Raw genomic sequence first — 71,347 nt, forward strand, 5'->3', positions numbered from 1 at the left:
TCTTGGGTCGTACAATGCTTACAGCATTGACAGCACAACATACGTCTAAGAGTACGAGTACAGGTGACGACGTCTGGGTGGGTGAGGTTGCGGGGGTGATTCCCCCTCCTCTCAGTGGAATGGCTACTTCTGTGTGCAACCATAGCCTTCTGGTGCAACACAAAGTGGGCCTGAGAAATAGTAGCAATGGCTGTACAACACCACGAGGAAAGGTGTTACGGTCAGAGAAGGCTCGCTGTGAAAATGAGGATAGAGCACCAAGGCCACTAGCAACTGGAGGAACTTCGCTCTTTTTTGCTCTCATTTACAAAGTTTACGCCGTCACCGCAATCACAAGACGAATGTGGCAGTACATCGAGCACTACACCCCGATGCACACAATGATATTCACCTCACAGTATTCGCCATATCACAGCACAGCATTTGTTCGTGTGGTGATCTCTGGCACATTGTTGCAACGTGGCTTGTAGGATAGGAAGTGCCGAACTAGCGATGGCAAACTTCGTCCTCGATTCTTCAGGAGATGGGTCGGTGTCGTCGTGGTCGCCGTTTCTCCGACGAGGGCTTAGCACGCCGGCTTCACCCGTGAGCTGGCTGGCTCAGGACAGCACATAACGCGAAGCCGAGCAAATCATCGTACTAGTGAACAAGTAAAGTAACCAGCCATGACAACGTAACACGCGGATAGTATCCAAGTTGAGTGCGGAAGAAACTGGGGCGTCCATAATATCACCCGGAAAAAGAAACTCGGCACACGTCGCTGCTATGGTCCCTAGAAATATATTCTAGGGACCATAGCGCTGCATCACTGCATTGGCTGCATTCGGGCTCGAGGCGTGCGGACAATTTTAAAAGTTATCCGCGCGAGGCGTGCGGACAGTTTTAAAAATTATCCGCGCGAGGCGTGCGGACAGTTTTAAAAATAATCCGCGCGAGGCGTGCGGATAGGGACAGCCATGTTAATCATCATGCATATTAACAAAAATTGCATAAAAACAAGAACACAGTACAAAAAATGTCAGCTTTTGTTTAAATTATTGATTACAAATATGATTTATTTACAATAAAAAAGTAACTTGAAATTTGAAGCAACGCTTGCTAGCGTTGCTAGCGTCCTCCAAATGCTCTGCGCGGGCTGACAAATGCTCTGACAAAAGACTGGCATGAGACGCATGAGACTGGCAAATGATCTGCGCGGGCTGTTCGTGAGTTCTGATGGCAGTGCCTTTTCTGTGCGTGTCTCGTGACTACCGCTGTGAATTCCTGATCCCGCATTTTTGACAAGAAACCGACTTCAGTGAGTCCACTTGTTATTTCGGAAATTCCCGGGCTTGTGTTCTGGATAGGAGTTTTTGCAATGAAGGAGTCTGCTTGTTTACTTCGGCTCGCTCGTGTTTCGGGACAGCACGCTATTGTTTAATAATGTTTTTGCGCTGTTTGCAGTCTCACGCAGAAGCTGTTTTATCGAAGAACGTTCGTCTGAACCAAAACTTTCGAGTCGCGCATAGCTTTCAATACTTCGAACTGAGCGTTGGCTGTCAGATGCACAAGGAAAAGCTTTTTGTCCACCCTTTGGCAGCCATTTGTGAAGTGGAATGTTTTTCTAATATTTTTGCGTTAGTATGAAACAGCGTCTGCGTAGACTACGCTGTGGAATATTTCAGGCGCATGTTGGCACTGATAAGTTCTTTACGCAGGTTTTGTTGAAGTTCACAATCTTTCGTTTCATTCAACACCAGGTGCATTGATGGTGCAGTGGGCCGCGAATCTGCATTTATTTTGTATTTATTTAGGATTGAAAGCCTATGGGCACTGACCGTGGGTGCAGGGGAACCATTGGTTTCTTCCTAGCAGGGTTCGCACATAAGGCAGCTCTAGAACGCAGTTGTGTCGCTGAACCTTGCTGCAGCTGCAGTCAATAAGTATCGATCATCTACCATTTTAAAGCAGTATAAATATTTCTCACAATAATAACGGCCATTTTTTTGAGCGTTTATTTTGGCACAGCGCATAGAAAAGCAGGCTGTATAAAGACCGCGTACTTCAGTGGCGTTCAATCATTCTACTTTCCGTACTTGGATGTTTAATAACTGACACTTCGCTATTTTTGGGCAGCGTCGCCTGACTTCATACATATGTACTGCCATGAACAAATGCCAAACATGCAAAACCAGAAAAATATATTCCTGGTCTGGCAATCATGGTAGACAGGAGGAAAAATTTGTGGGTACGCCAGCCGAGACGTTGCCCATTTTATATTTTCGTGTCAGCGTTTCGTTTATCTGTGGTCAAGCCTTCGTAACCACATGTAATAATTTCTCAGAGTCCTGCTGTTTTAATTTTTATGTCGATCCATAACAACGCATTCACTCCATACGATGTGTTATGCCCGTATGGCTCACCGCTACACTTCCCATATAACTACGGCAGCACTTGCAAAAAACTGCATACAGTTATAACAATGCGTAGGTAACGTGTGGGTGGGGGTGTTCAACTTCTAAATTCTGGCTAATGCTCTGTTCTGTCAAATTAATCTCATTACTCTGCCCCAACAATGCCCTTGAAGCCAGCTGGACAGTGTCGTCCTTAACCTGCTTTGATTTCAATGGAGGAGTCCATTAAATACATGTTTGTATTGACGAGTAGGCAAATTACCAGTTGCCTTACTGGGTCTTCGACAAAAAAGTCATTGGTACGAGGCATGCTATTGTGGTGCCATACGCAGCAAGGAAAGTTTGAGACAATTAAAAAAGCCTTGAAGACAAAATACAAGTTCGTTTAATTTGAAAGAACTAACCTTAGGAAGCTCACTCAGCTCCATTCTAGCCACGAAATATGTTTTTAACTACAGAAATGAATAAAATATTAAAGCACTTTGAAATTTCGCGCTAGAGGGACGTATTGTGACACGGAGTGGCATAACATGACCTAGCACTAAAAAAAAGGATCACTGTGGGAACTGCTCGTCGTTTGATTGGATGGAACCAGAGGCCCGACTACAGTCTCCCAGTCAATGTTCCTTGACGCTGGCACCAATCGCACAAACAAGATTCTGTAACGTCATTCAGAAATCGCTAGACAGTGGCTGGGGCCACTGCTTCATATATTTTCATTTAAATCTCAATTACTTATTTGAAGTTTGTGATGAAATCAGTATTTTTGTGATCAGGACACAATGGCCCTAACTTGTATGTTGTCTTCGTGGCCCCATTTAATTGCGTTTAGTGGGCAACCCTGTGCGGAGAGTAGGGGCACGCAGTCACAGAACAAAAGAGAGTGATAGCAAAGAAAATGAAGCTCTGTGAATGTACAAAGCCAGTCAAGACAACCTTCAAAGAAGTGGAAAATCACGAGATAAAGTGACGCGTCAAAAGAAATTTACAATTGTAACTGTATACAGTGCTGGGAAGGTCTATATGGGGAAAAAAAAAAAAGTTGTGTGGCATTCCCAACAGTTTGAATGTGGAAAAGGCTGTTTGAGAAAAGGCTCTGCCCGATTTGGCGGCCTGTCTAATTGGCAGAAATGAGGTGGAGCTGGTTGAATGCAGTATGTTGGAATATAATAGTGCCTGTCCGGCTTCATGTAAAGTAGATATCTGACTTCCAAATGCTGTATGGCTTCTAGTTCACAAGCAGAAAGTAAACCGCAGACAAGTGAAGGTCGTCATGACGAGATTAGAGTACTGGGGAGGAAAAGCAAGAACGTGCAACAGCAAAGGGCTATCAATTGCCCACAAAAATGCATTGCCTCAAGCTTCAGAGAAAATGGGAACATCCTCTCGTGCGGAACAAGTTCACAGTTTTCTATGCGCTGCCTGAAGAGAATGTGAAATAGACCGACGGCAACCAGGCTGGCTGTGCCTATTTGCGAATCCCTCACTGAACTACCACAAATTGGTTTAAAATAGATCTCGAGGAACAATTGCGGCGTCCCCTGCTCCCAAGAAAACTGAGTACCTTGGGTGCATATGATCTTTCATTCTGTGTGTTTTCGCATTGCTTTCTGCCACATGCCTCAATAATTCTCTTCCAAGTATGCTCCAGCCTGTTCTGTGCGTTTGATGAGTCTCTTTGTATTTTTTACCTCGTCTTCATTGCACGGCGTGTATTTATCTCCCTGTGCCGTGTCCCCTCCCTCTCCATAGCAGTGTGCAGATGGTGTTCTGGGGAAGCAGGGCTGACATCTGAAGAGGAACTTGGAATAGGTCGACTGGGTGGCCACCCGCCACATCATGGATCGTGAACCCTGTGGTGAGGTGGCACTGTCATGATGTGGTTACTCTGTTCGGCAGCTGCACAACCCTGTGCCCTCCTTGGAATGAAGACAGTGGTGGATCTGTTGTCGTGGCCGCTGCCAGCGCGGTTGTTTTGGTGTTTGCGCTGATAAAACGGGCCACTGAAAGGAACTTATGGTCCTGGCTACTTGTCGGGTGTGACATGCAGAGCACGGAGCACCAATTTGCTTCCAGTTCCTGCCTTTTATCACCATTGGTTACCTGCCCTTTGATGCCTCCCCTGGGCAGGTAGGTCTTGAGCTGAGTAAATAAAACAGTGGGGAAGCATTGTTTTCAAAACCTTCAAAAGCAAGCTACCCATGCGCAAGAAACCGTCGAGTGATTCACAACTTAACGGGTACAAGCGATGGAAAAGGGAATGAAGACAAAGCCTACGGGCAAGTGCAGTCCCACAAATTTACCTTGTCCACCTTTCCATATTGTTTACTTGGAGATCATACCGCTTGTGGCCTGTCATCACAGCAACTTGTTTATGAAGAAGGTTTCATGTAAGAAATAGAATTATCATCAAGATTTCTGAGCATCTAGGGGTGCACAACATGGCAGCAGAGCTAGTGGAAAGCGCACCTTTCTGCTAAAATAGCTCATCTAGCAACTACCCCTACAGGATTGCGCATTCTTGACAGAATTGGCCTTCATATTCCGACAAGATTAGACCGGAAAGTCTCCAGTCCGCGTACCACCCACGCTGAACTCGTAGTTCGGCCACTAGCCCGCAATACGCATCCAACAAATAACGTGGGCCGAAGAACAGAGAGGGCACGAGCGCTGGAGAGGCATCTTCCAATCTGCCCAGATGACCACTACGTGGCCGCTGCTGAATACTGCCACCATGATGCATATGCGGTAGCCATGATCAACACGGCCCATTACCCTCCCATCAAGTCGCTCACGGTGAACAACCCTCATACTGGAGAGGCGGAGGAGGCGGCAATAGTGCTAGTGCTATCACACAGGCCAACCCCCACAACTATAATCTCAGCTTCTAAAATAGCCGTTTGAAATTTCGCTCGTGGCATTATTTCTCCACTCGCTCTCAAAATTCTGGCTTAAAATTCCCCAACCTTTCCAGTAGAAATAATATGGACCCTGGCTCATGCCGGCATCGAAGGACATGAGGCAGCCCACGTCGTCACTCGCGCACTTCAATCCAAGCGGTCCCCAGCCTCGTTCTCTACCATTGGGCCAGATCCCCTAGGGACAGACTGACAACTTACCACAACAATGTCAGTCATTACCCCCTCGCCCGCCGCAAATACCCCGTCCATTCTCAGCTCACCCACGTGCAGGAACACACATGGCGACTCCTCCAGACTCGCTCTCCCTTGCCGAGCGGTCCTTCACCCCATCCACCCCACCGTTTACCCCTCCCCCAATTATGCTGCCTGTGGCACACGCTCCACGGTACCCCACTTCATGTGGGGCCATCCTTATGACCCTTTCCCTCTGGTTTCCTCCGACGTGCTGGGTAGCTCTGACCTAGGGACACAACTCTCCCTCATGGACAGGGCTACGTTAGTCGCCGCCAGGCTGAAGCCTGTGGCCACCCCTACCACTTAAAGCTACTGCGAATATTAAAGTTTTCTCTCTCGCTCTTTCTCTCATGTAAGAAAGACAGCATCTCAATGCTATCAGTATTCTTGGGCCCAGCACCTAGTTTAAATGTCCGTCGGTACCTGTCTGACCACTTTGGTCAGATGGTGCCTCTCCAACCACTTCTTGTTTTGCGCCTCATTAGCTATGGAAACCTTTCCTTGATCACCCTTTCATTCATTGGCTTCAGCACACGGTTAGTCTGCCTGCTCGCAATGGCATCTCTGTATGCGTTTTGTGGATACTGGGATCAAGGTTATGGCAACCAGGCAGCACAGGAGACTCCAGTGACACTTCCACTGGTTGGTTACCCTGCTCTGCCTCCATCTTTCAGGCAACAGTTGGGACGCACTTGTTTAGGTTTCCTACCTAATGCCCCCTTACAACTCGAGCTACCAGAATGCCTACGCTGCATTGGTCTCCCCCATCATGACCAAAACCGTGTTGTACCACAGCTAAACTAGCAAGTGTAACGCACTTTCTTGGCCACAGCTTTACTCACTAGTCCCGTTCTTCTGAACGCCTACCATACCTGGCCGAGATACCTGACCATACCTGCTCTTGGGTGCATTGCTCTCAAGAGTGGCTTCTTCACAGAGGTAATCCAGCCGAAGACTCTGTGCCTTCATGGCCTGATTCTTCCTCACCAGGATTTTTGCCCCTGAGCCTTGCCTCCTGGCCACCCCACTTTTCCTCTTCCCTCTACCTCCCCTTTCTGGGCCCTGCTTGCGTTTGATTCGGAAGTTGAGTGAACTTGTGTACAAACAGCAAGTGCCATCTTAGGGTGCTTTCTCGATGAGAGGTGTGCTCAGTCCGGAGTGCCTTGGAGGTGACCAGTTCGTGCTGCCCTCTCTACCGGCGTGGGCTAGGTCGAGGGGTCGAGGCTAGCTGGCAACTCCGCCCACTTCTCTGAGTGCCAATCTTGGGGAGTGTTGGTTGCCTGAGGTGTGGACGCACTCTATAGAGCAATGTGGTAGAGAGTTCCCATGTTTGAGCAACGCCGACTCGTGGCTGGGTTTCGGGTAGGGAACATGGCGGCGTAGAGGGTGTTGCGGGGAAAGGTGCTTGTCTTTAATTGGTGTAGGGTGACGGTGTTGGTTATGGAGAGAGGGTGGTAGGGAGGTAAGTATTTTCATCGTTTTAGCTTACAGTGGGCGAGGGTATCGGCGTAGGAGAGGAGTGTGTAAGGTTGGAGGCGAGGCGAAGGGTATTGGCACAGGCAACGCTGTCGAGTATATGGCCACGGCACCAGCCGTTTCGTTGCCTTCAAACTCTACGTGGCCTGGAGCCCATACAATGCGTGCGAGGGGCAGATGATGTTTCTGGCGTAAAATTTCCACTCCTTGACTGGAAATCTCAGAGGATCGGGGTGCATTCTTCTGCGGTTTGTGAAGCAAGCGCGGTGGCAACTTCCTCTGCTGATGTGGGCCGTGCAGTTTAGTAAAAGACTGTCGCTTACTTCCTCAGTAGGATGCCGACTTGGCCTTCAAATTGAGGAGGGTGTAAGGAGTGGAGGGGGTTTTGGGACGGGGGGGTGAGGAGTGAGGAAGGTGGCAGTTTGTCAACTCGGAGCCGGCCCCACACCCAGTTTGCTGCACAGGCATTATATTGAGTGATCGAAGGTGGCTGCTAGGTAGTTTTGTGGCTAAGGCATTGCACTGCTGAGCCCAGGGACGCAGGTTCGATTCTCAGCCACGGTGGCTGCTTTCGATTCAGATGCACTGCGCCAAAACCTCACAAAATGGGCGCAGTGGAAAATGCCCATCTTGTGAAATTTCGGCACCTGTTCGACATCGCAGGTGGTCAAAATTTATCCAGAGCCCTCCACTTCGGCATTCTTCATTGCTCAGCTAGTGTAGCTTTGGTGCGTACATGAATGTTTTTTCTTCCTTCATCTACCAGTGTTCCCAAAGCTCCGTGGTGCACTAAATGAGTTTGTGAGTGAATTGTAATCGTTAACTGTTTGCTTTGTGAATTGTCTTAGGCAGCTTTGGTTGGTGTGCTTGGTTCCCTTGTGTGTGCCATTGTTTGCCAGCACCGGGTGTGTGATGATGAAAAGAGACTTTTTTTTTCCCAATATCCTCGTGATGTCTTTGCAGAGGAATCCCCGTCTTGCTCATCGGAACGCCAGTGCAGGGGACACAAGAGGCCGCGGGACAACTCGGACTCGGACCTTTCCAGGTGGGCAGTCCCTCCACCTCTTTCACCAGACCTCTGTGGTGTCCTCTCCGCTTGACCCCTGTTTTTGTGCCGCGTTTATGGTGGATAGTTAGGTACCAAGCCGCCGTGATGTTGGCTCTTCTGCGCTTGACTACTCAAACAAAGAACCTTGTTCTGATAGCCGCCTTCCCAATTTTCGGCACAGCGCCTTCGTTGCCTCCACTCACTTTCGTGTCTGGCCATGGCGATGTTTTCATGGTCAGGGTGGCGAGTTAGTGCCCAATTTAGACCTGCACAGGTCCTGCATGTGGGAGTACATTAGTGAAAGCTCGTTTTGTACTTCAGTAACATGAATTATGGGCAAGTTGAACGGCACGAGTTGGTCCGACCAAGCTCCATAGAAGGTTGCAGAATCAGTGAATTCAAATGCTAAGTGGTTTCAACCTCTGGTAATTCAAACTGCGCGCCGCCGTCCCGTAGTCTTGGAGCCTAGCGCGTGGTCGAAAAAAAACACCCGCTGCCTACACTGGTGTTTGGGAGCAAGTGGCAGCGGTTATGAAACCCGATCGGTGTCGGTACTGCAACTTTGGCACAAAGCTCTGGAAAGAAGCCAGCCACCTGCGCTCAAAGGTGGCGTCACCGGCCCCCATGGCAGACGTTTTGAACAACACCTGCTAAGCGATGTGGATGGAAGTGCAGTGCTCTGACAGATGAGGACAACATTTCTCTGGTTAGAAGAGCAGAGCCTGTGGCTACCAGGGGCTACCAGCCTGAGGAGCGAAATAATGACTGTGGAAGTAAAAGCCGGATTGAACACTGCAAGTCTCTTCTCCAGTTTTGAGAAGGCGAAGAGAAGAGCTACTACTGCCATATGCGCCTCTTAAAGGCCAACTGCAGTACGTACCACCAAATCAGCTGGATCATGGGTGGTAGCCCCATGAAATGCCTCGTTAATCAGTCAGAAACGTTTGAAGAAGCTCCGCCCCAGACCATGCTGCACCTGCCGGCGGATCGCATAAACAGCCACGACGCGCCTGTGACGCTCTGGCCATGCGGGGGTTCTTCCTCTGGCCAGCCATGCAGCTGGAGAACCGGTCGAGCTCTGCTGTGAACACTTCACCCATTTGCTGCCCCGTGCTGGTGTAGAGCTTGCACGCAGGCTTGCTCCCAAGCTGCTGACCATCTGGCCGCTTGCTGGACGGCTGCAACGTCGCTTCAATGGCCGCACTATTCTCGATTTTGATTTCAAAATCGCCGATTTTTTCTGATCACTTGCGGAGTCCACGTGCGTATTTCAGCTGTTGCATTTTGCATATCGCTTTCTTTTTCAGCAGACTATACGGAAATGCTGTTTTCAAGAGGTCGAAATTTGAGGTGCAGTTGGCGTTTAAAGCAAAGTGCTGGCTGTTGCCTCCAAAGACAAAAGGCAGACTGCAATCGCGAACTTTGAAACAGCAGAGCTGTTGTTACTAGCTGTGAGTTCACCGTTGCAGGAAAAAATACCGAGCAAATGCCGAGCACACGTGAGCACGTGCCATGTGGTGACTACAAAGCATCCTCGGCACGCGCAGTGGCTTTAGCAAAAACAAAAGAACCGATGAAAATCTCGAGGAGTGAGAAAATGGCAAGCACTCGTGAGCACATGTGTCTGGGCGACAGCTAGTGTCCCTGGCTTGCACAGTGGCTTTAGCAAAAAAAACTCCAGCGCTGATGCTAAATATGAAAGGACACCCTGCTTTGGAGAGGTCACCGTGACCTCTGCATTCTTTAGAAGCCATTATGGGCAATTGGAGACATGGCTACAAGTGGGCCGCTCCTTCCTGAGATGATTTGTAGATCCCGCCACTGCTGCCGCGAGTCAATACGAAGAGCTGGTGGAAGTCTCAATGCTGAGGATGACTTTGCATCCACCACTTGCCACAAAGAACACCACGACCACCTCTTCGATGTATATGACGACGATTACTAGCACCACGGCTATGCAAGTAAACAATGGTACTGAAACTGTACTATGTGTCCGGCAATGCCTACCTACAACAGCTTCGCCATTCGTCTCGTGTGCGAGTCCAAGCTTCCCTGAACTTTTTGAAGCATCAAATTGTTGTCATGCTGTACTGCTGTTTTGTTGCTGTGTGGAATTGTTCTACACTTTGGTTAATTCAAAGGTGTGATGGCTTCCCCTTTCGGTTCGAATTAACGAGCTTCTAATGTATGCAGCCACAACACAGGGATGCTGTGCGTCTTCTTCTGTGTCATTACCATGCACACAACCAGCGCTGTCATGAGAAAGTTCGCTCAAAGTGTTCGCTGCTTGCATCTTCGCAGCTCAAGCCGATCAGAGTCATCGTCACCCCCCCCGACTTATCCGGACTCGCCTGTGCCAGGTTCAGATGTGGACAGTGCCGGCAGCAGCACAGGCGTTCCTCTTTCGGAGGAAGGTGGGTCCTCTTTTTCCTGCACCTTCAGTTTGCGAGTTCATTGGTTCACATTGCTGTGAGAAGCTCCCGGGCTCAAGCGTGTGTGAGAGAGATCTTCCCTCCCCCTTTCCGTGGCATCAGCCACTGCCGAGGTCAATCGAAGGGCCCCTGCTTCGCTGCATCATGGTATTTTCCTGTGGCTTAGGATTACAGTTCACATTTGCACAGACCCTGCGGTGTAGGTGGCCCGTGGGGGTGTGCACTGTGCCGTCTTAAGTAGCGTTGATGAGGAAATAGAGGGAGAAGTGGTGTTTCACTTGTGCCAGGGTTCGAGGCAGGCTCAAATTTTATAAAATTTTATTGGGAGAACGAAAAAGTGTTTCCCTTTTAATTTTTTCAGCCACTGATTGCGCACTTGTAAGTTGGCTGGGTATTCTTGTAGCGAAACACTGCACAACAGAATGGCCGGACACAAAAGAAAGCTTTCTTCTGAGTTCAGCCTTTCTGTCGTGCAGGTTCACACTGACTTGTCACAAAGTGCCCAGATGTAACACCGTGACAGAGCTGTGCTCACCTAGCTGAAGTAATTGTAAGAGGGGAGCTTTGTTGGTTGTACACTGAGCAGATGTCACCACCATACCGTCGACCGGTACAGTTCAAACCGTAATATTTTTTTCTGACACAATCAGACCTATCCCCTCCTGACAAAGCATGGCAATACCTTCCACAGTAGTACCGGAGACACGGTGGAAAGAGGAAACAATGTCCATATTTTTTATACATGACTACTTGGCCTTGAAGTCACTTCCTGGAGTCCCTTTCTGCTTTACTGTTCCCCTTGCTTTTACTTGCAGCAAGCCACCTTGAGGCAGTCGAGCGTCAGCGAATGGAGTGCCGCGATGCTTACCCTGCGAGCACAATTCTTTCTGGAACCATCAAATTATATCGAGAACACTGTCAATCAAAAAAGGACGTTCCACTCTAGTGACAGCAGAGTGAAACACTCTCCCTACCCAACAAGATTGCCTTTTGCGACTCGTGGAAGAAAGAGTTAACACCCTCAGCTTGAAAAGGATAAGATAACCGGGCACTACTGGGCATAGAGTTTCGTACTAATATATACTAGAGGGAAATCTGGCGCTGCATTCGCGTGCTGCCATGGGCGGCGCCATTGCAGCTAGAGACGTTCCTCGCCGCCTTGGCTTGGTTAGCCACATGGCTTCTTTTTCGTCTTGAAGCGAAATCAAAAACTGGTAACATTGTTTTGTTATTCAGTTTGCATGAGCCTTCTAAATAATCCCTGGCAAATATATCTTTCTGGACGTTTAATTTTATAATAATAAAACAAATTCGATTAATCTTTTGCTGTAAATATTGTTGCATTTTTGCAGCCAGAGGCGACTTTTCAGCCTGTTCGTGAGCCATGCCAAGGACAAGTGGGACGTGCCTGCCCGGTACATGACGGCACGTTCGCCGAAGCGCGGCTCCCCTAGACGGTGGCGCCACATTTCCCTCTAGTGTATATTAGTATGAAACTCTATGCTACTGGGCACTGGTAACAAAGCGTAAAGAAGACTTTCGCATCAACATTTATGGCCAAGTGAGCATCACATATGTCCTGTACGACTTTAATTCGGGCTTGTCCAGTTTCGGGGTGCACTCCATTCTTCAGCTTCCAGAAACCACTTCTCGTGCCGTAAAAAAGTGGGCGGTAATGAAAAGGGCTCGCTTCTGTTTTGGGCAACCGCGCAGGCTGCCTTCCTTTTTGCCAGCAGGGCGGCACCATCCTCGTTGCCCTTAGCAGCTAACGTAGCTTGCCAGTTATCCTTGGCATCACGTGATGCCCACTCGTGCGCTTATAGTGATGGCAACGCCAACAGTGGTTGTGGCAGAGCAGACCCAAGCCACTGTTGGGCAGCACAAAGAAACCTCAAATTTTTTGCCGCTCGGTCTTGACGAATCGACACTCAAGCCCCCCTTATTTCAGTAAGAGTGTTTAGTGCACGTTGCTAGTTGCTAATTTATGATGCTAAAAACTGAACAACAAGAATCTTGTATCATGGGCAGGTTTTCACTGTGTTGCACAAATTTCTTTATGCAACCACCCTTGTGCATTTTGTTTGTTACAGTGTAATCTCGATGATACGATTCTGGGTGATACAAATTTCGGGATGATACGAATTTCTGAAAAGTCCCAGCGAAATTGCATTGTTAGCAATGGGAAAAATTTCGGCTGTTCCGAACGGACCTGCGCGGCCCGGCGGATGATACGAACGAGCCGGCGAGGGGCCCGACTGCCGAACGAGCAAGTGACGGCTCTCTCTTCCCTCTTTGTCGCTCTTTCTCTAGAAACGGCCGGGCCGTTGTTTTCTGCTTGCTGACACCGCCGCGAAACCCCGCACGCTTCACGCGGCGTGGCCGGCTGCGGCCGCAAAGTTGCGACCGCTCCTAACCACTCTTTAAAATGCCGCTCAAGGCAGACGGTAAGTTGCTTGTGCGGTAAAGGAGCTGATTATGCATGCGAAAACGGTACTATAAAACATCATCCACGGGGCTAGCGAAAGCGCCCATGAAATATCTGCCGGGGTGCTAAGCCTAACCATCTCCAGCGCAGCTAAGCCGGCTGTCTCGAGCGCTTCGCAAGTCGTCAGGCTCCTCCATCCTGCCGCGCGCTTCGTGCGTCATTTTCTGGTTGAGGTAGGAGCTACCGCGGCCGCGAAATCGTCGATACAGGCGTGAAAATACAGTGCGCGCAAAGCCGAGGCGTGTGAATCGCGTGCAAAAACGCATCATGCGGTTCACGCTTGACTTGCGGCATGTAGCGAGCTTGGGCACCACGAGTGAGGTGACGAGCGCGAAGCGTTACGCGCTCCAGAAAGGACTGCTTTGCGACGTGGGGGTAAAAAAATGCAGAAGAAAATCGCGAATTTCTTCAGGCGAAAGTAAAAAAAGAAATACACGAAAACTTTTTTCAGCACTACATTTTTTGGTCTGTATTGGTTCATACGAATTTTGGATGATACGAATATTTTTCCCGGCCCCGCGAGATTGGTATCATCGAGATTTTACTGTATTGCTATTTTGGTGCAGGTGAGGCAAAGTGCAGTTTTATTGCTTGGAATTCGGTGAATTGGTTCATATCGATTCCAAATTTCAGCTTGAACGAGAAACTGAGGACGGTAGAAAGGACTAGAGAGGCGGTGTTTCCTTTTTACTGTCAGCATTTTGTTTGTGTTTCCTTTATACCGTTGTCACCATTTCCATAAAAGGGTGCGCTGTTAAGGAGATATGGAGAGTCAACTTCGGCGAGCAAACTTCAGCGTATCTACAGGGCACCAGTGGCAAGGGGGTGGCTGTCTTACATGTGGCTTTCGCCGACAAGAGCGGAAAGAACGAGACAGAGCCTTTCGAAGAACAACAACCAAAAGAGGCTTATATTTTAAGACGAGTAACTGTGCCGGCATGAGAGTAGGAGTATTAGCGAGAGGTAATGAAAAAATTGTGCAAAGTTGACAGTGCATGTTACAGAGGATAAAAGAGTGTAACAGTGAATATTGCAAAGTAGCGGAGTTAATTAAGGGAAACAGTTCGATGCATGTGTAAGACAAAGTCCCACAATTTTCGCTGACCGGGCGGGGTGATGCGCCGCTGTCCGGAGGGCGAAGGTGGCTACCTGTGAAGCGCTCCTTCGACCTAGGCCAGGACGAACGATGACAAAGCGGTGATTTAAGGCCCGGGAGCTTGTTGAGGTCCTCCAGGGCGCAGGTCTCGAATGGCGATGCACACATGGGCAGAAGCCATTGTTACATCACGTACCACATTGCAACTGCTTCGTCTTGGTGTGGGTGGCCTTTTTATATCTCCGCAAACGCGAAAAAAGGACATGCAAAGTGCGCGCCCCTGTCAAGCCCGCAACTTCGCTGTTTCTCTCCTCTCGAATGTTGCACTGCTGAGCCCAAGGATGCAGGTTCGATTCCTGGCCACGGTGGCTGTTTTCGATTCAGCTGCACTGCGCCAAAATCTCAAAAAATGGGCGCGGTGGAAAATTCCCATGTTGTGAAATTTTGCCGCCTCTTAGACATCGCAGGTGGTCAAAATTTATCCAGAGCCCTCCACTTCGGCATTCTTCATTGCTCAGCTAGTGTAGCTTTGGTGCGTACATGAATGTTTTTTCTTCCTTCACCTACCAGTTTTCCCAAAGCTCCGTGGTGCACTAAATGAGTTTGTGAGTGAATTGTAATCGTTAACTGTTTGCTTTGTGAATAGTCTTAGGCAGCTTTGGTTGGTGTGCTTGGTTCCCTTGTGTGTGCCATTGTTTGCCAGCACTGGGTGTGTGATGATGAAAAGAGACTTTTTTTTCCCAATATCCTCGTGATGTCTTTGCAGAGGAATCCCTGTCTTGCTCATCGGACAGCCAGCGCAGGGGACGCAAGAGGTCGTGGGACGACTCGGACTCGGACCGTTACAGGTGGGCAGTCCCTCCGCCTCCTTCGCAAGACCTCTGTGGTGTCCTCTCCGCTTGACCCCTGTTTTTGTGCCGCGTTTATGGTGGATAGTTAGGTACCAAGCCGCCGTGATGTTGGCTCTTCTGCGCTTGACTATCAGGGTTCGCACAGGTCCTTGAAAACCTTGAAAACCCTTGAATTTAGGAGTGTCAATTTCAAGGCCTGGAAAGTCCTGGAATTTTTAAATTGTCCTTGACAACCCTTGATTTTTCCGGAGAGAATCAATGGCCCTGTCTTTTCACAAGAATTTAAAGTGTTTGTTGTGGATTTTAGGTGTTAACAAATGTAAAAAAAGGTGTTAACAAATGTAAAAAAAATATTTAACAATCAAGTTTCAGTGTATTGCGCGAAATTACAAGTTTGGTTACGAGGCAACATTAGGAGCAGGCACTTGTCAATCCAATCTATATCGCGATACAATCCAGTGAAAGCCAGCTTCTGTTCTCTATCTTACATCTTCCATCTAGTCTATGGACGCTTGCTCATTGCATGTTTGCTGTTCCTCATACGCTCCATCTACGTTTGCTTTTAGGTGAAAATGGTGGACGTGTACATAGTTCATCTTGCCTTGAAGCAACATTTGCTCCAGTTAATTTCAGCTGATACTCTTGCTGACAAAGCAGGAGATGCACGCAGCATTAACTAAGTTTTGAAATCAAACAGTCTCAGCAAAACACAAAGAAAAAAAATCTCTAAATACCAGCCATGAAATTAAAAAACGAAGCTGGGGGAGCATTTACGAACCCGTTAGCACCTATCTAAATGTCCATTGATGGGCTTAGATATTGTGCAATAAAAAACCTTTGCATTGTGTTTGAAAAGTTATAAATAATCCCAGATAAAACATTAGATGGGGGACCTTGAAAATGTGTTTTGTGGTCCTTGAAAGTCTCCTTGAAAACCCTTGAATGTTTGCTTTTGAAGCCTGTAGGAACCCTGACTATTCGAACAACCTTGTTCTGATAGCCGCCTTCCCAATTTTCGGCACAGCGCCTTCATTGCCTCCACTCACTTTCGTGTCTGGCCATGGCGATGTTTTCATGGGGAACGCCTCGTGGTCAGTGTTTTGAGTTGATTGCCCAATTTAGACCTGCACAAGTGCTGCATGTGGGAGTACTTTAGTGAAAGCTCGTTTTGTACTTCAGTAACATGAATTATGGGTAATTTGGACCGTGTGAGTTGGTCCAGCCAAGCTCCATAGAGGGCCACGTAATGGAAAAGCCAGTTACAGTGGAATCTCGGTGATACGAATTCGGTTGATATGAATTTCGTTGTGATGCGAATTTTTAAAACTCCCCGGCGAAAATGCATTGTATGCAATGTAAAAAAATTGGGATGATCCGTACACATTTACCACTCCGGTGCGGGTGATACGAACACGCGAGCCGCGAGCAGACGACTGCGGCGTGGACGGGAGGCGGGAGTGTTGGTGCGGCCGTGCGGCCTTGGTTGCGCGCGGGCACAAAAGCATTGAGCGTGAACCGCATGTAGTGTTTTCTGCTCACAAAAACGCGCCGCGCTTGCCACAGGCGCGCTGACCCTGCCGCGTAATCACCTGTACGCGCCGCGGCCGGCGGCAGCGGCTTCGGCCGCGAAGTGGTGTCGGGACTCGGGAGCTCGAGCGACCGCTTCTAAGCGCTCTCTAAAATATCACTCAAGGCAAGCACGAAGTTGCTTGATCGGTAAAGGAGCTTATAATGTAGGTGAAAACGGTACTATAAAACATCATCCGTGCCGCTAGTCTGCTGGGGTGTTAAGCCAGCAATTTCTGCTGGGGTGTTAAGCCTAAACATCTCCGGCGGGGCCACCAGGCTGTCCGGAGCGTTTTCAAACTGTCGCCATGAAGAGCGCACCTCGCCATTGGCGCAAGTCGGCAGGCTCCTCCCACTGCCGTGCGCATCAGGCGTCATTTTCCGAGCGAGGTAGCATCTGTCACGGGGCCGAAATCGTCAATGTGGGCGTAATGCGCGCGCAACGTCGACACGCACGAATCGCATGCGGTTCGCGTGCGCACTTCGCGTCGATTCGGGCCGGCACCCCGGCGCCAGATTCTGCTGGGGTGGTACCGCTGCCCACGGCCGGGCTAGAGCGGCGGCGTGCGCGCGCTGTTATCGACACAGCGCGCCGCCGCCCTAGCCCGGCCGTGCTCAGCCTCGGTTGCCGCCAACGTTGCCACGAACGGCAGTGGAGGAGCCTCATGACTTGAGCCAATGGGGAGATGGGTGCCTCATGGCGGCAATTTCGAAGCGCTCGCAGCAGCTGGCTGGGCCACCTCCGCGGCGCATATTTGGCGCGGATGATATTTTATAGCGCAGTTTTCTCCCACTTTGTGAGCTCTTTCCCGCATGAGAAATTTAGGGGGGAAATCTTACTGCCGGCCTGCACGTGGCCCCCCCTGCCGGCGGACTGGGCTGTGTCGGTCGGTTTCGGCTGTCCTGCTTTGGTCCGTCGCAATGGCAGGATTCAGTGGTGTACCAGGCCCACTGTATTGGGTATTCAACGCCCAAGGGAGCTTGAGCAACTCCCAGGTACTCTGAGGGCAAGTACCTTCCAAGAACACCGATGCGTGATGCGGACGCAGGCCCGGACAGCCTGGGTGGCTACCGAGGTTGGTGCTTCGAATGGAAATTCGAACAAAATTTGCGGTCGCAAATTTCTGTTGATCAACTATGATTCTCTTTGGCCGGGGGCGGTAATGCGCCCCTGTAATCCAGTGTGGTGGAGGCCGGGGGGTCAATGTTGCGAAGTGCAACTGCACCAAGCGGTACAGTTTGTGTTATAGTGGCGCACGGTTGCTGAAGCAATGTGAGCGCTACTATGAGGCCGGGGGAGTGGCGAGCCCCTGTAACCGCAGCTAGGAAGGGGCCTAAAAACACGAACCGATCTGCTCGCCGAGGGAGGTGACGGGCCCTTGTAACCCAAGTCATAGGGGTACATGCGGTACAGTTCGTTTTATCGTGCCATGCTGAAGCATGGGTACACACAATGAGGCCGGGGGTGTAGCGAACCTCTGTAACCGGAGCATGGAAGGGGCCTTTAATGCGAACTGGTCTGCTGACCGAGGGAACTTGATGAGCCCTTGTAACCGTCAGTCTAGGGGGCGAGTGTGCAGAGCCACAGGGAGTTCCTCAGAGGATTCCTTGTATCCCGAAAGATCCCAAACACCCAAACACCTTGTATCCCAAACACCTTGAGCTGCATTTTAACAAAAGGTTACAAGCAGTCGCTGAAGCTACCTGCACCTCTCCACGGCAACAGCCGACGCCATGTTGCCGCCCCCTGTCACATGCGCGGCACTATTCCATTTTTTCTCGTTTTCTAATGATAGGAATTTTTGGGTGATACGAATATTTTGCCGCCCCTTGAGATTCGTATGACCGAGATTCCACTGTAATTGAAACATTACGTGGGTTAAGCCACAGGTAATTCAAACTGTGCGCCACCGTCCGGTGATCTCGGAGCCTGGCACGTGGCTGTAGAAACACCCCCTGTCTACACTGGTGTTTGGGAGCAAGTGGCAGCAGTTATGAAACCCAATTGGTGTCGGTCCTGCAACTTTGACACAAAGCTCTGGAAAGACGCCAGCCACCTGCCCTCAAAGATGGCGCCACCGGCCCCATGGTTGCGATGTTTTGGGCAACATCCGCTAAGTGGTGGGGACGCAAGTGCAGTGCAGCTCAGTGCCGTGACAGATGAGGACGTCATTTTTCAGGTTACAAGCGCAGAGCCTGTTGCTACCAGCAGGAGGAGGGAAAGAATGAAACACTCGTGTAGTGATCCACTGGGGAAGTAAAGGCCGGGCTGGACGCTGCACGTCTCGTCTCCAGTTTTGAGACGGCAAAGAGGAGGAGGACCTCTGCCACGTGCGCCTGTTGAAGCAAAGTGCTGGCTGTCGCCTCCAAATACAGAGGCAGACTGCAATCGCAAACTTTTTAACAGCAGAGCTGTTGTTACTGGCTGTGAGTTAACCGCTGCAGGAAAAAATACCAAACAAATGCCAAGCGCCCGTGAGCACGTGCCACGCGGTGACCACCGAACGCCCTTGGCACGCGCAGTGGCTTTAGAAAAAAAAAAAACAACTGGCAAGAATCAGGAGGAGTGAGAAAATGCCGAGCGCTCGTGAGCGCATGCCTTGCGGCGACTGCGGAGAACCCCCCGCCTCGCACAATGGCTTTAGCAAAAAAATACTCCAGTGCTGCTGTTAAGCGCTACCGCACATGTAAAATAAAAAAAAAAACATTCCAGCGCTCATGCTGAAGATGAAAAGACACCTGCTTGGGAGAGGTCACCGCGGCCTGTGCATTCCGTAGAAGCCATTATGGATAATTGGAGACATGGCTACGAGTGTGCCACTCCTTCCCGAGACGACTTGCAGATCCCGCCACAGCTGCCTTGAGTCGATGACGAAGAGCTGGTGGAAGTCACAATGCTGAGGATGACTTTGTATCCACACTTCCCACAAAAGGACGACGACCACCTCTGATGCATATTGTAGTGTGGATTCTGTGTTAAGCAGGGCAATCCTCTGTTTAAGGTGTGTACCGGTTATTGCGCTTTGTACAATCTCTGAGTCATGGATACGTGCCATGTTTCTTGGTCAGCCGAGTAGCATGAAGACGACCTAAATGTGTGCCCGGGGTCCGCACGCTTCTTTCGGGCAGCCATTTTAGATGCGAAGTATCTCATGCTCGGGGCTGTGTCCCGCCCTCCCTTGTTGTCATTGTTGTCCGCCATCGCATGCGCATCTCTTCAGCCCTGTCAGCATGTTGGCCTGATGTCAGCGCAGTCCACTATAAATACAAGAAATAGTTAGGCGGCGCCCGGTTTCGAACCCACGACTCTCTGGCCACAACGGGAGGTATGCGGTGCTCTTCCCACTACGCTACAAATCCGGGACAGGAGCAAGTGCTACGAACGCGCCTCATGTCCTTGACTCATTCAAACTATGTCAAGAAGCTACTGATGCAACGAAGGCACGCGAAGCTGAACGTCAACGGAAATGGGGAACTTTAGAGGAAGATGTTGAATTTCCCATGGGAAAGCTGTGGCGAGAAGCACCGCGCGCCTTGCAGCTCTACCAGAGAAGAGGACAAAGAGGGTGGACAGCGGGGTAGGAGCATGAGCATGCAATAAAGGAAGATGAGAACCAGGAGGTGTTCAATCGGGCAACGCAGGTGTCGGTCTCTACATTTCTATACATTTCTCTGTCTCTACATGGGAGTTCACACTATGTTCCAATCCGTGCTCCAATAAATGAAACAACAACGGCAACACAATGGAGTCTACACGGAACCCCTATGATGCTTCGCATCCTCCTCATGGTTCCCCACGGGATGATGGCATAATTTTTTCGCTGAGATTTGACGTGCTGTCTCGCCTTTCCATTTTAGGCGCCGCACCTAATAAATCGGTGCAACACCGTACAGCCGATTTTGCCTGCGTCTATTGGGACGGAACAATATGACTACGATTACTAGCACTTCAAGTGTGCAAGAAAACAATGGTACTGAAACTTGACTATGTGTCCGGCAATGCCTACCTGCAACAGCTTCACCATTCAAGTCTCGCGCGCGAGTGCAAGCTGCTTCCCTAAACTTCTTGAAGCATCAAGTTGTCATGCCGTTCTGCTTTTTTGTCGCAGTGTGCAATTGTTCTACACTTTCGTTAATTCAAAAGTGCGATGGCTTCCCCTTTTGGTTTGAATTAATAAGCTTGTACTGTATGCAGTCACAACCATAGGTCGGCGTACTCACTCGTGAGTACACTCATTTGTACTCAAACTCACGAGTGAGTACGATGATGAGTGATCACACACCCAGAAAAAACACTGAGTACGATGACGAGTGAGTATAGGGGTAAGTCCACTACTCGTGAGTACAGTACTCATGAGTACACTACTCATGAGTACACTACTCATGAGTATGAGTACTCATGAGTACAGTATTCACGAGTATGAGTACTCATGAGTTTGAGTGCTAATGAGTATGAGTACTCATGAGTACACAGTACTCATGAGTACACAGCACTCATGAGTACAATACTCATGAATACTGTTTTTGCGAGTGCTTGCACTCTTGAGTATATGCACTCTTGAGTACAGTAGTGCCAACAGTAGTGCAAACAAGAAAATGGACGACAAAAGCTGCCACGCGAAGACACGCAGAAAAACGCAGTTTACGGCCACGGCTGCACCGACAACCCCCGAGCTCCCCTGAGCCCGACCCGGCCTGAGAACCAGAGTAGACACCAGACGCAACGCGAGTGCTTACGTTCCGTTTCACTTTCTCACATGTACTTGCCTTCGCGCAGTAAGTCGCCCAACGACAGTGCACCGCGTCAGACGTTTTCTTCCTCTGTCCTGATTTATATGTAAGCTGTGTTTTTCTAATCAATTAAACAATTTAATTTTTCTACTTAGTCTTTCATTCGAGCTACGACCTAGCTAACAGTGCAGATAAGTTGATTATTCGTGAGTAATACAAATTGAGTACTCATGAGTGAAAAATGAGTAGTACTCATGAGCAGTAGTACTCAATGAGTACTCATGAGTACAGATTGAGTACTCATGAGTACAGATTGAGTACGAATACTCATGAGGACAAATGAGTTTGAGTACAAGTGAGTACGATTACAAATGAGTATTTGATGAGTGAGTACGAGTGATTTTGTGAACAGACGAACTTTTTGAGTCTTGATTGAGTACAGCGTAAATGAAAAAAATGGTGATTGAGTTTGAGTGAGTTCTTTCTGTTTTGCCGACCTATGGTCACAACACAGGGACGCTGTCCGTCTTCTTCGGTGTCATTACCATGCACACAACCAGCACTGTCACGAGAAAGTTCGCTCAAAGTGTTCGCTGCTTGCATCTTCGCAGCTCAAGACGATCAGAGTCATCGTCACCCCCCCGGACTCATCCGGACTCGCCTGTGCCAGGTTCAGATGTGGACAGTGCCAGCAGCAGCACAGGCATTCCTTTTTCGGAAGAAGGTGGGTCCCCTTTATTTCCTGCACCTTCAGTTTGCGAGTTCATTGGTTCGCATTGCTGTGAGAGGATCCCGGGATCAAGCATGTGTGGGAGAGATCTTTCTTCCCTCGTTCCGTAGCATCAGTCACTGCCGAGGTCAATCAAAGGGCCCCTGCTTTGCTGCATCATGGTATTTTCCTATGGCTTAGGATTACAGTTCAAATTTTCACAGAGCTTTCGGTGTAGATAGCCCGTGGGGGTGCGCACTCTGCCATCTGAAGTAGCATTGATGAGCAAATAGATGGAGAAGTGGTGCTTCACTTGTGCCAGGGTTCGAGGCAGGCTAAAATTTTATCGGGGAAACAAAAAATTAGTGCCCTTCCACTCTCTGGGGAACGATGACCTGCATAGCTGGACGCAGTCCTCAGAGTGCACGAAACAAAACACGCTTATCGTAATTTGCGATGGAGCATATTTCCTAGCCAATTAGCTTAAGAACCTCTGGTGCATCCAAGCTTTGTTCTTGCAGATAAACATGGATAAACATGTAGGCATCTTACTGTTTGTGTAAGGCCGGATTCAGAGTGTTGCCGCAACTGTCGTAATGGCTTTAAAGAATGGCGGCTCACGTCTCAGCCAACCGAAGTGCGTGACATGGCATTTTTTTACATCCATAGATCACGATACGGGTTTTGCGTCGGCAGTCTGACCATAGCCTAACACACAAACCTAATCCGCTCTACCACTAAGGACTCCAGACAGGTCCCATTGGGACGTTTAACGTGCGCGTTTAAATCTCATACCAGCACAACAGACATGCAGGGGTGAGACAGCTGCGCATATTGCGCCTTTTTGATACAATTCCATTTTCCTGCGCCAAGCTGCTCTGAAAGCACGAAAATGGTGAAAATTGCGCCAAACTGCTCCAGAAGAGCGAGCCTCAATGACACGGATTTTGATGCTCATGTCAGTTTTGGCGGGGACGAAAGCCTCCCGCATCCCGGTCAGCGCTTTTATCGTCGGTCAATCTCAAACACAGAAATGGCACAAATCGAAAGACTGAAACGAAGCAAGCGATAGCTTCTAAAACTCGATTCGCTTTCCATCCGGGTTCACTGAAACGGCCTTCTCGATTAGGCATCGCTGTGGCAACAAACATGGCCGCCGCCTGACCGCCAGTGGCTGCTACCAACGCGCTCAGTGCGCATCGCCGATATTTTCCCTGGTTTATGTTACGCTATCAGCTGGGTTCCAGTCTATTCATTCTATCTGTTGTGGCTTTGAACAGTGACGTTAACGCAGGGATATGGTTTGAGATTGGTGCCAGATTACGGGAAGCTGCGCGGCTTGAAAGAAAGTTTATGGAAATGTGGGGCCTACGACTTCGGCGGGATTTGTCCTTGAGTTGCGAAACGCGGTGCGCGCGTCTATAATCGGGTTCATGAAGTGAATTTTTTGGCTCGTTGTGGTGTTATAAAATGCTGAGGTGTTGCTGTGCTTCGAAGCGCGATCGCGAGCCTTGGGGATGGAACGGTCGACACGAAAGTTGCGGGCTTTGCTGCGGCGCCGCGACCTGTTCAGGCAGCGCCCAATAGCTGCAGGACTACACGGTTGCCATAAAACGCGACTGTAACACTTGATGTATGCAAAGTGAAATTTAATGCCAAAATCTAGGTGGCTAAACAGTAACGAGAAACAAATGACCATAGAGTGAACCTGCCCCTCGGGGACTGAAACGGGTAGGCTGGTTGGGCTATGCGACCGTTAGCTCGAAGTTGCTCAACTCTTGATGTGACTAGAGTAATTCGTACAACGCAGCGTAAGATTACAAAAATAATTTTAGCATTAAAACGGCAAAAAAAAAACGCCACAATTGGGGAGCCCTTAAATTTGATAAGAGTTTTAGCATTCCGTCTGTTTCGTCATGTACGTAGTTACCGTGCTGACCGGGACTCGTCTGGGCACTTGGGCATTCGTAGCGGTAGGGGGATTAGTTCCGCGGGCCTGCCTTCGCCTTGTCCGCGCGCCTCCTCGACCTTCCGCGCGCGCAGGCGCAGACCGGTCCCGGACAACCCGGTAACAAAGTAACCAACAGAACAGACGGCCTGCTAAAACTCTCTAATGTTAACGGCAGTTTTGTTGTCAGTGTTGCGTGCAGCCGCAAGACAATATCACCAGTTAGTACTTTGTGTTAAAAACTGTTTCAGATTAGGCTGTTTCAGTGTTCTGTGTATTCAAAACTGATTGAAATGTGCACTTAACCCTGCAAATTGCTGAAATAATGATTTTTTAAGCTCACAAGACTATGTATTAAGTGTCCCTAACTGCTCCAAATCAAGATTCTTCTGCTCCAAAATCGAAATTTTGCTGCTCCAAAAACTGCTCCCGAATCTGTTTGGGCTGTCTCACTCCTCGACATGCCATTCATCAGTACGGGCATGAAACCTACAGCTGCGTGTGCACGCCTCCCCTCCTCTCTCCCACTATTCTTCATTACAAACCTGCTCACGCATTAACCGGAAGCTGGTCATGTGCATGTGCTTAGAAGTTACAGACGCCGCGACGGCGGGTTTCGGTCGTTTTAGGGGGCAGCCGTTATCTGGGCTTCGCGGGAGCGGCGTCTACTTCTGTCCACGTAACCGAGTGAGTGAACGCAGCAGCGGCAAAAGAAATAAAGCGGAGAGGAGCGTCTAGCGAAGATTAAGTGGAGTACTACACGTGCGGTTATGGCATCGTCTATGTCCCTGCCTTTCCCTCACACATACAGTTAAACCTCGCTATAACGAAATTGAAGGGGCGCCGCGATTTGCTCGTTATAGCCAATATTTCGTTATAGCCGTAACCGACATTTACTGCAAATATTATGCATTTTAGTTACCTAAAACAAAAAGCGGCCGAAATAGCATCTTGCTGCACGGCGATAGTCAGTAAAATAAACACATTCCGGCGGTAAAAAGGAAAAGTCACGAACCTACTTTATTGCAGTTCGAAACTCGTATTTCAAACAGACTTGGCTACGAAGAAGTCCGTAATTGGACATTGATGCACCTTCCTGATGCGAGCGACGACTCCCTCAGCTGCGGCCGCTACGCTCACGCCATCTTCGCCGCCCTCATGCGCGCCGAAGTAGCGACGCAGCACTTCCACCGCATCTAGTCTCTCCGACGCCGTCCTTAGCGCTTCTTTTCAAGCCATGTGCAACAGCGCTGACGATGGAATCTCGGTTGCTCACGATGGTGGACAGCGTACTCGTCCACACGTCAGTCTCTTGCCACCTTACCACGGAGTGCCCCTTACCTTCCTTCGCGCCCGATGCGACGGCTTTTCTCATAGCCGTCTTCTGTTCAAGCGTGATGGTCTTTTGCTTTCGCTTCCCGCCTATCGCACTCGCGCTGTTGGAATCACGCCGGCAGTACGATAAGATAAGGCTGAAGACTGCCAAAACCCACGCACACACAACTACGCAGCGACGTCGGCGATACGAACAGGAGAGGAGGGGTGGGGGAGGAAGGCGACGCAACCGCGCGCGCCGTGTGCATTGGGGTTCTTCTCGGGCTCACCGCGGATAGTCCGCGGATTCCCCGAAGCCATAGGAATACGTGGGAAAATCGAACGTCGGACTGCTTCTCGGGGAGCCCGCGGTGAGTCCGACACTGTAAATCGACACTGTAAAGGGCCCCATTGTCTGCATGGCGTGCGCAGCGAGAGGAGGTGGGCTTCACGGGCGCAGCGTTCGCATGGCGCGCCAGCCAGCTTCGCGCGCGTGGCGGGAGTTTTGAACTGCTAATACAGTTGCCGCGTCACGCACTGTCTCAAATCCGCGTTGCGCACTGTTGTAAAATTAGCTCAAAATTTTATTTCTCAACGAAATTTGTTCGTTATATCCCGTAACGGGGAAATTTTACCTCGTTAAAACGAGGTTTTAAATACATTGGTTTCTATGGGGGCTTTCAAGGGGAATTACGATTTGCTCGTTATATCCATTACAGTCTAACCTCGATATAACGAACCTCGATATAACGAAGTTCGCGATGCAACGAACTTTTTACGTTTCAGTTTCTTGTTGCCATTAAGGTGCATGTGTTTTTACCCTCGATTTAACGAAGTAGTTTTGAGGCACACTTTCGATGCAACGAAGTTTTTGCAAGCACAGAAATCAAATTTCGGCAGATCTGACTACATTTAAAGTAAAAACATTACTGTTTATAAAAAAAATCGTGATGACATGTGCAGACAGCACACCCAGAAAAAAAAAAAAAAAAAAACACCCGTCCGCGGCGCCCTCGACGTACGGACGTTCAAATAAAGGGCGTGATGTTTTCACGTCCATGGAGACGTTCGTTGTCATCGACGTCCATTTTCTTTTTCTTCATTCGTGCACGTTGAGACAGTCGTACCGTTTCTTTGTCATTTAACGTGGTCGCAGTGCAGTTACTTTAGTGCGACAATGAGTGGTGCTCCTCGCAAAAGAAAAGTGCTTTCACTTGAACTCAAAGCAAAGATGATCAACGAAGTGGCCAGCGGCGAGAAAAAGAAGAAAGTGGCTGACCGGTACGACATATCGCTGAGCACACTTTCAACCATTTTGAAGGCCAAGGACAGCATAATTTGTGCCGTCAGTGACAGCGGCCGGAGTACGGCGGAAAGGAAGAGGGTAAAAGCGTCTACGTACGTCGACGTAGAAAAAGCCGTTTTTACATGGTTTATGAAAATGCGTGCCAAAAACATGCCTTTGAGTGGCGCCATACTGCAACAAAAAGCCCTAGACTTCGCTTGTATGTTAGGGTGCCATGACTTCAAAGCCAGCAGCGGGTGGCTGCAACGTTTTAAAGAGCGCCACAATATCGTTGGCAAAGTGATCAGCGGAGAATGCGCAGAGGCAAATGCAGTTGGGGCCACAGACTGGCTTCGTGACAGCGTTCCTGGCATTCTTGCCCGGTATGACCGCCGCAACATCTACAACGCCGACGAGACGGCCTTGTTCTATCGTCTTCTGCCCAAGAGGACCCTGGCCCTCAAGAACGAACGCTGCCACGGCGGAAAGCAATCCAAGCAACGGCTGACCGTGTTGTTGTGCGCCAACATGGATGGCAGCGACAAACGGAAGCCTCTTGTGATAGGAATGAGTGGACGGCCGCGTTGCTTCTGAGGCAAGACCATGCCCGTAACGTACGTGAGCAACTCGAAGGCCTGGATGACGCGAGCCTTATTCAGCGACTGGCTTAAGGGGACACGCGGGTCGAAAAAACGCGATTTTTTCGAAATATACCGATTTTTTGTTTTCCCTTGCATTAGCATCTTTGACTATCCTTCTTTCATGGGTAAAAAAATGAAAACGAAATACGAACGAGAACTTAGTGAAAAATGTGTCTGAATGACTCGCGGTGACCCAAGAAATCGCGCAATCAAGCCAAATTTCGGCCAGGTTTGAGAATTTATTCCGCACGGCAGCGTGGCTCGCCGCCATTTTGGTCACTTGAGAGAGGTAGATCAAGCCTTCTTCTCTCGATTGAGCCGCTCGCCAGCTTCGTATCTCCGCGTAAAAAAAATAAAAAAAATGTTTCTTCCCGCTTGTTTTGCGAGCTCCCACTGGGCATTTAAATCACGTGACGCGAAAGCGGGACCGCCATTGGCTCTTGCCGCTTGTGAGCCGCCATCGCCCGCATCGTTCCGTTCGCTACTTCGCGCTATCTTTTCTATTTCCTTATCGTGTGTTTTTAATCGTGAATGGTGAGGAGAAGCGTGACTTTTGTTGCCGGAAGCAGCGTACTTCATGCCGGTACAAAGGAAAGCGCAAGCGGCGCAGCATTGTGACGACCACGGCCAATGCCGGCACGACCGGCACCGTGAGGCCTAACGGCGCCGGGCCTTCAAGCGTTGCAAGCGCGGCTCTACCAGGCGGGGCTGATTTTATCAGCGAAGATATCGACTTTATAAGCGCATCGGAGAAGAAGTCGGCAGCCTTCCAAGGTGAGGAGACAGCCAGCCACGGGAGCGGTGCAGTTATCTGTTGAGTCGGCGCTCTGACTGACCTTGAGTGCCGCCGTGTGCGCGACGTGCGGGAAGTGCGAACTCGTCGTAGTCGAGGTTGCGAACAAGCGGAAGGGCCTCGCATCGGTACTGGAACTGAAGTGCAAAAACGAGAAGTGCTTTGCGGGAGTGCCTTCGGGAGTGATTTCTTCTGTTTACTCGTCGCAGCGCGCTGCCGCCGTCGGTCGCGGAGGCCGCAAACCGGAACTCAGCAGTTCCGGTTTGCGGCCTCCCCGTGATAGTTTCGCCGTCAATGTGAAAGCGGTACTCGCTGCACGCGCGGTTGGCATCGGACACGATCAGCTATGCAGGTTTTGTGCCATTCTTGGTCTACCAAAACCACAGCATCAAAAGACGTTCTACAACACTGCCAAGAAAGTTCATGTTGCGGCCACAAAAGGCGTCTCTGACAACCTTGCTGAAGCAAGGCAAGTAACTGCGTTGCAAGCTGTTCGGACTGACCTCAGTGTGATTTTTTATGGTACTTGGCAGAAGCAAAGACACGAGACACAACAGCACTGCCATTTCTCTTGACACTGGTCTCTGCCTGGATTGTGAGGTGCTGTCAAACTACTTGTACTTGTAGCCGCCACCAAAAGCTTGATGAGCAAGAGGAGGAAGTGTGGCAAGCCTTTCATGCCTCTTGTGTGTGAAAAAAATGTTGACTGCTCATCCCATGCCATGGAGACGGAAGCAGCACTGCGCATCTGGCACAGGACGCTATCGTACAACCTGCAGTTCACTGTAGTGGAGACTGCCACTGCCCTCACAGGGTTGTGGTTCAACAGAAGCCACACTAGCTTTGAGCAAGTTCTCCAAGAACTGGGAATCTTCCCTTCAGAAGAACTGGTCAGACTAAGCAATGCAAGTGACCAGCGGAGGGTCAGGCAGATGTGTGCAAAGCTGACTGCTAAGGCTAGCCCCATTGCCGCAGCCTGGTGAAACGGTCCCACACCAAGGACTACCCCAGCAAAAACCGTGAGGGTGCAACTTATGCAGCAGGAGCATTCTAGTTTTAGTACCTCAATGTGGACATTTCAGACTGTATCCCCACCAAATTTCATGTTGTTCGAGCAAGAATTTCTGAATCTGCCAAAGAAATAAACTTTCAATTGCGTTTTTCTCGGCTTGTTGTTTTTGTCCGTTTTCTGAGTTTGTGCACACTTATTTTCCCAGTTAAAGTTGTCGTATCAAGATGAAATTTTGCACAAATGTTCATTATAACACGTAGAGTGCACAAATCTTGTTCATTATGCAATTTGTGTCCTTAGATATTTCTGGCGGTCATAAAACAAAAATATACAGAACAAAAAAAGGCACACTACCAGTCATTTTTTTTTCGTGGTGAGGAAAATGATGATGAGGCTTTTTTAGGTAGATTTGTGCACTCTGCAGTTCATAAGGAACCACCTAGGCTATTTTAAGTTTCAGAAAAAATTTTTACTATAAAAAAAAGTGTGCACAAAAAAGCCATTTTTCTGAAAGTCATGCTGCGTAACATTGTATCCGGAGCAGCTATTCAAAATCTGATTACATATATGACCAGAGGAGCTCAATCTCTATAAGCTGTGAAAATTTCAGCCTCCTAACTTCATTATTAAAAAAAAAGTTGTTTGGAGGAGCACGTCCCCTTAAGGAGCTGGACGAAGATATGGTGCAGCAGAACCGGAAAATCTGCCTGCTTTTAGACAACTGCTCGGCTCACCATGTTGACGTGCAGCTCACTAATGTCGAGCTGGAATATTTTGCCGCACACTGCACTTCGCTGGTCCAGCCGCTGGATCAAGGTGTAATCAACAGTGTTAAGTGTGCGTACAGGAAGCGCATCATCCAAAGGATTCTGCTCAACATGCAGCATGAACGCGACACCAAGATTGACGTGTTTATGGCCATTGAAATGTTGTCTGCGTCATGGCAGTCAACGAACAAGGACATCGTCGTCAACTGCTTCAGAAAGGCTGGCATTGTAGAGGTAGCTGCGGGCGACTCATCGGACATAGAATGCGGCGATGAAGCGGGCGACGGAGAGGCACAGTCAGATGTTGCCGAGGCGTGGCAGCAGCTGTGCGAAGGCGGCGGCGTGCCAGAAGATGTCAGCCTTGGAGATTTCATGTCAAGCGATGAATACGCTGTCGCAACCGAGGAGCTGGACGATGGTGCCATTATTGAGAGCATCCAAGAAAAACCCTCCGCGGAAGACGATGCCGACAGTGATGAAGACACCGAGGAGTCAATGAAGGCGCCTACTACTGCAGAAGTGCTAAATGCTATTGACGTATTGCGCAGGCATGCCGGCGTGCACGAGAACGAACAAGCTTTGGTAGCCATAGCAACGTACCGTATTTATTCGAATCTAAGCCGATAGTTTTTTTGAAATACTGATATATCAAACTCCAGGGTCGGCTTAGATTCGAGGATTTTGAAATACGCGCCAATTTCCAAGTAAAGTGGCGCGCAGCTAGCGCCACCCAGAAAAGAAAGTATTGTAGCCATTACTAGACGAGCCAGTAGCCACTTAAGGGCCATAGGCCGCCATTTTGAATTGTGCGGACCCTGTTCTGTGGCCTGCGTGCGGTGTGGCGTTTGGTTTTGACAGCGCAAAAAGAAGCGGTGCCATTATAGTGCCGCTTTTAAAAGAAAAGTTGTTTTAGCTGCGGAGTTGTCGTCGAACGTTCAAGCCGGGCGGGACTTCGGCGTGGATGAAAAAAATGTCCGTCGTTGGAGGACGCAACGGGAGAGGATTTTGCGTGCGCCGCAACGAGGTTGGCAATCACCGGACCACGAGAATGCCGTCACCATGAAATGGAGATGGCATTGGCTGACTTCGTTCAGACGCAGCGAGCAGCTGCCCTTCCAGTAACGACGGAAGTGCTCCAGGCAAAAGCAAGGGAGCTTTTAAGGGAACGAGGCTTATCGCGGGCACACTTCAAAGCCAGTCGGGGCTGGCTACAGAAATTCATGAAGCACTTCGGCTTTAGCCTCCGCCGTCGAACCTCAATCGCCCAGAAGTTGCCCGGTGATTTTGAAGAGAAACTGATTGAGTTCCAGCACCGCATCTTCATGTCCAATAAACGTGTTTTCTGTTTGTGAACGCTGGCCCTGCCTTTTTGTTCGGCCTACATTCGAGATAAGTTTTTTTTTTTTTTTTCGCGCCTTCGGACTTTCGGGGGTCGGCTTAGAATCGGGGCCGGCCTAGATTCGAATAAATACGGTACGAGCGCCACATCACGCCTACATTCTTCAGCAAACGTCAGGCAAAAATAACCGACTTCATGACCGCACGCTAAGTGAGTTGCCTTGTACAAGGCTTGCAAAATAAAAGTTGATCATTTGTAAACAACGCTCGAAATAATTCACGCCCAACTTATTGCGACCGGTCCCGTGCAAGTGCAGACACGATGCACGACTGGCCTCCCCACTGCTTCCAATCCTTTTCGGTGTTGCAGTTGCCATGTTTGGCATTGCTTCACTACCGACGAGTGCTACACGAGATTCCAAAAGCTGCAGTAAGACTTCGTTGCCTTTAATAAAACAACGGGGAAAAAATTTGTAGTTCAGCACAGTTCCTTGAAGTACAGTTGATAAGTTGAGCTTTTAACGATTGCACCTGTAACGATCAGCCTTTCAACAAGAGCTCGCAGAAACTTACCAGATGTTTCGACCGAGTCACTGCTGGAACACAGCTTTTTTTTTTTATTTCGAGAATTAACAACTGCAAGGCTTCTCTTGCACCGCGCTAGCACTTGGTAGGGTAAGCGTCGACACTGCTTCGGGCGGAACTTTTGGTGAAGTTGCAGACATCACGCAATACCAATAAGCACCGCACTCGTACTGCAAAGCTAGAACAGCGCACTAAGCGATCCACCGGTAATCAGGCAGCCGACGGCCGGAACCGATTTACCACCCGATCGCGCACACTGTTTGCAAAGCCTCAGCGCTGACAAACCGAGTTCCGCCATTTTGTGGGGACCCCCGCGTCCCGTTCCCATCAGCCCGCAATAGCACGTGACCGGTCCCAGTGTTGCTTGACGCATTAGAGGACTGCCGCTGAGTTTCACTGAGTTTCGTTTTCGTATTCGGTCAATCAGAGTGCGCCCGCCCCGGGGCTCTAGCATGGTGCGCGTTTCGCGGCATCTTTTACCTCGAACCTTCAGTCAAGATTTCGAAATAACTTCACTATACAACGCTCGCCGGTCGGTTTGTTATTAGTTTTGTCTAGAATAATTTGTAAAATCAATATCTTCATGATGACATCATTTGTGTCACTGAAAGGCACAAATCTCGATGCAACGAAGTTCGCGATAAAACGAAGTTTTTTCCGGAAAGTACTACTTCGTTATATTGAGGTTCGACTGTATTTCGTTATAGCCCGTCTCGTTATAACGAGGTTTAACTGTATTTCATGTGTCGCCACCAAGGAGCGCCCTCCCCCCGAATCTTTCCCCAGATGCTGTTCCATTCTCTGCTAATACAAACCACGTGGCATTTGTGTGGGAGGTTCAAACACTATATGCAACAACATGCTCGCTGCTCCCTTGTGTGGGGCTAACTGAACCACGTGACATTTGCGCGGGAGGTTCAAACCCGATTTGCAACATGCTGGCCAGCGGCGGCGGCTCACTGTGAAATAGCAGCAAAGTAGGGCACGCCACCGTACGTTTGTTGATCACGCGAACACTTCCTGACACACAGCAGAAATGCGTCATGACCGAGAAGACTGCAGCTCGCACTGTTGCCAAATTTTAATTAGGGAGTGTAGTAATCGTCACTGCATTTCATCCCTCCGATCCGTGCTTTAGCTTATTCTTCGCAACCATCTGATAACCGCATACCGCCGTTAGCTGCCGACTGCACAACTTGCCAAACGGCATCGATGGAGGCGAGAGGGAAAATAGTTGTGAAACAGGTGTCAGCGGTGGGGAGGAGGAGCCCCGGAGCAACGTTGAGTAAATCGATGGCACCGGAATGAAAACTGGGAGGGGTTAGACATATACTGCTTTGCAGTAAGAAGTGTTTCCCTTTTATTTTTTTCAGCCACTCATTGCACACTTGTAAGTTGGATGCGTATTCTTGTAGTGCAATACTGCACAACAGAATAGCCAGACAGAGAAGAAAGCTTTCTTCTGAGTTCAGCCAGCCTTTCTGGTGGGCAGGTTCACACTGGGCTGTGGTCAGATAGCTGATGTAATTCTTGGAGGAGAGCTTCGTTCATTGTACACAGAGCAGATGTCACCACCAGACTGTTGACCAGTACAGTTCAAACCGTAATGTTTTTTTGCTGACACAATCATACCGACCACCTCCTGAAACAGCGTGGAAATGCGTTCCACAGTAGTACCAGAGACACCGTGGAGGGAGGAAACAGTGTCCATATTTTTTGTGTATAACCACTCGGCCTTGAAGTCTCACTCCCTGGAATCTCCTTCTGCTTTGACGTTCCTCTTGCTCTTACTTGCAGGAAGAATGTTGATGCAGTCGAGCATCAGCGAATGGAATGCCACGGCGTTTGCCCTGCTAGTACAATTCTTTCTGGAACCATTAAATTATATCGAGAACACTGTCAATCAAAAAAGAACATTCCTGTCTAGTGACGACTGGGTTGAACACTCTCCCGACCAAACAAGATTGCCACGTGCGACTCATCGCATTAAGAGCAAACTCCCTCAGCTTGAAGAGGATAAGATAGCGAAGCACTGCCAGGCACTGGTAACAAGGTGTAATCAAGACTTTCGCAGCAACGTTTATGGCCAAGCGGGAGAGCGAGAGAATAAACATCTTTAATTTGGAGCTTAATGGTGCAGGATGGTGAGAGCATTAGGGGGGGGCGTCCGCTGGATCGTGGTGCCCTGGTCCTTGCTGGCTGCTCATGCCTTCTCAGCTGCGCTGGGTCGAGAGGTCCGAGCTGGACAGCCGGTCCACCCACTGCTTGTACGTGGGACGGGGATTGGGTGTGTGAGGGATGGGGATTGTTGGCACTCCCAGACCAGATGGTACAGGGTACCTGGCTGAAGGGCAGAAGTGGCAGGTACTATAATATTGGGTGGGGTAGGTATGGGGGAGGAGGGTACAGTGCGGGTAGGAGTTGGTCTGTGGCCGGCAGAGTGGGGTCGCTTCGGCTCCGAGCATCACATATGACCTGTACGAACTCAATTCAGGCTTGTCCAATTTTGGGGTGCACTCCATTCTTCAGCTTCCAGAAACCACTTCTCGTGCCGTAAAAAAGTGTGGGGTGACGAAAAGGGCTCGCTTCTGTCTTCGCCAACCGCGCAGGCTGCCTTCGTTTTTGGCGGCAGGGCAGCACCATCCTCGTTGCCCTTAGCAGCTAACGTAGCTTGCCAGTTATCCTTGGCATCACGGGATGCCCACTCATGCGCTTAGGGCGATGGCAACGCCAACAGTGGTCGCGACACGGCCGACCCACGCCCCTGCTAGGCAGCACAATCCCTCCTTTAAAAAACCTCAAATTTATTGACGCTCGGTCATGCCTGATCGACACTCCAGCCCCCCTTATTTCAGTAGGAGTGTTCCCCCTTATTTCAGTAGGAGCGTTTTGTGTGTTGCTAATTTATCATGCTAAAATCTGGACAATGGGCAGGTTTTTACGGTGTTTCACAAATTTCTTTACGCGACCTTCCTTTAGCTTTTTTTTTTACTATTGGGTGCAGGTAAGGCAAAGTGCAGTTTTATTGCCCGGAATTTGGCGACTCGGTTCATATCGACTGCAAATTTCAGCTTGAATGAAAAACTGAAGACAGAAAGAACTCGAAGAGCTGTGCTTCCTTTCTACTGTCAGCATTGTGTTCGTGTTTCCTTTGTACCATTGTAACTGTTTCCTTAAGAGGGTGCGCTGTTAAGGAGATATGGAGAGTCAGCTCAGGCAACCAAACCACTTCATTGGATCTACAAGGCACTGGGGACGAGGGGGTGGTTGTCTTATGCGCGGCTTTTGCGCATAAGAGTGGAAAGAATGAGACAGACCCACTCATGGACAACAACAGAGAGAGGTTTATATTTTAACAGGCGGGTAACTATAAGCGTAGGAATATTAGCGAGAGGTAACGAAAAAATAGTACAAAGTCGAGAGTAAATGTTGCAGAAAATACAAACAAGGACCCTAACAATGAATACAGTCTACGCTCGTTACAGTGGATCCGGCAACAACGGACTTCTGGTTACAACAGACCATTTCTGTTGGTTTGCCTGGTCCCCATGCATTTTAAAGGAGTCCACTCCGCTCGTAACGGACCCGGCTAGAGCAGACTATCGGCTGCAACAGACTAAATTTTGGGCGAATATTGTTTCGACTGAATGTTTATTGGCAGTGAGCGCGAACACAGGCGGCGCTGCGAAGCGCGCCTCCGTGACGTCAGCTTAGGGATTCTCGCATTTGTCGTCTGCTTCACTCAGGATCGCTCTCCCTGCTGTTTCTTTGCGCTCGGTCAACGTCTGATGCTTGTCCGCACCAGAATTGGCGTGTGGGTAACTTTTTATCATAATAATAGGCTTAAAATCGCATACACTAGCTCATGGTGTCAATTAAAGTATAGTTTTGGATACCGCTATGGGAGAAACATTGCCGGCGCCACCCCATTCCTTGCGAAGCTGGTCCTGTGCGGAGCTCGAAGAGTCGGAGCTAGGCGTCGGCTTCTCATGTAAGCATTCGAACAAAAGGAACAGTCAGCTGCTAATAACCAACAACAGCGAAAATGGAAGACCAAAACAAATTCTAGGCCTTCAGGGCTGTCGGCTTTGGCAGAAGGCATCACGATTCCCGGTAATCATATGTAAGGTAAAACAGTTTTTGTAACATTGCCGAACGCTCGAACGCGTTTTGTCACATCACTTTACGTTGTCAAGGCATGAAAGTTTGCCGACATGCACTATAGACTGCAAAAACTGTAGGTTGAGTTCCGAGTGTACATACGCGCAAGCTGATTCTATACCAGGCATCTAACCAGTATGGAGGTTTATTGAGCAAAACGAGTCACGTCTTCGTTAATTTTATAGTAACACATATATGTTTGTTAAGACCTGGAGGTATATTTCGGAACATTGTGCACAGCCATATCTTCCCGATATTCGGATATGCGTTATAGGAAAACTGCACTCAAGAGAAGGAGGAGTAAGGGGAGGAGGGGAAAACTTTGTTTAACAAGTAAATCGATCTGGTTAGTGGGCCGAGTCCTCAGTCCAGGACAAGAGAGTAAAAGTAATTTTCTTCAAATCATAGAACACCATCCCGAGTAGAATAGGATTTGCTCTTCGCGCCTGGAAGGGTTGAAAAGCAATAAAGAGCTACTTGGAATTCTTCTTCGGTTTCGAGTCTTGTAATATATGCAGGTATACTATTTATTATGTTAGTTAGCGAGTATATCATGCCTTCAACACCGTAATCATGTCATCATTGTTCGAGTTGAGAGTCGGTTCGTTTTGATAACGATATAACTACGATAGAAATTCGGAGCACAAAAGCCGCCTTCGATTACTGTGGACCACGTTGTTTAGGGCGCGATCGCGGTGGCATAGCACAAACCTTCTCATTGTATTTGCATGTGAATAAACAAAGCACGCTGCGGATATGCACCTTCTTGCACGCAGCCATAATGAAAGCCAATTTGTGAAGAAGGGAATGTATGCCATACAAAATGAAGGAAATACCCACACGACCTTTGTGAGGCTCCCAAACATCCCGAAACCTCCTAATAAGAAGTTGGTGACGGCACAGAAAAATTAATGCGTTGGGCAGAAAAAAAAAGCAAGAAACATTAATCTGATACAAGACAACAACGAAAGAAACAGAAGAAAGCCACTTTATTTCCTGCTTTGTGATGAGCGTGTAGAGGCCGCTGCTTGCTACGTAGTAATAGACTGTTGAGTCTTCATAGGAGCATCTCAAAAATACTGCTGGGAAGCCTACGCATTTTGAATACTTATCGAGAAGCTCTGATCGCTGATCCTCGCAAATAAGCAAGAAAGGGTGAGTTACACACGATCTTCTGACCGATACTCTGAAGAAAGTTGTTCTCTATCTCTTCGTGTGTTGCAAATTATTCAGATGCATCAGAAGCTGGCAAAATGACTGAGTCGCTAGAAATACGCTTTTTAACGCACTACAGCAACGAAGCGGGTGATTTCTAGCTTAGGCACTGTTGCCCCTCACAAGCGGAGTGTAGCAGATGACGGCGGCACGAATCCCTAAGCCGACGTCAGAGCCAGGGGGCGCCACTCGAAGATCTCACCGCCAATAGCAGACTTCCGCGGCGCCGGCACCCGATATGGTTTTTCTTTGTTCAGTTTGGCAAGAAAACTTACGTCTGGCAACATTGTTGACAGCTGGATCGTTGGTGCAGCTACAGTGCTCTAGTGGGTTATACAGTTAAACCTCGATGTAACGAAGGTCGTAAAATTTGTAATTTACTTCATTACATTGAAATTTCGGTACATTGAAATTCGCGGTTATAATGAAGTGTTCATCGCGTGAAGCGTTTCCTGCAAGTGAAAACATGGCGTGCATACACGGCTGGCGCTCTGTTTCTGTTTCTGTCGGCGTAATCGTCTTTGCGGGCATCAGTGTGAACAGCATGGGGCGTTTTCTCCCTGCAAAAACGCGTCCCGCAAGCCAAAGGCGCGCTAACACAGCCGCGGAGACCACCCACACGATGCGGGTTGCTCCAGCGACCGCTTCTAACCGCTCCCTGAAACGCAACCCGAGGGGCAAACGAAAGGGGCCTGCGAGAAAAAGAGCAGATAACGTGGGCGAAATTTTCACTGTAAAACGTCATACGCGCCACTTACGAAAGCGCTTATCAAATATCTTCTGCAGTGATAAGCCTAATCGTCTCTGGTGGGCCAGCCAGCATCCCCGAGCTTCCGAAGATCCCGCCTTAGGGTGCGCGCCTCCAGCCATTGGCGAAACTGGTCAGGCTCCTCCTACTTCCGCGTGCAGTGCGAGTCGATTCCTGGTAAAGGCAGCAGCCGCCGCCGACGCGCAATCGCGGACACTGTTGTGAAAAAAAGGCGGGCTCAAGGCTCATAAAGATTCACATTTAAATGCTTGCTGGAATGATGGAACCCGACAAGCACAAGCGAACTCGGAACGAAGGGCAAAGCGACGGCATACGGCGGCGGCAGCGGCCCTGCCAGAAATGATTAGGCTTACCACCGTGGAGGATATTTGATGGACGCATTCGTAGCGGCGCGTATGGCGTTTTACATTGAATATTTCGCCCACGTTATCTCCCCTTTTTTTCCCCTCGCATCCCCCTCTCGTTTGCCCCTCGAGTTCCACTTGGGCAAGCGGGTAGAAGCGGTCGCTTGAGCTACCCGCATTGCGAAGGTTGTCTCCGTGGCTCCGTCAGCACTCCTGTGGCTTGCGGGGCACATTCTTGCATGGAGAAAACGCTCTATGCGGTTCACGCTGATGCCCGCGTAGACGATAAAGCTGCGACAGAAACAGTGCGCCAGCCGTGTATGCACGCCACGCAGTTTGTAGGCAAGGAGCTCGCTCGAGGCATTGGGTGGCCCAGGTCGCCATTCGCGTTTTATTAGACCCCGTTCCGGTGCTTGCGTCTCCCAAAATCTACTTCTACAACTAAAATTTTGTGCCTAGTTCTCCATGAAATTTCGTTACATTTAAATTTCGGCAAACGGGACTTCGTTACACAGAGGGTGGAAATACATGGGTGCATACACTTGAAGTAACAAAAAAATTTGTGGTTCGTTACATCGAGGGTTTCGTTATATTGAAGTTCGTTACATCGAGGTTTAACTGTAGTGGGTTCACAGGGCATATCTTGCTGACGCACTTCATGTCGATGCCGCCAGGTGGCGCAAGAGGGCCATCCTCCTGAACGGTCGCAGCTTGCAAAGGCTGCAGTTTTCCTACATGAGCAGCGAAAAAATTCCTTAAATGACACTTTGCATATCGAAGACCCTGTTGTAATGCAAAGGGCGTATATTACCGTCAGCTGGGGTTCTTTTCAAGGTTTTGTCACATACACAGCGACACAAGCTCTTTGGTTCTGTGTCGGCAGAGCCGTAGTGGCTTTTCTGACATTTTTTTTTTTTGTTTGTATGAATGGGTGCTGTTGTTAATTATCTGTAAAAGTGCGCACGGGGCACGGTATGCTTTTTGTCCTATTTGTTCGTAGCATGATCATCCTGGGGCAGTTATTACATCGATAATCCGTGCAAATATTACGTTTGTGCTCTGGCCAACTTCAACAGCACACGCTGGTCAAACACTGCCAGAGCAGTCCTTTTTTTTTTTGTGTGTGTGTGTGTGTGTGCGTGCTTATGTGTGTGTGAAAATATCCGTGTCGTGCAAGCCCGCGTTGAGAAACAAGAGATAGCTGTCTTGGTGCATTTTGTTTGGAAAATATGACATCACTTAATTAAAGGGGTCCTGAAATACCTTCCGCCGATGCATGGATGTACATGTACGCAAATAAAGCAATGTATTTGCAATCTCCTCCCGCAAGAATCTTGTTAAAGCGATGAGTATTAGCTGAGAAATCGTAAATCAAAAACCGCGCATTATCGTCGCTCCGCGTTTCCTCCTCCTTTCGACTTACTCTCCGCTGTTGACGGTGCGCGAGCCTTGCCTCCCATGATGCTGCACTCCGCAGCGGTGACGTAATTCCGCTATTGCGCTGCTCAGACTGTCGTCTGCTACGGGCAAGCTTTGTTGACACCATGAATCCCGCACGCCGCTCAAGGCTGGAAAAGCGAACGAAAAATCTGGCCGCATGTATGCGGCGGCCTGGCCTTGCCCTTTCGCGGTGTACGTTGCTGGCGGCACATGACTTTTTATCGGCGGCGAACTCGCAGCCGCACGGGAAGGGTCGTGCGCTCGTTCCCTTGATGCACCGCGCACTGTTTATCCAAAAAGCGCCGTATCAGATGTGGCCCCGCTGGTGCCGGGCGGCGGTGGTAATTCCTGCCGGCGGCATGTGAAAAAGTCATATTAAACTGATACAGAACCCGTGCACAAAACGCTTCAATCATGTGACCAGTTCAGCTTGGGGCGATGCGTGGTGGAGAGCGGCAACATTGGCAAAACATGCTCCGTCGCAGCTCTGAGCTTTCTAGCGCTGGAGCGAGCGCCATTTCTTTGACAATTTCAAACATCGGTTGCCTTGGCAACAAGGCACAAACCACTCCAGAAGTCAGTTACGGTTGCGTGATCCCGGTTCAGCTTGGGGCTCCACTTCGCGACATGTGGGCACTGCAGGCGTACCACTCACTCCCATTGGGAAGTGCGAGATGCGTTTGGCATTACAGGAGGCGATGGTGTGTGTGTTGTGGACGCCGTTGTTTCACGATGAAATGCGACGTTGTGCTTCTGCGGGTGGATAGTGCTTCCCATGGCCTGGATTATCTTTCTCGAGCGATGTACGACTCAACCTCGCATGGGGTATGTGCACTGTGCGTGGCTAAAAGCCATCGGCTTGTGCGCCAGAGTTAAGTGACTTGCTGTTCGTCCCAGCAAACCGCGCGCGAGGTGAGTACCGAATTTACGACGGGCAGGAGGCAACCCATCCTCTGTCAATCGTGGTTCAGACTTTCAACGCATGTTGTGACGTTGTGTTCGTTAGAAACGCATCTCTGGATTGTTTTGAAGTTGAATAAAATCTATGCGTCAAACCCGGGCATCGGCTCAGGGCGTTCTCTGCGATTGCACGAAAGAAGTGCCACGGGGCTTCAACGCTTTCTTTATGGAACGTGCTCAGGTAAGAGAATATCCATGTCGTGTTATGGCCGTGTTGCATTCAATACGAACGGTTAAGCGTTTGTTTTACACTTGTTTCGTTTGTCGTAAAATGCCCAAGCACTCCGGCACTCCGCTGGCAGATCAGCCTGCGAGCCGACGCTGAGCAGACGACTCATCTCTTTGCCGGAAGTGCATGAAAAAGCCGCCCAATAGCAGGATGTCTAGCTCATGACGAACATCTGGGAATCGATGATGTAGACATGTGAAGATGGCGGCGTCCAAAAACACGAAGGAAAGGGTGAGAAAAAAACGACACTTTGCAACAAAAGTGTGAGCTTTCCGCTGCGCATAAAATAGTAATACTTGGCACAGAGGACGTTGACGACCCAATCTAACGGTTGCGCTAGTTCATTTAGTGTGCTCAAAATGCCTTTCAGGGCCCCTTTAATTTGTTTCCTGTCTAGGGCCTCTTGTGGGAGGGTTCTTTTGATATTTTCAATCACCACGAGCACTTTTCTTTATAAATTAGTCTTTTATGCCTATACCAATCAACTACCCAGTACTGTTAGTAAAAGAAACCATATAGTAGTCTGAAATGTTAAGCATAAAAACAGTTTATTTACAACAATAAAATATACAAGTGGGTGCTTTTTTGGCACTATCCAGAATGAAGGGCAGGAATTTTTCACCAAGCAGGGAAGAAGTCTCGTACGTTTCTTGCAACCAGAGCGTTGGCCAAGCCCGATGCCGGGAGGCGCTTAATCAGTTTTTCACATGCGCGTGAGTGTACATGATGTGGGAAACCTGCGCATTGTAGTCTGTGAATTTGCTGATGAAAGCTTTATGGAACGCTTTGCGGCTTTTAGTGATGAAAAGGCTATGCCTTGCTAGCTTGCCTTACGAGGTCTTGCTCATTTTTTTGTGCGTTTGGCACTTTCTCTACTCGTTGTGTTTTCTGAGTTTATTCCCTCTACAAAGAAGTGCAGCCCTGTGGGGACGTTAAAGCTGATTGCTTCCTTCGTCAGAGGAGCTTCATGCTTACTGTGTGGCACCCAGGCGCGAAACAGAAGTTCTTGCACGCATGTTGGGCGAACTAGCAGAAAAGGCAGTTTAACCACCAAACCACTGCATGGGTTAAAAACATGCTTTTTTGCTGGAATTCCGTACGACTCGAGCGCGCAAAAGCAGGAGAGGCAGAGCAGGGTTGGAGGAGCCGGGGAGAATTGTCAGGAGTATTATACTGCAGCCCCTGTAGCGGATCTGCTTCCACCGTCAACATCAGTGGTGGCAGCGAGCGGTGTGGGAGAGAGAGAGAGACAAACATTTATTATGCTGGTGAGCAGGAGGATGTTCGTAGGGCCTCCACCCAGTGAGAGGCATCCTCATTCCAAGATGCCTTGGAGCTGGCTGGCCGTCCGGGCCCGTTGCACCAGTCGGCGCTGGTCTGAGAGCTCGGAGCCGGTGTGAGAGGGGAGTGGCGTTTCGTTTTTCTTTCTTTCTTTTTTTTTTTTTTTATTGCGACCAGTTGCATGAGCGGCAGAGTAGCTGATTTCACTGTTGGATAAAATAAGCATAATTAACGCTGTCGAACATGGCGAACAACAGGCCGACGTCACCAGAAGTAAAGGCCTTTCTTAGCAGACCGTCAGGAACAAGGCTGCTGCCGATAAACGCGACTCCGGCGAGATTGAACAAATATGTGAAGTGGTGCACCCGGAGTTGAGTCTGCCCACGTCAGTGTTTTTCTGTAATAAAGAACTCGGGTTCAGTGAAGTGGGGCCTTTATTATTGCCACACATGCATGGTTCCCGTCCCGATTGTAGAAAAAGGTAACAAATGCCTCAAGTGGTTCCCATCCGTTATGTGCAATCTGCCGGTGGCCGTGTGCAGTCCAGCTGGTCTAACTTTCGATTTTACAGCTGTTCGTCATGAGATTATTTCGTGTAAGCTGTTTCAATGACCAAACTAAAATCATAAAAAGTGTTTAAGCTGCCTCGGGGGAACGTCAGGCAGTGATCCGATTTGCTTGATGAACAGTTTCAGGCAAACCTGCCTCGTCACGAAGGGTTTTAAAAGAGCCTAGGTAATTATGATGGCCACTAATGATTTTTATTGCTCATTAATAACTGCTCCTCGTTAATTGCTTTATTTGCTCAGCTTATCATGCATCTTTACACACTTGACTGCATGCACTAGGCCTTTTCCAAGTGCCGGTGCTAAGCTTTGGAAACAGTGCTTAGGCGATTCTTTGCGCTCTTGCGAACACTGTGCAGAGGTGCTGGAGGCGTGTTGAAAGAACAAAGCGTCTGTACTTGTCTGTACTTATGCAATACCGGTCAAAGTACCCAGTTTTGCACTCAAATACCCTCCCGGTCGGATACTGCATACTTCAACTACAGCGGACGTTTTTTTTTTTTTCCAGATTAAACGGGTCCATTGTAATGGGCGTACACTGTATTACAAAGTAGTGAATTTAACTAAGGGAAACAGTTCGATGCATATGTAGGACAAAGTCCCACAGTATTCACTGACCGGGCGGGGTGATGCACCGCTGTCCGGAGGGCGATGTTGGCTACCGGTGAAGCACTGCTTCAACTTGGGCCAGGCCGACCGTTGACATAGCGCGGCGGTTCAAGACCCAGGAGCTTGTTGGAGTCCTCCAGGGTGCGGGTCCCCAATGGCGATGCACATAGGGGCAGAAGTCACTGTTGCATCACGTCCTCACATTGTAACTGCTTCGTCTTGGCCTTTTTATGTTCACACTAATGCGAAAAAAAAACGGCACTGGAAGCGTGCGCCGCCTTCGATCGCGCAACTTCGCTCTTTCTCTCGAATGATCTACGATGCGCCTTAGCACTGGCTACGCTATGGCAGCCTCGCAAAAGCTCTAGAAGCTCCGACGAAAACTGAGCAGTGGGGTTTTTCTTTTGTTATTTACTTGGCGCGCTGACGTGCGTGATTTCGATACGTCTCCGGTCCATGGCGGTGGCCAACCGGTGATTCATGGATGCTCTGTTCAAGAAACTTCTTAGCGGTTCCACGGGAAAATTGAAAAGGAAAGTTCCATGGACAGCGCTTCTGTATTACATTAGTAAAATTGTTATACAATCATTATTAGATGCTGTATAATGATGCTAAGAATTTCTAAAATAATAGTAGACACTCTACGCGGCAGTTTGTGCCAACCATCCTTGTGTTGGTTTACGCTGAAATTTGCGCTGAAATTTGCGTGAAGCTTTTTTTTTTTTTTGAGGATGGAGCAAATGGAAGACAAGGTAATAAAACTTCCTTGCGAGAATGACTTTCTGAAGGCCAAGTTTACTAATGCAGCTTGGTGCCTTGTCGGTCTCTTGTTTAAGTCAGTGTGCTTTACCTCTTCCATTTTCCTGGAGATGGTTGTACAGAGTCTGATAGCTCAGATGAACGTTCTCCTTCTGTACATATTAAGAGTACAGATGCCAAATCTCTTGCTTTCGGTTTTGAATGCGAATGCATTTCTTAGTCGGGGGTTGTCGTGCTCCGTCGGCGTGCGCCTAGCAACAGCTGTGGTGTACCTTGCGCAAGAAAACACGAGATGCCGCGAGCAAGCTCGCCTTCTTCTTTACTACTTCCTCCTCGTTCAAAGCGCGTGCAAGTTCCTCTTTCTCCTCTGCTTTTAAATGCGAATGCATTTCTTAGTCGGGGGTTGTCGTGCTCAATCGGCGTGCGCCCGCAGGTGTTATCTTTCCGTGCTCCTCCTCGCCCCTAGCAACAGCTGTGGCGTGCCTAGCAACCGGAGCAGGTGGTAGCTCGGGCGGGAGTAGCGGAGGGAAAGGGGAGAGGAGGAGCGCGCTCGGGCGTGTGAGGGCGCTCGCATCGCGGAGTAGCAGAGAGTGAGTGGAGAGGAGGAGCGCGCTCGGGCGTGTGAGGGCGCTCGCATCGCGGAGCTCGGCGGGCTCTCTCTCCTCTCCGCGCACCCTCTCTCCGCTCGCTGCACTCGGAATCTATATAATGCAGTGGAGCGCGCGCCTGGCGCCTTGATAGCGAGTCTTCATTAAGTACGCCATTAATAATAATTACTTGCACCGCACTCATCGGTGCACCCAATGCATTCGCATTTCCGCACGATCCCCTTCGGGGAGGTGGGATTTTTTTATGCTGTAAAGATTACCTATTGACCCAGTAATTACGAAAATTGAACTGAAGGCCGAACTGAAGGCCGTCAGCCAGCACCATAGAATTAGTTATAACGCATTTATTCAATCATTTACAAATTCAGTCGGCATGCGCCAAATGGCCGTTCAAATACAGGTCGGACGGGGTTACCTCGCGGTTTTGCGGCCGCAAAAACTGCCGGTGCTAACGTCAATCAAAATCCCGCGAAGTCGGGGACGTTTGCCGCATCGTCTGCTACGATTGCACATAGTACGCACTCGACCACGCATTCGACATATCATCTGAATCAACAGACTCAGATGAGTCGCTGCCGCCCGAGTTTTCTAATAACATTGCTTCTCAAACTGTCACAGGCCTTGGTAGCAATAGCTTGTTGCCGCTCTTCCAAATCAATGTGATCGCTAAAAAGAAGTTCCACGTGTGAGAAAGTAGATGTTAGTGTGGTGAAAAATTGTGCTAAGGATTGCTATGAGCGCTGATATTAAAAGCAGTGATCAGGTATGTGCCGCGATGCTAAGCCTACGCTGACCGGCCGCGGAGGTACGACGGTCCGACTGGGCACCGTGTCGCGCAATGCGGCGAGCGGCCGAAGGATGGCGCTACCTGCACGGCTAAATAAAAAAAAAGGCCACAGCAGATGTCCTGGTCACCAATCGCTCAAATGGCAATTATCACGAAAATAAAGTCCCACATCCAAGAATGGGGATGATAGTGTGGTGAAAATTTTTGTGTTAAAGATTGTCATTTGCAGTTGCACAGATAGCGGTGATCAAATTCCACCATGATACTAAGCTTAAAGTTCCCCATCACCCGAGCCAATGGGAGCAATGTAATATACTGGCTACACTAGGGTCCGAATGTCATTTGAACCAAATGTCATTTGACTCAAATGGGGTGGTTCGAATGCCATTCAGAATCCGCCGTGCTACGCTACAATTTAGGAGCAGTCTAAGGCAGTAAAATGATATCAAATTAGAAGAGACACCACTTTTGGCTCCAAGGTGGCGGCTGTTTGTGTAGTTTTATTTTCTTTTTTGCAACTGACCCACTGGTATGGAGAGTATGAAAATTAATAATGTTGATTCCTATTTTAAGTAAATTAACAGTGAACAAAGTTCTACACACAAAAATATTTTGTTTGTTTTACGTACGGAGGTATTATATTTTTTATTGCCGATAAAAGACTCTGCGTGCGAGAGCGAAAGAAATGTCATTTGAGCCGAACGGCACTCCAAAACCTTGTGTAGCAGCACAACCTGGCATTTGAGTCAAATGACGTTTGGTTCAAATGACATTCGGATGCTAGTATAGCAGGGGTATAAGCCAGTTGCGGGCTGTTGGGGGCGCCCCGCATGCAAGTGCATTGCATTCGGGTTTCCCTGACTTCTTGGGGGCCCCCAACGCTGGGTTCCCCTATTCGAAAACTGCCTAATCGCTTGCAGTCCGCATGTACTGCAGCTCCTCTGTCAACTTCGGGCTCTGCAGATAGTCATCCGAGAAGGGCAACGGGAAAATTCTGCTCGTCGGCTTCGGTGACCAGTTCTTGGCGCCGCCGCTGCACACAAATTCAGCCCACGTTTCGCGCTGTGCGTCATCACGTTAAAAATAGGTACTGACTACAGTGACGGGGCCCCGTCACTTTAAAATCTGCACTACAGTGACACTACCTAAAAATAATGCATCTCGGCGCCGTCGGTCGATTTGCTCGGACAGGCTTCCACTGAGAAGTATTTTGCATTCAGTGAGCTTGCCATAGCAGAACTTTGGCAAGCTGAGCGACACGCACAGGCCGCTCAGCCAAGAGGCCACACAGTTTTCAGCACCAGGGCAAGGGAACACCATGCGCCGGCCACGAACTGAAGAGCAAAGACGTCAAAAACGTAAAGTGCGCAGAGTTTACAAGCTTCGCTCACAGACGTCACTCGGGTATCACAGCCACACCTCCTGCCGAAACGCGACCACCGACAGCAGCAGCGGAGGCTATCGTTTCCGGTTCCGAAAACGACGAAAAGGATTACTTGAGTGATCCTCGCACTCGCGTAATCCTCACACCCCTAATGTGAGCCACCAAAACTTCGATTTTTTGGTTCCTCGCATAATCCTCGCACCCCCAACTTTGCAGCGGCAAAAGTTGCCCGCTCGCGAAACCCGCATGGTGCACGCGCTCTCCAACGCGTGCCCTCCCCGCCGCCTCTCCGTTCGGCGGAGAGCGGTGTGTATCCAAGGCCATCCAGGCGCCCTAGCAACCTGCATGGCTACTCCCTAACAGGCGCCCTAACACGCTACTCACACTGTCCTTGAGCTGGTTTCGCGTGCGCGGAACTAGACGGCGTTCGCCCAGCCCGCTGTCGTGCCGTCGTGTCGCCGTCGTGGTCCCGTCGTTGAGCAGCAGCACTCAGTGAGTCACTCGCGTCAGTGGTGGATAGCTCGCTGCCATTTTGAGAACTTTTTGGTCTCTTTGTTTTGTGCTTGGTGCCGCTTCACCATGGGGAAGAACACCAGCTACACTGCCGCTTTCAAATTGAAAGCGTTAGAGTACGTGATCGAACACGGCAACCGCGCCGCAGGCAGGCACTTCGGCGTCACCGACTTCAACGTGCGTTACTGGAGTAGGGCACGCACATGACGACGACAAGATAGGGCGCGCAGCAAAAAGCAAAGGCGGCGATTTCATGATCGCTGATCGACGGGAGACTGTTTACGTTGTAAATAATAAAATAAAAAGAAATAGCTGCTGTTGGCAACACTGAGCTTACATATACAAAAAACGACCGCTACATTTAGCGGGACTGGCAGAAGGCAAATTGGCAACACTGTGCACCGGATTTCTTTTCCCCGCATAATTCTCGCACCCCTAACTTCGCATTGACTTTTCCGAAAAAAAAAAGTGCAAGGATATGCGAGTAAATACGGCATGTGACGCCGCCCTGAGCCGGCGAAAAACACCGGAACACATTTCATCACACCGATAGAGATTTCACTACTGCTGCCGATTTGTTGTAGCTTGCGGCCGGGACAATTAAAATCTATTTTCGATGCGATTCCGGCCACTGATTGCTGCAAAAATTTCTGTGAGGCATCTGTAAAAACTACTGAAGCCGTTTATATTGTTTTTTAGGCCTCTAAATTTGTTGTCAGAACTCCTTTACTAAAATCACCACAAGATGGGTTTGTTCAACACTTGTTAGAAATTTGTAATGAGTTGAAATGTTGAGGATCTCTTCACGCTATAAACATCTATTGCACTTTTTTTTTCTTTACAGATTGTCTATATTCCTATACCTCTGATGTGTCTCCAAGTATGGACAAAAACACTGCCAGATTGGTTTCTTCAACATTTCTTGATAATTCGATCTTTTCTTCTTTTTTTTTTTTCTTTTCCACAAAGATTCTGCAGATTGCGAGAGGATTACTAGCTCAGATGAGGATTGTCTCTCTGAAGGTATGACTAAAACGCAGCAGGGCTGCTTTTGTCACGTTGCATGCAAATTGTGCTCTTAATCCCAGCAGTCTGAAACCCAGGTGAACTGTTGTCAATCTTGCTTACCATTTAATAATAATACATATTCTTGCCTATTCCATTACAGTATACAGTGGTATTCAGGACAATGGCCTAAATTTGATGCTGTTCCTACAATCTCAAACTCGTGTTATGTAAAGGCGTCCTCTCAAGTTGGCATTTTGTTCTTTTTTATTTGTGAAAGAGAATCAATATTCCAGCCTTCACTGTACAGTAGTAAACAAAAGCATGATGGAATGTTAGTTGAGTGGCAGGAACAGCTTCTTAAAGGCCAGTCACCTAAAGGGACTCTGAAATTATCTGCAAACAGTGTAAAATTACTTCTGCAGATTAAAGTCTGGAGTTCGTAGGCCATTTTCCGGCCTCTGGTTGTGTTTACGGGAATTTATTTACCAGAATAATTAAATCGGAAGTGCTGTTCACCTTTCTGCCTACTTGTGGATTTCTGATGACGTTGCCTATGACGCACACTTTTTCGGTGGTTTGTGGTTTGACTGCACGGGTTGTTGCGATTCGAGCATGCAGATTCTTTAGTGATTATTTGTGGGAAGAAATTTTTGCTATATGTGATATTTGAGTATAGGTGCTTCATTTTATTGGCATATTTTTCCCATATAGAAGTATAAAGCAAAGCTTATCAAAATACCTGTCACTACAACCGAAGCTTTCGTCCAAGGTTCGTTAGCTGCTACAATGAGGTGTATTAGGGGCCATCAGGATGTTCAGCAAGAGAAAAAGGGCTGAACCTAACTGAAGTTCTCATTTCCAGGGATTTGAGGGCATTTCGTTGTCTTTCGTGTGCCTTGCACCATAAAAACCAACAATCGTCACTGCTATGTCGGTATTTCATTATTAGGAAACACTCCTTACAAACCCACTCTTCTATTAGTTAGTGATCTGCTTGTCTTTCTGAGTAAGCGACCAGTGCAAAGGGCATTTGTTCTGGACATGACCAGTGATGAGGTATTTTATGTCTGTTGAAAAAAAAACATCTTTGGGAAGGGCAAGGTAGTGTGTGCTTCGGCATCTCTTAAAGGGGTCCTGAAATACCTCCCGCCAATGCATGGATGTACACGTAACCAAATAAAGCAATGTATTAGCAATCTCCTCCCGCAAGAATTCTGTTGAAGCGACGAGTATTAGCTGAGAAATCGTAAATAAAAAATCGCGCATTATCGTCGCGCCGCGTTTCCTCCTCCTTTCGACTTACTCTCCGCTGTTGACGGCGTGCGAGCCTTGCCTCCCATGATGCTCGTCTGCTACGGGCAAGCTTTGTTGACACCATGAATCACGCACTCCGCTTAAGGCTGGAAAAGCGAACGAAAAATCTGGCCGCATGTGTGCGGCGGCCTGGCCTTGCCCTTTCGCGCTGTACGTTGGTGCAGTTGCTATCGGCAGTACGTGAATTTTTATCGGCGGCGAACTCGCAACCGCACAGGGAGAATCGTGTGCTCGCTCCTTTTGATATGCACCGCGCACTGTTTATCCAAAAAGCGCCGTATCAGATGTGGCACCACTGGCCGGGTCTTATTTTGCGGCGGTGGTAATTCCTGTGGGCGGCATGTGAAAAAGACATTTCACATCGATACAGAACCCATGCACAAAACGCTTCAATCATGTGACCAGTTCAGCTTGGGGCGACGCGTGGTGGAGAGCGGCAACGTTGGCAAAACATGCTCCGCCGCGCTCTGAGCTTTCTAGCGCTTGAGCAAGCGCCATTTCTTTGACAATCTCAAACATCGGTTGCCTTGGCAACAAGGCACAAACCGCTCTAAAAGTCAGTTACGGTTGCGCGATACCGGTTCAGCTCGGGGCCCCACCTCGCGACATGTGGGCACTGCAGGCGTACCACTCACTCCCATTGGGAAGTGCGAGATGCGTTTGGCATTACAGGAGGCGATGGTGTGTGTGTTGTGGACGCCTTTGTTTCGCGATGAAATGCGACGTTGTGCTTCGGCGGGTGGATAGACCTTCCCATGTTCTGGATTATCTTTCTCGGGCGACGTACGACTCAACCTCGCATGTGGTATGTGCAGTGTGCGTGGCTAAAAGCCATCTCGACTTGTGCGCCAGGGTTAAGTGACTTGCTGTTCGTCCCCGCAAACCGCGCGCGAGGTGAGTGCCGAATTTACGAGGGGCAGGAGGAGGCAACCCATCGTCTCTCAATCGCGGTTCAGACTTGCAACGCATGTTGTGACGTTGTGTTTGTTCGAAACGCATCACTGGATTGTTTTGAAGTTGAATAAAATGTGTGCGTCAAACCGGGGCATTCGGCTCAGGTCGTTCGCTGCGGTTGCGCGAAAGAAGTGCCACGAGGCTTCAACGCTTTTTATATGGAATGTTCTCAGGTAAAAGAATATCCATGTCGTGTTATGGCCGTGATGCATTCAATACAAACGGTTAAGCGTTTGTTTACACTTGTTTCGTTTGTCGTAAAATGTCCAAGCACTCCGGCACTCCGCTGGCAGATCAGCCGGCGAGCCGATGCTGAGCAGACGACTCATCTCTGCCGGAAGTGCGTGAAAAAGCCGCCCAATAGCAGGATGTCTAGCTCATGACGAACATCTGGGAATTGATGACGTAGACATGTGAAGATGGCGGCGGCCAAAAACACAAAGGGAAGGGTGAAAAAAAAGCGACAAACTTTGCAACAAAAGTGTGAGCTTTCCGCTACGCGTAGAAGAGTAATACTTGGCAGATGACGTTGACGACCCAATCTAACGATTGCGCTAGTTCATTTAGTTTGTTCAAAATGCCTTTCAGGGCCCCTTTAAATAAGTCTTCCGCTAACCAAACGAAGAAAGTGCATCCCCTGCAGTTAGACTCTCCACCTTCCTCCTCTCTGTTCTTTAGAACAGTCTGCTCCGCTCAACTCTCTCGAAGCCACCTGGTATTCGGGAAAAGCAAAGAGGGTTCCCTCGAGACTGTACATTTACTTTGCCACATCTCAAGCTAGAAAATAAACGGGCATGGTTGCAATTCAACACGCACAAAAGTGCAGCTTCTGTTGTTGCATTTTTGTTGCTTTTCTTGCTCAGTTGCGCACACTGTCGAATGGCCCGAGCTGTTTTTCGGTGGGCAGCGCCAGCCTGTAATGCTCAAGGCCACTGTCCTAGCATTAAAGTGTTTTCACTGAAAAGGTGCGTACATATTGTTACAAGAACACGACGAGGATGAGAGCAACGAAACGTTCACGGCTGTGGTCCAACGTCCGATGAACAAGAAGCTGGGCAGGCGCGCAGCCAGCGCCGGTTCGGTCTCATGGCCAACATCTTGTTAATACTGAGAATACATCATTCGACCATTTCGTGGTTCACGTCCTTTGTCCTGCCACCATGTAACAATATTTTTGTCCCATATAACACGTAGGGATTCCATGGGAGGTGACATTCTGAAAGACATGATACTGCTTTGTTAAGTTTGAAAGAACCAGCCTTTGGTGACTCACTAAGCTCCACTACAGCCACGAAAAATCTTTGTTAACCCAAAAATCACACGAAATATTGAAAAACTTGCCAATTTTGCACTACAGGGACGTAACATGGGTAGAAGTGACCGGAGACAGGTTGGCTCTGAAAGAATAGCATAGTTATCAGTGCGTTAACTGCATGCTAGAATTCCAGTGATGTGATCAAACAGAAGGCACTAGAGTCCCCACTACAATTGCCCAGCTGTGTCTTTCTGCGGTGGCTCTGGTGAGCAGCCACTGGCGATATTCCGTGACTTCGTGGATTAATCGCCGAAAGTTTCTGGGGTGTGGATGCTGCTTTATCTGTTTTCCTTAACACCCTCATTATTTCTTTGGTGTTTGAGGTAAAATTCTTGTTGTTATTGGGACACAACTGTCTTTTTAATGCAAGAAACTAGTATTCAGGCCTTATGCCCCTCCTAAAACAGAGGTACTATGCCTCTTTCTGTTTCCTACAACCCAGATTGCAAGGGACCGACGGAGAACCCAGTGGCTCAGCGGAAGTCACGAGGCAAGGACAAGGAAAATGTCGGACCAATCACCTTGTCCACTGCGGAGAGCCTGAGCGGACGCTTTACCGGTCAAACCCTCAACTTCCGGCTGCCGTGCACGGCTACCGAAGACACCGCCTGCCAGATTGTCGGCCATCTGTCGGCGTGGAACGAGTTCTTCTGTTTGGCCTTCTGGAAGCTGCAGGAGATGCCCGGAACCAGTGCGAAGCTCTCCCTGGTGATCTTGTCAAATCCGGATTTGACGTTCAGTTCAGCTCCTGAGCGGCATCTGGCTGCCCTGCTTGTGTGCGAGCTGCTGAAGACCCACCGCTGTGTGGCCCATGTTGAGTTATACACCTTTATCTTCGAGGCACAGCATGAGATCCTCTCCGTTGCCCTTCGGGAACACCCGTCGATCACAAGTGTGAAGTTTATGTCTTATGGTTGGATCAATGATGAAGAACTTGCAACAGCGGCGCTCTCTGTGCCACGTCTCCAAGAGCTTGAGTATTCAGGCTCTCCGCAATATTTGCCAACACTCCTCCTTCAACTCTCCACTTTTCTCCCGACCACGACGTCTCTTACTGCCCTGAGGATTTTCCACAAGCACCCTGAAGGTCTGGGTTCCGAGGAGTTTTTCCGAGGCCTCGGGCAAAACTGCTCCTTGAAGGAACTTGTGCTGCCTAGCTGCCTCATTGCCGAAGCTCCGCCCTGTGCGCACGCAGCATTCACGGAATGGTTGACGAACAGTGTCTCATTGAAGAGGTTGACTGTGGCTTCACCTGGGTGGAAGCGTGTGCCACTCAAGGGCATTCTGAGAGCGCTTCTGGCAAACAGAAGCATTGTCGCTGTGGTCTTTGATCGCTCGAAAGTTGACCCATCAGATGTTGAGTTCGTATCAGAGGTCTTTGAGGAAAACAAAGTACTGCGGAGCTTCAAAATGTCGTATCCACTTGACCAATTTTCAGTGATGGCTTCGCGCCCGGATAAAGCCAACTTCGACCGCTGCCTCAAGGCACTGATTGAAAATCACACTCTTGAGGAAATCTTCTTACCCTTCAACATCTGGGATGAAGACCAGTGGAAAGAGTTGTTTGAGGCACTGCCAGCTAAGAGGAACCTCAAGAAGGTGAACATCGAAGCGATGGAGAGGATTCCTGCTTTTTTTTTGGTCAAACTCTGCGCTGCCCTCAAGGGAACGGGTGCGGATGAGAAAGTGTCCTTCAGCACCTCCTTGCCTGGGGAAGAGTTTCATGAGTGGTGTGCATGCAAAGCATTCTCGTCAGTTTTCATGAGTGCCACTAACGATAATAATGAAGCACTTTACGGGCTGTTGGAATGTATGCCGTCCCTAGGCCACATTACGTGCTTGTCTGTATACTTCCAATTCATAAATGGACAGGACAGAACACCATTTTCGGTTCTCGCCACTTTTCTCAGAGCGACGCGCACACTCAATACACTCACACTGGGCGTTATCTTGGATACGTGTCTGTTTGACTACCAGGAAATCCTGATGGATGGTCTAGCTGATAATACGAGCCTGAAGGAAGTACGAATCAAAGCGACCAATATGACCACTGACTATTCCACATTTCAAGAGCCGCTGGCAGACGTCATCAAAGCGAGCAAGAACATCAGCATGGTGCACCTGAGCGGCGTAGGCTGTGGAGGACACGCCTTCTTTCGAAGGCTGTCACCAGGCATTGCGGACAACTACACCCTCCTCAGTGTGGACGTGCTTGGTTACAGCAGCTTCAAGAAATTCTGCTTCAAAGTTCGGGATGTGACGAGGCGCAACTGCGGCTTGTTGACCAACGCGTTAGACTTCACCAGGCGTGCCCGGTGTGACAGGTGCGTACCCTCTCCTTTGAAGAGAGTCTCGGGACTTTCAAGGTGAACTGAACTAAAGTTATACTGACTGGCTTTCGCTAAGAGCATGGTCCTGTGAAGTCCCACAGTGCAGCTTTTGAAGTGTTGTTGAAAGCATTTTTTTTGTATTCAGCACTGTCGAGTGTTGAAATCTAGAACGCTTGAGTCATTTCGCTAGTTTTCCGGCTGATTTACGCATATTTTTAACAAGTAATGTGCGTTTGCAAACGGAGCTGTCCTCGTGCAGGTTTCTGTGGTGATTTGCTGAAGTCTGCGTGGCAACAAACGGGCAGATCTGTAGAGCTAAATGTAGCGGATTTCTATTACGTTTAATTTGTCCAAGTCTCACGTGAACTTAGGTAATAAAGTGCCCATGACGACAGAATGCAGCTTTGATAAATTTAGTAAAACTACTTTTTGCAACTCAACGAGCTCCATTTCAGCCACAAAAAGTGTTTTTTCTTTTTACCTAAAAAACGCTGGAAATATTGAAAATCTCGGATTGCACGCTACATTGACCTTATTATAAGGGCTGGTGTGACGTGATATGAGCCAGTACTAGAAACGTTGTGATGAGTGTTATGAGTGAGTGCACGTTGGCATTCAGGGGATACGATCAAATGGAAAACTGGAGGCCAAACTACAATCACCCTATCAGGAGTCCTGGTGAGTGCTTTTGGGCGGTGGCTGCCAATATAACAAACAGGATTCTGTGATGTCATAGAGGCATCCTTGGAAAGTGGCTCAGGAGTCGCTGCTGCACTGTTTTTTTTTTAATATCTTTATCATTTTTTTAAGCTTTCAATAAAATGGGCTTGTTAAATGGGGAAAAGAAGACAAGTGAACCACCCTTGTATTGTTTTCATGTGGGCTTTAAGTATGAAATTGGTGAATAGTGAAACTTGTGAAAGCTGAGTGGCATGAAACACTGCAATCCGGTGTAACGTTGTGGGGGTTGGTGCCGCAGCAATGCATTTTGCTTGGGGCTCTCTCCTGCACAGCTGCACATTACTGGCGAAAAAGGGCTCGTGGCTTCCGCTAAATAACCTAGTGACGATATAATTATGTGGGATAAACTGCACATTGCAGTCACCTTGGTGTCAATTGAGGCCATTGTTGAGGGTGAAGTGTGGTCAGATCTGCAAGCCAGCATTCCCAGTTTTGTTGTTGCCAATCACCCCTAGCAACTTTGTCTTTGCAGTGTAAATATCAGCGTGCGTTACTTTACAGTGATGCTTCGAAAACTTCCACTATGTTGTCTTGTGCTGCTCATGAACCAAAATTTAACATGTGCGGAACCATGAGCGTAGACACCACAATTTCATTAACAGAAACATATGCCATTTCACTCATTGTGCAACACATCCTTCAATGTCAAATTCCCAAGTCCATCATTTATGCAGATTCCTTGTGTGTTCTGCGTGCGTTATCAGAATCCCTGCAAAAACCCCGTAGTCAGTCTGGTTTTTAGCACCATCATTTCTGTGTATGTCCAAAAGCTTGAACTGGTGCTCTGCTGGGTTTGAGGATACACTGGGACCGCTGCCAACGAGGTGGTCGATGAGAGGGTCATAGCTGTTGCACTTGGGAACACAGTAGACATAACGGTCTACACAGTAGACTACACAGACTTGAAGTCGTGTATCAAACAACTTCATAAAACATGGCAAATACATTGGATTAAGCTGACAGGCAACAAACTACACGTAATAAAGCCACACTCGGGACGATACACCACTGAATCGCACAGCAGATTCACTGAGGTTGCTTTAGCAAGGTTACGGACAGGCAACATGCATGTAACACACTACCACCGGCTCACCAAACCCTGTTCAGCAGGTGTGGAGAACACCTGTCCGTTTCTCAGATTTTAATTCAAGGTAACGCACTAGACGCAACACGACACAACCGCTTTTCCCAGCTCTACAGGCAACATATCCCACTACACCCTTCGTTTCTCTTGTCCGACGATCCCATAATGTCTAATAAGCATGTTTTCGAGTACTTGACATAGATTCGTTCTTTACAGCAGATTTAATATCATGCCCTAATCAAAAACTGGTCCGCTATACCAGCCATCTTCATTGTCTTTTAATTAATTGCACTTGTACTCTTGCTGACATTGTGCAACATCTTTTGATACAGTTTAATAGGCCTAACTTGCGATGAGGAGGATTAATTGCACTTGTACTCTTGCTGACATTGTGCTACATCTCTTGATACAGTTTAATAGCCCTGACTTGCGATGAGGAGGACAGCGCAAGGCAGTTCTTAAACTAAATTTTGAGTTCCAGACACATGACATATATGTTGATATGATTGCTAAGGTCAGCTAATCATCAAAGAAAACGACACTTAAAGAGTGGCGTTGTAGGGATTAACTTGCCTTGCTGTTCAACCCTTGGGTCAGCCAAGTGTCAGAGGATGATCAGGTTGTTTTTGTGAAATGATCTCGCATGGACGGGGTACTTGTGCTCTGGACTTCTAGTCTCAGTATCTCCGAGGCTTCAACGAGGTATTTTCCTGGCAAATTTCTTTGAGGCGGCAATCATTGCACACTGGTAAGCTGAGCTACCTGAGATTAGTGGCACTGTTTCATATATTTTGAACAGCCGTTTAGGTATACAAAAGCAGCAGTTGCAGTTTCTTTTATTGAAAGGGCGGTTGTTAATCGACGAGATTTAGGGGACGTCCCCAAGGCGGAGTAAGTTTCTGCGAAGGAAAGTTCAACATCCACCTGAACGCAGCCGCACATTTCCTGCATCAACTCGTGAGGTAGTGCTTAGAGAGGTGTATTGCGCAGCCACTTGTACTTGCGTCGGTGAAACCCAGCTGAGCAGGTAGTGGCGTGGTAAAGGCACGAGTTGTGTGAGGTCTCATCCATGCACATTACGAGGCCTGAATGCGCGATGCAGAGAGAGTCAGGTGAATGTTGGGACGGGGCTGTTCCGAGCGAACACACAAGAAACCTGCACTCTTTTACATCGACACTGTCTCTGTCACTGTTCAAGAATTTTGGTGGTGTACACATGCACGAAGGAGGTGGAAGCAAAGGGCATGAACACGACTCAGTTGCGCACGTGCCCACAAAGAGCACAGCAACGGGGGAACACGCACAACAGAGTCGCTTTGAGAAGGTTCTGGCTGTATAAACTTCCTGTTTGAGAATTCTCTTCTCTTGTGCCAGTGTGGCGGAATCAAGGGACAGACAGATATACCAAAATTTTGGTGTTTACGTAGGCTAAGAGAGTCTCTAAAAAAGCAAACACCTTTGTGAAGCTGCGTCACGTTTGCTGTTTTTCAAATAAGGATTTCTTGCTTACTTGGCTCGGTTTGTGATGTGAATGGCACCCAGAACAGAGTTCCAGTTTCTCTATTACAAAGTTAATTCATTCTATTTTTAAATATTGGACGGTATTAAGACAGTACAAAAGCAGGTACATTCGCATCTTGCAGTTATGTGAGTTTCCTCATCGTCACTGCTATAATATCAATTCTCCTTTATTTCCCTGTGCAGACCTGCATGTCCAACCGAATGCTTTTATCACTAATGTCATTTAATTCAATTTACTATGTATTCTTCATGTGAACTGTTGCGAAGCCATCCACCTGAAGTGCTCAGACCATCATTGCCTGTGTCCGGCCTTGCACCTTTTCTTTGGCCCTGACTGCACCCTCCCCTCCTTTCCCTGCTCTTGCAACAGACGCTGTGCCCTGGCCCTAGAGCGAATGCACAGCCACCCGTTGCTGGTGGAAGAGGTGGCCAGAGTGGAGAAGGTGGACCAGGCACGGGCGGCGTCCATGGTGCGGGACAGATTGCGCAGCATGGAGGGACTGCACGACTTCATGCGTCTCGCCGGAGTCGTGCAGGAACGAGTGTCTTGCCACACACGCGAGGACGGCCGCACTCAACTGGACGCCCTGAATGAGGACTGCTGGAGAGCAGTCAGGCGCTACCTGAAGCTACACGATATCAAGGAGGAAATGGAGTAATATTAAGCTGGACGAATAAAGTTTGTAGAGGCCCTGTGAGGCATCTTGCAGTTTCCACTTATCCTTTGAACATGCCTTCCCCCCTCTTTTAAGGGAACAATCACTGGGGCCCAACTTACAAGTTGCCCTTGCGCCTTTTGACAGCAGCCGGCTGTTCCTCTACATGGCACCAAGAGTCCATCACTGCGAGTATATTGAACGTGGCAGGGGCCATTTCTGTGTTTTTGCGGTGGCTGGTCCGCTGTTGCTTGAAAACGTAGGAAGGGGCCGGGAGCGTTGGGTGTGAGGCCTGCAGACAATGTCGCAACAAAACTGGTAGATGTCTTGATGCACGCTGGCAGAAGTGGTCGTATTCCGTATGTGCAGAAGGAGAACAGTCGGCCGAGGATGTTGGAACATCCAAGCTCAGTAGGGGTCGTCTGGTCGCTTTAGTGCCTCGAGCAACTGCGTCACAGTCGAAATCACTTCCAAATATGGTTTCCTCCACCAGTGCTTGAAACCAGCCATACCAGGGTATAGCTCGAGGGTTACAGCCTTGTTGCCTGCTTATGATTGGATTACATTGTTACCAATCTGTGGTGAGGGTAAGGGAATCTCCCTCGCATGTCCTTTTTGGGTATTCTGTGGCGACTGGGGCCTGCCACAGTGCCAACAATTAGACAAGGGCGCTTGGTAACGTCAAAAAGAAATGTCCTTGGGAAAACACAATGAACATCAAACCACAAAATATTGCATGCGAAAGCCAATTACAATTCAAAGGTCTGCGAAATGTACCTAACTGAGAACCACCAGTTCTAAAGTGAATGCAATGACAAGTCCCCACCAAATGTTTAGGGCGTCGTGGGTGCTGTGGACAAGGCGGGGTGTGGTGTTGCGGGCTTATGACGACGGCGTAGCACCCACCGGAGCGTCAACGAGGAAGACGCACCGTTGTCCTCGTATACAACAGTCTGCACGGTGGCTGCTCACAATATGGCGCCCTGTAGCAGCGGGCAGGATGCAACCGTGCACTGCCGGTCGCTGATGGGCCGCAGGCGGCGGGCCGTCCCTAGGTTGGAGCACGCCAACGTTGCGCGCCTCCACGAATCAGGAGTCGCACCTCGGCTCCAGGATGCCAAGGCCCCAGGTAGACACCCCTCGAGCTCGGGTCCCGAAAACCCGACGAGCTTCGAGTCCAGCGTGGATGTCGCGCTCCTCAAACCTGCTCCGTCCACTCCTCCCGGTGTTCTCCTCTCTTCTCGTTCCAGGCTCGCCTCCCCCGCTTTTCGTTTGGGGCCACTTCCCATCGGCCCACATCAGCCCCTCATGTGGCTTTCCACTTTTTTCTTAGTGCAACCCCACTAAGGGCAATCACCGCACGGGTACTAAGTGGGTATGTTCCCGAACGGGAACCTCCCCTTACAATCATGCTAATGTGTGTCAGGCTTACAAGAGAAGTGTGTAGTAAGGATGTCTTCAAAGAGATTGGCATGTACCCACAGGTGGAAATTGGCCAACGTACCTGTGACAAGTGTGTGGCGCCCCCCAATCCTGATATTCGTTGGCCGCTAGGTGCAGTGGCCCCACCAGGTTCAGTGGGCAGCATTGTGTGTGGTTGGCGAATAAACACCGCCGAGCACAGCAGCTTGCAGTCAATCACCGTCACCACCAGCACGCTGCATGTCGTCACTCGGCTGGAGGGTATACCCCTACCCTCCCAGGCTCACGAACGCGGGGATATATCGCGACACTGCCGACGAGGGAAGCCCGTGGAGTGGCCGAAGCCACCATGAACGCTGCCACCGAGAACGCCGAGACACCGCCCCCTCAAGCCTGTACGGCAGGCTTGAGCCGTTCCAGGGTGAAGGGTCCGCCTGGCCGGTCTACGAGGAACAAGTCTGCGTGTTTTTCCGGGTGAACGACACTCCCGAGGCAAAACAGCGCGACATTTTCCTTACCAGCTGCAGGACCCGCATCTTCGCTCTCCTGCTCGACCTGCTCAAGCCGGCCACGCCGCATGACAAGTCGCTGGGTGAGCTGCCCGCGACGCTACGCTCACACTACAGCCCGGCTCTGTCGACGTTAATGGAGCGCTTCCGCTGCAACAACCGGAGCCGCCGAGACGGAGAGACGCTCGGGCAGTTCGTCGCAGTGCTGCGAGGGTTGGCGAGCGCCTGCGCCTTCGGGGAGCAGCTCGACTCGCTGCTCCGGGACCATTTCGTCTGGGGCATCAACGAGCCCGCCATGCAGACGCGACTCCTGGAGCTTCCCGACCCCTCACTGGACGACACCGTGAAGGCAGCGCTGGCGATGGATGCTGCGGCCAAGGATGTGGGCGAGATGGCACGTGCGGCCGGCTCACCGTCGACAAAGGCGGTGGTGAACAAGATGGCGACACGGCATGGTAGGTGCGTTCGGGGCGGTGGTGACCATTCCCACTCACAGTGCCAGTTCGCACAAGCGGAGTGCTATGCGTGTGGTAGAACTGGGCACATTGCTGGGGCGTGCCGAGTGGGGACGGCGGAAGGAAGCAGCAGCCGGTGTCGAGCACATGTTCCGCGCCAGCCCATGGCCAAGGAAGTCGGCGGAAGGGTAGGTGGCGGGGGTATGCGGCAGCAGCTTCGGGTTAATGAACGGCTAGGCTTCACATAGTGGCCGAAGAGCTGCAGAATTTCGACATGTGGCACGCGGGCACAGTGCAGCCGTCGGTGCCACCATACATGCTGACTGTCGAAGTCTGCGGGTGCCCCATCTCCATGGAGCTGGAAACGGGCCAGCGTGCCGGTCATGGCCGGGAAAGCCTTCAGACGCACCTTCCCTGGTGTGTCCGTCGAGGCGTCATGCTGCGTAGCTACTCCGGGCAGCTCGCCCAAGTCGAGGGTCAAGCCCAGGCCAGTGTTCGGCTTCGTGACAGGGAGGCCACCCTGCCCCTGTACTTGACCAAGGGGTCGTCACCAACGCTGCTGGACTGGAACTGGATCCAGGCATTGGGTGTGCGGCTGCCAGAGTATCAGGAAGCAGTGCGTGCGGTGGAACACGTCCCGAGCCTCCTGACCGAGTTCAAGGCCCTGTTCCAGCCCGGGGTGGGCACATTCACCGGCACGGCGGCAAGCATTCATGTGCCAGAGGGAGCCCGGCCCCGATTTTTCAAGCCGTGCCCGCTGCCGTTCGCCCTGAAGGACGGGGTAACCCAGGAGCTGCAACGGCTGCAGTGAGACGACATCCTGGTGCCCGTCAAATCGTCAGAGTGGGCCGCTCCCATCGTGCCAGTCCTGAAGCAAGACGGCAGTGTAAGGATCTGCGGGGACTTCAAGGTCACCATCAACTCCTTCGCTACGGTCGAGAAGTACCCGCTGCCACGCATTGAAGATCTCTGGTTGGCGCTGTCCGGGGGACAGAAGTTCACGAAACTCGACCTCAGAGATGCATACCAGCAGCTGGTGCTCCAGGAGTCATCCCGGAAGTATGTCACCATATCGACAACGTTGGGACTCTTCCAGTACACTCGCCTACCGTTCAACGTGGCCTCAGCACCTGCCATTTTCCAGAGGGCGATGGACAACCTGTTCAGGGGCATGAGGCATGTGGCGGTGTATGTGGACGACATCCTGGTGACCGGTACAGACGACGAGGACCACCTGCAGAGCCTACAGAACGTCCTCGCACGATTGCAGGATGCCGGGCTGAAGTTCAAGCTGGAGAAGTGCGTTTTCTTGGCCCCCAGCGCTGAGTACCTAGGCCACGTCATTTCCAGGCAGGCCTAGCCACGGCACCCCGCAAGGTTGAGGCTGTGCTCAAGGCGCCCAAGCCCCAGAACAAGGAGCTGCACAGCTACTTGGGCCTCGTAAACTTCTACAGGAGCTTCCTGCCGAACCTGTCGTCGCATCTGCAGCCGCTCCATCTTCTGCTTCGAGATGGACAGCAGTGGGCCTGGAAGAAGGAGCAGGACTTGGCCTTCCAGCGCAGCAAGGAGCTGATCACCAAGGCTCCGGTGCTGGTGCACTTCGATCCGGCCAAGCCTGTCATCCTGACTGCAGCGTCGCCGTACGACGTGGGAGCTGTCCTGGCCCACCGGGAGAAGAATGGCGAGGAACACCCTGTATCGTTTGTGCCTCCCGTCGGCTTCATGCGGCAGAGCAGCGGTACAGCCAGCTGGACAAGGAAGGCCTGGCCCTCATGTACGGGGTCGAGGGCTTCCACCAGTACCTGGGAGGCCGAACGTTCGAGGCGGTCACGGACCACAAGCCGCTGTTGGGGCCCGACAAGGCGGTTCCAGTGCAGGCATCGCCTTGAGTGGTGCGCTGCGCCATGAGGCTCGCGGCCTACAACTACCGGCTGGTCTACCGTCCGGGAAAGGACCTGGCACCTGCTGACACCCTGAGCCGACTGCCTCTGCCGGAGGATCCTGCTGCTGTTCCTGAACCTGCCAAAGTGTTCATGCTGGAGCATGCTTACCCGGAGGTGCTGTCCAGATCGGCAGTGTCGCAGGCGACCAGCCGGGACCCAGTCCTGTCACAGGTCGTCAAGGCGGTGTCCCGAGGGGAGGAGTTGGCGGTTACAGCCACAAGGCCGCCGAGCTGAGCCTGCAGCAGGGCTGCCTGCTGTGGGGTTCCAGGGTGGTGATTCCGCATAGCCTGCGGTCCAGGGTCCTGCAGTTGCTGCACGCGGGTCATCGAGGCGTGGAGAAGACCAAGATGGTGGCCCGGTCCCATGTTTGGTGACCTGACCTGGACCAGGACATTGCTCGCATGGTGCAGAGCTGCCAAGTCTTCCAGGAGAACCAGCGAGCCTCGCGCCATGTGGAGATCACCCCCTGGCCGTTCCCGGGCAGACCCTGGTCCTGCCTACACGTGGATTTCGGGGGTCCTTTAAGGGCCACTTCTTCCTAGTGGTGGTGGAAGCCTTCTCCAAGTGGGTGGAGGTGCTGCCCGTCACCACTCCCTCGGCAGGAGCAACCATTGCGGCAGTGCGGCAAGTCTTCGAAGCCCAGGGGTTGCCGGACGTCATCGTGTCTGACAACGGTCCCGCTTTCGCCAGTGAGGAGTACATGGCCTGGCTGACGAACGGAATCTGTTGGATGATGGTTCCGCCGTACCACCCTGCGTCGAATGTTGCTGCTGAGCGGGTGGTGCCAACTGTCAAGGACAAGCTCAAGAGCAAGGCTGGGGATTTAAGGACGCAGGTTACCCGAGTCCTGTTCCATTACTGGACCACACCCCATGACGTTACGGGCCGTGCCCCCTGCGAGCTCCTGTTGGTCCGGATGGTGAAGACACCGTTGGACGTGTTGCACCCAGACCTCCGGTTTACAGCGCTCCTGAAGCAGCTCAAGCAGAAGCTCACGGCTGACCAAGGTTGCCGCCCTGGGCCCTTGCCGGAGTTTGGGGCTCCGGTCTCTGCCAGGAACTTCCGGCCTTGTCCACGCTGGTCTGGCGGGCATGTGGTCTCTCCTGCCAGTGCGTCATCGCTGGTCGTCCGCATGTCGGACGGGACCACGTGGCACCGGCATGGTGACCATGTGAGGCCTCACCTGGCAACCTCAGCCGCGCCTTCAGGAAGCAAGCAAGCAGGGGAGCCAACTGCACCGGCCGCTGCCAGCACAGCGCCAGGGGCTGGTGCCGACGGACGGTGCGAGAGGGGCACAGGCAGCACCCCATGCTGCCACACCGACATCGACACCTGTGCTCTGGCGGAGGGAAAGACAGCGGAGACCGCCGAACCGTTACTCGCCGGGGTGAGAGGTGTTTTGTGTTGTGTTGTACAAACAAACTTGGGGGTAAGGGGTGTGACAAGTGTGTGGCGCCCCCCAACCGTGATATTCGTTCGCCGCTAGGTCCAGTGGCCCCACCAGGCTCGGTGGGCAACATTGTGTGTGGTTGGCGAATAAACACCGCCGAGCTATAGTGCCTAGAATATACTTCTAGGCACTATAGCCGAGCACAGCAACTCGCGGTCAGTCACCGTCAACACCAGCACGCTGCATGTCGTCACTCGGCTGGAGGGTACCCCTACCCTCTCAGGTTCACGAACGCGGTGCTAAATTGGGACAGTACCCACAACGTCAACAGTGCTGGCGCAACGTTCCACCTTAAGATGTAAAAGTCCGGTATATACGAATACCGTGAGTGCACTGTGCCTAACTGTGTCGCGTGATTAGATTTGAATACTGTCCCTCTTCTTTTATTCAATGTTAAAAACAGGCCTACTGTACAATCTGTTTTTTACTACGGGGAAAATGCAATGTTAGGAATAATACTTACAATATATAACTTTATGCATGGATTGGTTGGATATCATACAAAGGGCAAAACTATATGAACTGAACATGATCAGCAATTTACACACATGGCTTAAAACAGCGGTAGCCATGAACATGGGGTGGGCTGGCTATGCCAGTTTGGACGAGAGTCACTTTAGTCATACACATCTTCGATGATGTGAGGCATCATTTGAGAGATGTTGATTTGGCCGAAACAAGCATTTCAGTGTGTCTATCCCGCATACGCGTCTTACATAAGCTACAAAATGCCATTACAAAAGATAATGTCATAAGGAACACTATCATCTCCAGGCAGAATGAGATACCTCGCACTACTTTCATGGGCTGTCGAGGGAAAGTACGTCTCACGAGTTTTTTTATGGCATCTCAAAACAATATTTATTTATTGTAACTCAAATGCCCCTAGTAGGGGTATTACATGAAGGGTTCCCCTTGCATAAAGTTTCCTTGGGTTTCTTTGCGATAAAAATGTGCGAAATTTTACAGAACACAGGGGAACGTTTGTCCCGTGCTGCAACAGGCGACATTTCAGTGCAAGGCTTCAAGACTCATTTTTGTTGTCACGATAGCCGAGAATAGATGAGGTGGGAGAGAGAGAGAGAGAAAACTTTACGCACGTCTAAACGCTACCGTGCCGGGAACCCAAACTGGGCTTCCCTTTTAATTTAAGGCAAAACTTTACTACTTTCGCCCAGCGATTTCGTAGAGGATGCGCAAATGACCTTTTGACTGGAGACAACCCCGGCGACACCCCCCTCGAAGCGCGTCGCGGCCGGTATTCGCCGGGCCCACTGTTGCGCCTGCGGGCGCCGACAGCTGTCGCTACCGCCGCTGCGGCTGAGGCAGCCAATCACCCCCGCCGCGTCCCATGCACGCGCGCGGGGTCTTTTCGGGCAACGTGACTCGTCCAGCGCCCGGCGAAGAGAACGGTGCGTTCGCCCGGCCTCCTTGTGAGCGTTGCACAGAACCGAACGGCTTTGAGACATGGTCGGCAATACAGCTAAGGCAAAGGTTCACCAAGCTGAACCGAGACTCCTCCAGATTAAGCCAAGCTTTTTCTTTGCAAATCGAGAGTTATAACTGAGCTAAGCCGCAGCCATTTTTCATTTTCCACTCGTGGCACTCATCGGTGGTGGGATCAGCTTCAGCACCATCGCTCTTGAAGATTGTCCGTGTTTGGCAACAGACGACTGTTCATGCTGAAGCGCTGTCACACTGCCAACGAAGCAAGCGACATTTTACAAGCATGCAAGGGCACGTCTTGCCCAGTCCAGTTCAAATAAACAAAGCTATGCAGCGGTACTCAGAAATTTTAACTCTAGACACATTATCATAAGGAAAGGAACAAACAAAGAAAAAAACCTGTTAAGATGTGAACTTCGTACATATAATCTTTAGGCGAATCACCGCAGAAGAAATTACAGCGTAACTCGTGTTGGCGGTGATGATGTGCTCTACGAGTTCGACATTTACTTGCAAGTGGGGATCGGCCACCGCTAAAACATTCATGCAACACTGTGCAGTAAAATATGTATAATACCGGCACATCCTTGTAACACCTGGTGCAATGTACTGGTTCGCTTTCCCCGAAAAAAACGAATTCTTATCCGTATTTGGCCACAAACCCCCTCCACACTATAACCTTCCAACTCTTCTTTTCGCCGGTACTCCTAAACCGCTAGTTTTCAACCCATACGACTACTCGGAATCTCAATCGGACACCAAAACAGCCCGTCAATATGGTTACAGCAACTGAAAGCTAAATGGAAAACAATTCAACGTGATATACAAAGCCTCTCGAACAAATTTGGTGGAGCAAGCCAGAAGGCAACCCAAACTTTAGCACACGCTGTCGCAATTGGAACCATAACTTACGCAGCCCAAGCCTACAACCTCAACAAGACGGCCATGGCAACGCTTCAACTCCTGCACTGAGCCACCCTTCGCACCATCAGCGGACTACCAAAATATACTCGTCTGGAGAACTTGCAAGCTGCAGTTGCTCTTCCCTCATTGGAAAATATAATTAAAGAGCAAGTGAATCAATCCCTTCATAAGCGCACATTAACTCATCAGGGTGTCTCTAAGCTGGGACAATCTCAAGCCACCAGAACCCCCCCGACATCCCACCGCCCCTCGCTCTCTGGAGCCACCCTTTTGTGACGGACTCTACGGCCACCCATCCTGTCCCGCGTAACGCCCGCCCCGTCCGCGCTGCCCGCATCAACGCTCTCCGAAACAGTAAACTCCCCCACGAAATCGACATTTACACCGACATGAGCCTTTCTCCTCCGCTAGTTGGCACCGCATGGGCCTCACCTGACCTCCCTTCCATCCAAGGCAAACGATCCCTTAATATTCCATTTGCTACCATCCTCGAAGCAGAACTCCATAGGCTATCGTTCAAGCCATAGACTACCCCATGTTTGACTTTCACTCCTCCGTGCCTTCCCTGATACGCATCCTGACGGACTCTTTCGAGCCCTACAGATTCTAAAATGTCCCACGCCAACAAAATCATTCATCAGATCTCCATCCTGAAATCTAGCGGCATTCATATTCTCATCGACTGGTCACCTGGACACGAGGAGTCATCACCGGGGAACGAGGCAGCCCACTTGGCTGCGCGGGAGTGTATAACCTCTAGTCCTCTGCTGCTACCCGACTTGGCTCCTCAGCTACTGCGACATTACCACCAGCGATGCAGCTTCTACGTTACAAAAAGGAAAAAAAAGACCGCCTCAAGGTCCTGACTCCAACCGGCTTTTCATCCGCCCTGCCCTCGCTCTCAGGATCAGCCGAAATTTTCATAAACAAATATTTTGCCAATGCTAGCCTTATCCCTCAGACTTTCCGTAAATGGTACACCCCGTCTCTACCGCCTCGATGTCCCTTCTGCTCCTCCCCCACACCTGCCAATCTCCAGCACCTAATTTGGCACTGCCAGAAGATCGCGGGCTACAGAATCTTCAAGCCTCCTCCAAATACAACCTCTCTTTACATCGACCCTCGAACACTGGAACCCTCCATGCTGGCTCTAATTGCACATTTTTCTCTAAAAAGCGGTCTAGCGCGAGCAGTTTAAAGTCGTGAGCCTGCCCTCCTCACCCGACGCGGCCTCTCCAGCCTTCTCAAGGGGCCCACCTGTTTTGGGTCGAACTGTACGCATTTAAGATGTCCCGAGTTACAACCCCCCCCTTCTGCTCCCCCTTTCTACTCTTGACGTGGAGTCTTCCTGCCACAATAAAGGCTACCTCCTCCTCCTCCACTACTTCGCTAATGTCTTGTGCTACTGCTAAAAGGAGCCCATTATTGGGTCTGTACGGCCCAGATATATAGATCGCCTGTTTTAATGCCGACATCCTTGATTGTGGCTCCAATTAATTCTAGCAACTTTTCCCCAAGTCCTGTGATTTTATTACAAAATGTTCTTTTCGAACCCTTCCAGGCCGTGCAACGCCTAACTTGTACGTGAGGTCGTTGCGTACCTGAGTACTTCCTCCTTTTGCAGAGAAGAGAGAGAGCGAAGAAATTTTAATGGCATAAAGGTAGAGTACTTATTCCAGGAACCCTTCAGACCTTGCTGTCCTTTTGCATGGGCGATCAGCTGAAGTTGGTTCTCGCAATCGAAGCCGTTCAGTTTCTCGTCCCAGTCTCAGCTGACAGATTGGGTATTAAATTAAGTCGCCCTTGCTTTGGCAGGCCCAAGCAATATGAAAGAGGGTGCACAGTGCTCCGCAGTGGCGGCAGAGTGAACCAAGTACGAAAAAGAAAATGTCTGGTGTAGTGATGCCAGCGTCGATGGACCCCGTCGGGACGATGACCCTCCTCCCTTCTCGTGGCTTTCTTGTCCCCCCATCCGTCGGCGGAGTGGCAGCCCTTTGGGATGGCCTTGCCGGCGACCGTGTACGCGGCTTTGTAGAAGGCTTTCTTTTCCTCTCGACTTGGGGGGGGGGGGGGAAGGGGGGCGGACAGGGGGGAGCGGGGTCAAACCCATAACTGGTATACGTGTGTTCCTGGGTGGAGGCGGCTTCGCTTGCGACTGCATGCGCAATTTTGCTGAGTTTGTCCGGAGCTGCGGCCCAGAGCGGTCGCATCAAGAATTGCTCCCATGACGGTTTCTGGGCGCCAGAGCCTCACGAATTTCTCGCCAACCGCGCGGCGGTTCAGCGCCCTTTTTGGCCTCCGGGCCCCCATCAGGGATCGTGCCGCAATACCCCCAAAAAGGCTGTGGAAAGGGTAGTGGCGGGAACCCGCTCTCACCGGCGCGGGTCAGGTAGGGGCGATCGCTCCTCGCCCGGAGGCGACGTCGTCTCCGCCACGTCACGCACCACGTGAGTCCAGCCGGCCCAATGGGGCGTGGGGAGAACGCGGTGACGTCACGAGCCGTACGGCCGGGCGTGAAGAAGGACGGCGCGCGCACCGGAGACAGGCTAGCCCTTTTCGCAGGCGAAGCAGCAAGCGGGCGCGGCCATCTCGAGCCGAACGGCTCCGGCCGCCGCCATCGGAGCAAGAAGCAGGGGGACCGGGGGTTCGAGGAATAAACCCCGCCATTGCTTGTGTTGGACGGTTGCATTTGGGTTGTCTGCCCCTCACGCCGGCCCGTATACACGGTCGCCGCGTGCGGTGGACCGTCCAAGTCACACCCACGCCACAAGGCACTGCGGCGCCTTTTAATTATGAACCAGTTTTCATCGTCTTGTGTTATCCTATGCTTATGCTTCGTCGTCTCCTGTGAGTAAGGGTAAATAGACTTTCTTCACAATCTACTTGCCTCGTCTCGTCATCAGGTCCTTCGCCACCCTCCACAAAGACACCACCCGCCTCTACAACGAACCAAACTTTACTCCTGGGGTTATGGCGGTCAGTACGACTCTGCGGGGGTAACATCGCTGTATCTCAAAACGCAACGCTAAGCCTCTGTCAGGCCCTGAATACCTGCGCCTCCGCTCTGCAGCGCTAGAACGCAAACGAAGGTACAAGGCGCGTAAGCGTTAGCAATACACCTCGGTGGACCTTTTGTGCTCTGCCACGTGGCCTGCACTTCCTTCATGCTGCAGAACCGGTGTCGCACTGTGTAAAGCGAAGCTTTTTACCTCTACCCCCCACCCCCAAAGGGTTCTGTCGCGAACGTTGGTGTCAACAGAAAACTCCAACGAACAAATAAAAGAAGCTACGGGCACCACCAGGAATCGAACCTGGAACGAATAGAGAAACGGTGCAAGAGCCCGTTGTCTTGCCGATTGTGTTTCTAGCGCACGCGGAAATGGGGGAGACCGACGGCGCACTCACCGGGCAGATCTGTGGGTTTACCCCCTGCATTTTCGCGGAAAACCATGTGATAGCGCCACGCGACCTCTCGCACCGCCGTGCGCTCGTCTTTCGCACGCGCTGGGAGTTCGGAGCCATGAAGAGCAAATACAACTTTGTGTGATTTGAAAGAACTAGGATTCAGTATCGCACTCAGCTCCATTACAGCCCCGAAAGATGTTTTTTTAACAAAAAAAAAGAAGTATTTAAAAATGTTCAAATTTTGCGCCACAGTGACGTGTTGTGACCAAAAATGACGTCATACGGGCCAACAATAAAACGTGATTTTCAGTGCGTTAAAGGGACACTGAAGTGAATTTGCAAGCTCCCGTTTTTGCTTGCACTGTGTAGACTGGCTCAAATTAACACACTATTCATCGTTTATCCGGTTGACAAATCGGTAATTATTTTACAAAGCGCGAAAGAAGAAAAACTACTATGCGCGGTTTGCGGCGGCCGCACCAACTAAAGGCTGTGACGTCAGAAGGGGGGGGCAGCGTGATTGGACGATGCCCGAGGTTAGCAATCAAACAAGTTTCGGTTTCGGTTCTGTAAAGCAACATGCTTGACATCTGATGGCGTTGTTGGATGGGCATTCTCGATATCTCAGTTATCGCCGTACCGCGCTTCTGCCATGTTGTCGGCTGTCAAATGTCTAAGATAAACCTCCCAGGTCGGCTTGGAATCGTAGAAATCACTAGACGAGGCCTACGCAGTGGATGAACGCCCTCCGCGTCACCGCAGACTCTCAAATGACATGCGCTTTTCCCGCATATTCGGAGCTTGCCTCACTCATGTCTGTTTGTAAAAAGCTAGTTCGTACCAGGCCAAGGGTGTGCTGATTCAGGCCTGGGCCCACTGCCCGCAAGCAGTCGGTGCTTGTGGCAACAGCACGCCAACGAGAACTCGCTAGCGCGTCATTGTCAGTATGCGCGCGTTCTGCGATCTCGCTCGTGGAGCAGTAAACGTTACGGCCCAAAAATGGTGAACTCAGTTCAGAAAACATCGGCCGCTTACGAAAAAATCAACTTACAAAAAAAAATACATGTACCCTCGGGGATTCGAACTTGCGACTTTCAAAACATAAATTCCAGCGCCTCAGACCACTAGGCCACGAGCCGGCTTTTTTTTTTTTTTTTCTTAAACAATAACTTTATTTACACATAAATATACATGTCATGCCGAGTGTTACACATAGTTCCGGAGCAGCTCTGACAGTGGATGTGTCGGTTACATGTTTGGGGGGTAAGATGACAACGAACGTGAAACCAAGAGAAGAAAAAAAGGGCAAAGAGACGCGAAAACAAAAATACAAGGACAATGAGAACAGCAACACAGGCTCTACAAGAACAAAGGCTGAAGGAAATGTGTGCGTCATATTGGCCGGCGCTATCTCTCCTGTTTCTCAAAAGAGGACTTGGTCAACGTGGACACGCTGGCCCGTTAAACGCTCCAGCCCCCCCCCCCTTTTTTTTTTTAATGGCTTAGGCGTTTCCCTGCCTGCGCCTTTCCTCATTTGTTTTGTAGCGCTTCACCGCATGGCTGCCTCGGGCGAACTTCCTTCGCAGTTCCAGGTCGCAGTCAGATGTGCCCAATGCGCTG

The 71,347-nt window shown here is 50.0% G+C and overlaps 1 protein-coding gene across 8 annotated transcripts; it reads left to right on the forward strand.

The window, feature by feature from the left end:
• The first annotated feature begins 1,166 nt into the window (after positions 1–1,166).
• Positions 1,167–58,228, forward strand: LOC144150027 (uncharacterized). Of its 8 annotated transcripts, none has more exons than XM_077681818.1 (11): positions 1,167–1,297; positions 4,146–4,251; positions 7,988–8,069; positions 10,374–10,486; positions 14,852–14,933; positions 21,845–21,957; positions 48,095–48,130; positions 48,220–48,273; positions 52,284–53,440; positions 53,819–54,165; positions 57,888–58,227. In XM_077681818.1, exons 2-11 carry the CDS (start codon positions 4,233–4,235, stop codon positions 58,174–58,176), a joined length of 2,292 nt encoding a protein of 763 aa, XP_077537944.1. In that variant the 5' UTR covers positions 1,167–1,297; positions 4,146–4,232; the 3' UTR covers positions 58,177–58,227. The 8 variants fall into 8 exon arrangements, with proteins under 8 accessions (XP_077537944.1, XP_077537943.1, XP_077537946.1 ...); XM_077681817.1 differs by adding an exon at positions 54,791–54,849 and having other exon boundaries at positions 52,284–54,165; positions 57,888–58,042; XM_077681820.1 differs by lacking the exon at positions 53,819–54,165 and having other exon boundaries at positions 57,888–58,228.
• Positions 58,229–71,347: the final 13,119 nt, after the last annotated feature.

This window comes from Haemaphysalis longicornis, unplaced genomic scaffold (assembly GCF_048455015.1).
Source record: "Haemaphysalis longicornis isolate Haplotype H1 unplaced genomic scaffold, Haemaphysalis longicornis Haplotype H1 scaffold_8, whole genome shotgun sequence".
In the NCBI taxonomy this organism is placed as follows: Eukaryota; Metazoa; Arthropoda; class Arachnida; order Ixodida; family Ixodidae; genus Haemaphysalis; species Haemaphysalis longicornis.

Excerpts from the sequence above, each read along its gene's own strand:
- LOC144150027 (XM_077681813.1), top strand. Across the intron at positions 48,131-48,219 it reads TACCTCTGATGTGTCTCCAA|ATTCTGCAGATTGCGAGAGG; the intron begins GTATGGACAAAA and ends TTTTCCACAAAG. Across the intron at positions 54,166-57,887 it reads AGGCGTGCCCGGTGTGACAG|ACGCTGTGCCCTGGCCCTAG; the intron begins GTGCGTACCCTC and ends CTCTTGCAACAG.